We start from the raw sequence: 72,089 nt of genomic DNA, 5'->3' as shown, positions 1-72,089 counted from the left end.
TGGGTTTGGTCTCTTCCCACTTTCTGCTAGTCTAAATTCAAAAGTGTTTCATTGCATTCTGACAGCTGTGTTGCTGAAAAAGCCCTTCTAGTTTTATTTTGTGAGTTAAAACCATATTGTCCTCAAGCCTGGAAATCAAAATGGCAGCAATATGGCCGCGTAATCGCAGGTAAGGGAAGCAGAGCTGATGCTCCCCGCCACTGGCCGTGCCAAAGGAACAGCATTATCCTGTCATGGGGGAGAAGTGTGCATTTTCAGGGGAAAGTAACCCAGAAATCCCCCTGGGCAATGCAAGGGTGAGCTCCTGCCATGGGAGGTGCCCTAGGGCTGGGACAACCCAAACGGGCCTCCCATGCTCTGGACTTCAGCAAGTGGAGGGAGGAAACCCACCTAGATCAGTGAGCAGATAACTTTAACACCAATGCCTCCAGCCTCAGCTCCACTGACAGGGCTGCCCATGTCCTGGGTGCTTCACAAACTCTGGCAGCTTCACTGGGGCCACATCTTCACTCACGCTACCCAAAGACTGACTCCCTTAAAGGTAAGATCCAGAAAAATACCAGATTGCAAAACACAGCTGTTCGAAGTGACTGAAACATTCAGTGACCAAGAACAGCCTCACATGAGCTTTCTATTTTAATAAACTGAACAGCACCGCCTTGTCATGAGAGCTCGTATCCCTGTAGCATGGCTTTGTGTATTTATTCCTTGCTGATGTTGCTTTTGATCGCTACTAGATGAAAATGAAATCTTTGATGCTTCGGGGCTGCTGGTAGGACAGATTCAATGAGATGAAAATGCATTTGGGGAAATACCACTGAAGCCAGTTTTTGTTTTAATTTCCGGGGACATGCAGGGCTCTAATTCCTTCACCATAAAACCCTAGAGATATGAGAAACCACAGCAGAAGAAAGGCATGTTGGAAACACACATCAAAAGTCTGTCCTTCTAACCCACAGAAGCAAATGTCTTTCAGAGGCATGACTGTTTCCCCTGTAATCACAAGACTATTCCTTTTGAGGGCAATACCTGGGGAATCCTTTCTTCACAGGCTTTTTGATCACATCCAAGGGCTGTAGCACCACAGCATGCTCTGTGTGCCAGCCCCACAGTCTTCAGTCTGTCCATCATCAGTCCATCAGTCTGTCCCATCACTCCTATCTCCAGGTTCCTCACAACCCCACTGGGGGGGGAAGAGGGGACCAAGCCCCTTCAAAGCACTGTGTCCCGATCCTGCACACCCTACTCCTGGAGCTTGATGAAACACATCCTCTGCCTTTGAACTGCCCATCCAGAGGAGGAATCACGGCTCATTTCTAACCACACAACCAACCTAAGGCAAATAGTGCCATACCGGATGATTTACACGGTATAAATCACTCTTGTGCACAATCCCTGTGGCTCAAAGCTGACGTGAATCAGTTTAACCTACATCTGAAGAATCAGGTCTCTTCTAATTTAAGCATATGACTGGAGTCTACAGGGCCTCTTAAAGCTGGTCAGGGAAAAAAAATACACTTTTCCCCATACATTGATAGAAGGAAAAGTCCAGGTTTGGAAACAGTTTAATTGAAAAAATATCAGACTCTGTTCCTGAATATAACTGAGATCAGCAGTGAGAAACACTGGGATTTTCTCAGAGGGAAAAAAATACCCAAACCACTTCAAAAAAATTTTTTTTCCTATAAAAATAGCACTAAATGGGAGTGAGCAAAAATTCTAGTGAGCTGAAATTAAAGTTTGCTTCTGTTGAATGTAAGGAAGAACTCACAGCTAGTGGTACTTGCAGCTGCTGAAGGCATTTATGTACTGCAGGAGCGAGCCTCAGGCCAGGCAGGAGCATGTCCCCCCTCTGCCTGCACTGGGGCAGGCATGGTGCTCTCCTGCCTCTTCTGCCATGTCAAGGGGGCTCAGAAGGCCAAGAAATTCAGACCTTTTCACATTTTCTTTCAGCATTTCCCCGGCTTTCTCTGTCTATGCCCAGCATGTAACACAGAGGGGTTATGACACACAGCAGGGTTTCTAAGCATGCTTACAAGGAACAATGACACAGCCCCGACCATCCCAACTGAGGGTCTCACAGAAACAGATTTAAAGACCTCCTAGCCGATTGTGTGCTACGGACAGGGACACCGGCTACAGAGGCCAACAAAATCCCACTGGGGAGGAGACCTCACAACGCTGCAGCTCAGAAGTGTCTCTGCCACCCAGCTCTCCGTGCTGGACAGGTTTTCTTGAGAGAGGAAACAAATTAAACTGGCTGCAACATCAGCCCTCAAACCTCCCAACAAGTCACCAGACCTCGTACCTGGTGTTACTAGCAGGACTGATTTGCAGAGTGAGGTCCTCCACCATGCATAAGTTTGGGGCTGTATTTCTATGGATAGGCCTGCATCCGTCCTCTGCAGCATGAATACACTAATGCAAATACATTGGTGAAGCAATTTGGGAATTAATAAAAAAACTCATTACCTTGCTCTTGTTTAAAACCATGGTTTGGGTGAGGAAGAGGTCCATGAGAAGAGAAATAAAGTTTTGTGTTCGTTTTAATTAAACTGCGAGGGAGCGCAGCAGCCTGGGCGAGTCCCCCATTCATCCCATGGCAGGCTATTATTTAGCACAGAAAAATAAAGCAGAACAACTGCAAACCCAGGTAAGAGTTCCTGAAACTCCCTATAACGTGTTTCCCCTGATGATATGAGCTCTATTACATGGCCACTACATAATAATTTCACCTTCATTTCGAGCAGAAGACTCTGAAATGGAAACTTGGGGGGGAAAGAAGCCCTTCCAGACTGAAATCAAAACAAATCACATTTTTGCATATTAATAAGGCTCCTGATTGAAAGTGTTCTAGCTGCTCACGGAGGAATATCAACAGTAGTTGCTGCTAATTTAAGCCTGGCTAATTAAAAGGAAAAAAAAAAATTGCTCCCCTAGAAACAGGCGCACGAAAGATGCATTCATCCAGCACATTTCATCAAGCTCAGCTTATTATATGTAGGCTTAGGGAAACAACCCGCTGGCTTTTTTTCTCTCCATTGGGTGGGCTTTTCACACAATGTGTGGTCTCCAGGCCCTTGCCCCTTGCCTGCAGAGCTGCAGTTGGGACCTGCGGGAGCACAGGGATGTTTGGGGGGGGCTTGGGCAAGGCTTCCCCACCAGCATGGGACATTAGACGTGGCTGAGATGGAGCTGTCCCTGTGATGGAGCTTGCCGAGATTGCCAGCTGCCAGCATGGTGTTGAGAGGGACCCAGCTCTTTGCCCAAAGTGTCAGTAGTGGAGGGTGAAATTAAAAGGTTATCACAACCTAGAAGGATGAGGAATACCAAGATCATCCTCCATTCAAACCCAAAAACGTATCATCATGAACTTGTTGCTGGATCCACAAATTCAGGAAAAGAGAATTAAGTCTAGTGCAGAAAAGGTGTGGGAGGAAGCAGGGCCATGTCCTTGACTGCAGAACATGGGTAGTGTCCAGCAGGAGTCAGGTGAGTGGGTGGCAGAGAGATGCCACTTTCCCCAAGCAGTTTTGCAGCAGAGTTATTCTAGGAACAGCTGATGATGTTCTCTGAAAAAAACCACTGAGAGCTCTGCATTAATGGCTCAGAGATGTATGAATGGAATTACTGGGGCAGCACGTCCGCTCACATTCACTATTTTGAAAGAATCGGGGAAAAGGGTCAGATCTGCAATCCTCAGATCTGCGGGGACCATGCGGGAACTGGGTCTCTGTCCATGGCTGCTCTGCCCCCATGGCTCCTACAGTTCCTTCTTACTGTGCTGGGTCTGGGCTCTGCAGCCTGAGCTCAGCAGAGAAGCCTGGGCAAACCTGCTGCCGGTCAGCACATTCGCACTAAAATGGGAAGACGGGGTTTGTTCTCCGCCCTTTTTTTTATGGTTATTTATTGTGCCTCTTTGAATTTGCATCCCAAGGGCTTCTGTATGACAGAATGTAATACTATTAGTCACCGTTTTACGTATTAGGGAACATAATATTTAGCACTTATAACAATTTCCAGCTTCCAAGTGCCACACAAACATTAAAAATACACAGTATTTATTTTTTATTTTTTTATTTTTTTCATAGAGCTTATTCTTGCCTGAAGCTGTACAACCTCTCTTTCTATTATCCCACATGAGAAATGGGGCTTTTCTGTCACCACCTCTGCCAAGTCAGAGGCTATCAGTTTTCTGGCCTCTTACTCTGAACAAAAGAGCATTCACTGGCTCTGCTTCTCCCCACTGATCTGCACATCCCATGCACCTACCATATTCCTGACCACTGAAGCCCATGTCTAGCAGTAGGCAGCATCAGCAGTGGTAAATCAATCCTTCCTTCAGCAGCTTGTCCCATTACCTGTAGGATTAAACCATACACTGTTAAATTAGCTCATTCTTCATACAGGACTGGACAGTTACGTGCTGTAACCCACCTCACAGTTCCATGGTTTGAGTCTTTACCATGACCCAGGTGACATGCAGAGCTCGTGGGGGTAATCGTGAGGCTACTCTGCATCATTTTCGGGATCAAAAAGACCTTGTCTAGTAAATCTGTGTGCTGAGAGGGATGTGGAGTACATCTAACAGGGAGGTAATCACATTTATGTAGGGATGTCCAACTTGTAATACAGCCTCATAACTTTCAGTTGTCTATAAGAAACGCAATTGTACCATCAGTGATATAACATTTTACATGCTGTGACATATCCTGAATTCTTATTCCTAGAAAATGAGAAAATTGATTAAAAGTTTTAAATCTGTTCTCTTAACATCATTTTTCCACCTGCAATGGAGTCTGAAACTCTTGCAGGATCTGTGAAGTTCCTCCAAGTGTCCTGCAGAAAAGGACTAAGATGAACAAGCTTGTCTGTTATTCAATATATGCCTACATTCCTGACATCCCCAAAGGGCTCTTCACCTCTGCTGGAGAACATTTGGGATCCCCAAATCAAAAAGATAATTTCTTCATGTTATGCCTCAAGAAATATTTTTTGATCCTTTGCATAACAGGTCTTAATCTCGCCTTCAATTTTACTGTGTTTAGACAACTGTGAAAGAAGGATTAAGAATACTGTCTCAGTCGGACACATCACACGGGATTTATATTCGTTCCCTGATTGTGATTTGTAGTGCAATGAATTCTCAGGAAATATCTTAGGCTGGCAAGTGTGTTTCTCATGATGAATGATTCAGGCTGGATGGGATCTCTCCTGGGTCATCTAGCCCATGCCCAGTAGTCACTGCTTCAAAAACCAGTGATGTGGCATCAGTTGCACTGAAAGGTCTGCAGTGGAAGAGCAGGAGACTCTGTCATGATAGGTATGTCACACACGTTAGACTTGACAAATAGAAAATACCAAATCTAAGAACAACGAAGCATATAAATATGCCAATTCTGGAGTCATAACAATCCACAGTTTCCACAAATGGCATGCATTTTTCTTCCACCAGCCACAGCCCTGCACGCCTCGCGCATTTTAATGCACACTTGCTATGCAAATGAGTTTTGAATAACTCCTGTTTGTCAGCTGAACGAAACCCACAAGTCTCAACCACAAAAAGTTTCTCCAGACTCAACAGACGACAGGCCATGCTTCCAGGCCTAGCTACAGCCATGTCTGTGCTTCTTTTTTAGCAGGGCTGAGCTCTGGGGAGAGAGTGGTCCTCTCAAAACCAGTGGTCCTTCTCAACCCAGCAAACTGGGTTGGGAGGGAGGGAAAAATGGCCACCGGGAGTCTGTTAAATTGAAAAGCGGCCTGGTTCTCTCCCCCTGCCTGATTGCCAGGTAAAAGTGAATTTTGTAGACTGTTTTGGGAGAAGAGTAAGACGTAATGCTTGTAGTACTTCAGCTGGTGCCTTTTGCCACTTAACATCAGGGCTTATACTTCACTGAGTGCTTCATACAACCTCTCGTTTGCCACAGATGTAAGCACAGATGAATTCTCCACAACTTCAAAGCCACACATCTCCATGAAAACCTCCCCAGCCCCATGATGGAGGCACCAAGTTTCACATGTCCATGTGCACTTCCCTCCTCTCATCCTGGCCTCCACAGCCCTCCCACAGCCCCCAGGCCTGTAACTTGCCCTGATAAGGCTGGTACCCACTCCCAAACTACCTTTTCTCCTGACACATTTAAACAGGAACAGTCCAGGGTGCAAAGCAGCTCTATTGTGGGTCTTCACAGTGCTTTGCTTCTGAACCTGTAAAGCTGGAACCTCTGTTTTGCAGGATGGTTGAGTTTACCATCACAGGAGATAAAAATGGTTTGGTGCAAATTTGGTCCTATCTACCTGTTTTAATTGTTTTCTAGCACAACAGAGGGATATGTGGCAAAAGAAATTTTTATAATCTCTGTGCAAGCATCGTTTCTGAACTTCTCTCAGATCCTTCTTTTTGCTCCCATCATACATGAAGCTCCCAGGAGGCAGCATGATCACCTTGGCGCCAATTCACAAATACTTTAACAAAAGACAAGAGTTATACACTGAGTAAAGCCTCATTCCATTGATATGGGAGTACAGAGGATCTCCATGGAGAGAACAGTTTGAGTTTTGATGTGTGTGATCAACTCCACGCCCTAGGAGGATCAGCTCTATGAACAGGCCTCACATTTGGTTACACCTACCAGGCCCATGTGTTGCAGACTTGACCCAGAGGCCCCTCACAAGGCCACAGCTTTGAACAGTCCTGTCAACTGGGCTTGCACAGCCCTCCCCCAGAATTCCCCACATTCCCTGAGATTTTACAGGGCTAGATGTAACTCGTTGATATCTAGCCGGAGATCTTCAATGTATTTATTTATTTGCAGCAAGTCAGCTGAGAACAAGGCCAGATACTTTTTCTAAACCATAAATTTAATGCTGCACTCAGCACCCAGCATTCTCCATATTAGCATTTGAAATGTTCCAGTTCTTCTAGGGCAGAGATATCTCTGAAAGAAAGGACAGGTTGGTGATGATACGCTGCTCTTCCCTCAGCAGCTCCGCAGTCGGTGCCACACTGACTGGCAGCTGGTGAACTGCAGGCAGAAGGAAAAGTCATTTTGTAAGCAGCATACGTTCCTGGTTCCAGTTCACAATTAGTAGGTGCATAAAGGCACCTAGGATCTTATATGAGGTTAAACTGGAGTCCTGACCTTGCCCAGGTTTACAGCAGAGTCAGGTAATTCAAGGGTTATTGTCCGCAGGCTTTGCTCCAGGGCACACACCGTAGAGCAAGCTGGGAGGAGGTGAATCTTCCCTGGTGGTGGCTCTACGTAACAAAGCATCAGGGTCATCCAGATTTTAGAAAGGAGAGAAACATCTGCATTTCTGTTTCTCCACCCAACCCACAAACCTAAAATAGACCCTGGATAAAGCCACGGCCTTGTGGCCACCCCTTGTGCTGACTGAATTAAAGCTATTGCTGAAGGTGCCCTATTGGCAAGGCTAAATGGCTATACGTACTGCATTCGGACAATGGAAAGAACTGATAAAAGGCACTGAACAGCTTTAGAAATATTAAAAGGTGTAACTTCATGAAGAAGGAGGCATTCAGCCAGTGCATGTTCATTCACTGTGACCCAGAAACCAGAAGCAGGGGTGCTAACTGAGCAAACCAAGCAGGAGAAGTGGGCAGCAAAGAGAACTTGGAGTGACTGATGATCAGAATCGGCAGAGAGGTCATAAAATAAATAACGGGATAAGGAGCCAGACGTGAAGCAGAGACGTCATGCAGAGCATCAAAATGAGCAATTGCCAGCGGGCAGCGTATCCATCACACAGACATGATGCCTCAGAGGAATCTCACAGGTAATCAGATGGGGAAAGCACATGGGGAAGTGGCAAAAAGCCCCCATGGTGCTGCAGGACACACTTCAGGCAGGGGCGGAAAATGGGAGCATGGGAGCAAGAGGGGACTCAGGCTTTTTCTGGGAGTCAGTTAACTGAATATCACCCACAGCATAGCTGCAGCAAGCATGCAGAATTTCAAGTGTCAAGTAAGTAAATTTGTATTAAAGTAACTGCAATTATACACAGTCTGCACTCACTCCCATGGGAGGCTGCAGCAGGTTTGCGATGGACTTCACTGGGAGCAGAATTAGGATGATAATCGATACAAGCACAGCCATCATTTTGCATTTTCCTGTAGCTGCCAAAGCCTACGATAGTAAAAAGCAAAGGGCTTTTTAGATTACAGAGCAAAGGCCTGCAGAGATTTCAGCTACTCTTGGAATAATGGCATGTGATCAAGTCCTTTTGTGAACAAAAAAAAAAAAAAAAAAAGAGAGAGAATTTCCCACTACGTGCATGTAATTCCAATGCTATGATAAGTTATTTGTTTCACTGCTGGTTAGATCACTGTACAGTGCTTAGTGGCACAGAAGGTTTTGGTCAGTCGATGCATTTTTCATCTCTAGTATAAATATTGTTTCATTCCCTAACTGCGTTAGTGTTAGATAGATCTCTGGTGTAACAAAAGCAAAACTAGTTTTAGCTGTGCTCAAAAATTAACCATTTCCTTCAACTACACACACTATCAGGTTTCTGAAAAAGTTGTTCAGTGTATTAAAAGTTTGATTGCATTTTCAAAAAAAAAAAAAAACTGAAAGAAGAGAAGTTTGCCAGCCCTAATAGTGGCCGTAGGCTTTTTGGCAGCAGGACAGAGGGGATAAACGGGGAGCAACCGGTGCTGCAGGTGGGTGTAGAAAGATGCTCCCCTCGTGTACCTGGAGTCAGTTGGGAAGAGGACTGCTTGCTGAGCACCACTACCATGGAAAAAAGCTGAGGGCTGCAAGGTGACAGTGTGATGACACTGCTGAGTGTCCAGCACAGAATACGATCATCCCTTCCCAGATAGCTGCAGCTTATTCCACACTTGTGCTCTGAAGATTATGGCAGGAAAATCCTCATTTGGCTGCCATGCCTGGCTAACCTAAAGAAGTAACAAGGTCTCTAAACAGAGTTTATTTTCCAAGCAGATAACTCAGCCTGCTTCAGAGTGAGCCCAGACAATTCCCACGGACCACACTCAAGGGGGACTCACTTGCCATCTCCTCCAAGAGCCCAACTGCCCTTGAGCAACCTGATAGTGCCCCTCTTCTTCTTGGGACACTGACTTCCTATCAATGAGACCTCTAGATTTTAGTGGGTACTTACAGAAATGTAGTGAGAATTTTGTGCAAGGAGCCAGACACTCCATTTTGCATCCCAAGGCAGAAACACAATGCTTGCTTGCTTTCATTTGGTGCCAGCAATGGGACTCATTAGGAAACTTCAGTGGTTATAGGAGAAAGAGACAACAGAAATCTCAGAGGCAAATAAAAGAGGCAAAATAAAAGAGTCCTGAAGGAGCTTCTGATGGAGAAGAGGCTCTGCCCAGCAGCTTGGCATGCGGAGTCCCAGCCCCAGGGAGATTTAACCCATTTTGCACAGTGCTGCTAATAGAAAAATTCACAATGTGCATCTTGTAGAGATTGGCTAAGGAAGAGACAGGGGGAGGACAGAGGAAAGGTGCATGGAGGAGAAGATCCTCACCAAGCAGAAAACATTCAAAAGGGAAAGAAAAGGAAGGTAATGATGATGAAACAAGACTTGGGCTTAGTAGATTTTTTACCTCTGCTGTATGGTGAAGATCATGGGGACTGCTGACCCACTCCCTGTTGGCCATTGGGCTTAGGGGCATGCATGAATGAGGAATTGTGGAGTAAAACCTCATGGTGGTGTTCTATGATGATAGGGATTGGGAGACAGAAAAGGGGGATTCAGCTCCATGGTTCCCCAGGCAATCACCCTTCCTTCTAATGGGCAAAATCCTTTCACCAAGGGCTGGCAGGACTTCTGTAGTTTTCATAATCTTTGTGTTCCCTACGCTGTCTTGGGGAGAACCTCATCTCTGCACAGTTTTCTTCTCCACCAGCTGATCAGCGAATGCTGCCTCTTTGCTCTGCAGCCCTAGGTAGAGGGGCTTACTGCCCCCTGGGTGCCCCAGGGCAGGGGCAGAGGGGGATACATCATCCCTCATTCCTCCATCTGCTTGAATTCCTCTTGGGAAGGTGGAGATGAGCAGCAAGGACTGCTTGTGCTCACTTCTCTGCTGCTGTAAGAGTGCAACACTGAGACACAAGGCAACTTGTCGTGAAGGGTTTGCTCCTTTACCCAGATAATACCAGAGCCAGGGAGCATTTTTCCCCTCCCTGCCTGCAGTCAGGAGCAAGGATATGACTGAAAAATGGTCATATAGTCCTGTTGGTAGAAGGTCCTGCTAATATTCAGCGTGATTGCAGGGGTTAAAAGGGTTTCAATTTTCAGCACTTTCCTCTGCATATGCTCCCATTCGACAACACGATGCCTTCTCGCAGCTATTCTGCGGCTCTGCTGGCTATCCAGGAGAGAGATGTGACAGCAGATTTGGCTACAACCCGGGCCCTCGGACAGGGCACAAGGATGAGGAGGGTCACAGCCAACCTCCGGCTTCCCCTGGGTGCCCTGGGGTCAGCCAGATTCGATGTTTGCGTTTTGTTTGATTCATTCACCGCACTATCAGTGCAACCCAAGACAACATGGGGGACATTTGTTGTGAGCTGGCCCCTTTTTCATTAAGAATTGGCCTAAATCCATACACATTTAGCGGTAATTGCCAGGCAGGCAGCACAGAGCAAATACCTTTTATTTCAAATCCAAGACAAGTCAGAGCTGGCTGATAGTTTGTTGGCGCTTTCCTACATTAATTAAGTACCTCTCATCTAATATTACACATGGTCTTTCTGAAAACCTCTAGTGAAAAGTCTATTTGTTAAAAGTGCCAGTTTAAGTCAAAACAACATCCAATATTGCAAATTAGGATTCCAGATTCCAGGATGAGATCTATTAGTCTTTCCCTGTTTAACTAATTAAAAACATGGAGGGACAGAATTTGTTTTGTCATTCTTCTGTCCGTAGGACTCCTTCCACTAGCTAAGAAAAGAATACAAAATTCCCTTCATTTATCTTAAGATATCGGCTGGCTTACCCATCTGTGAGCAAAGAATGTTTTTGCTTAGCTTGCTTAACTAAATGAATCTTGGTTCACTTGCTTGCAGCTGAAGACAAATTAGGCTGATTATATACGAAAGGGCATACAGTACATCTAGGAATTAAACTGCGACTGGGTATTTAGGATGAATGAAATGAATAGGCTGCAACAGCTTTGCCTCGCTTTGAACAATCAGCAGTTCCCCTCTGTTGCGATCTTTTTAAAGCACTTTCAAAATAATCCTCCGTGTTATTCTCGTGTGCGTTTAAGCTGCTGTTTTGCAAGGATGGATTTTTAAAGAAACAAACAAACAACAAAAAAAAAATCCACATGCAAACTTTTTCACTTTGGTACGGGAAGCACTGCAGAGCTCAGCCACTCGCTGCGCCGCCGCCCTTTGTACATCAGCCGCAGAGCTCCTTCCAGCCCACAGCCCCAGGCTGCTCGGAGTACAGATACAACAACAGCATTGCATCCTCCAGCACTTTGTTTCCCCCATCTCTCACTCCGTGGGATGCTGGGGAATGCCTGCCCTACCTGGCACCTCACATTCCCCGCTCTCGGTGGCATGGGGAGGAGGCTGCGGCGCTGAGTTCTTCACATGAGGGTGGTTTTCGGTAATTAGCATATTTCAGCCCGAATCACCAACATTGCCCCTTGAAAAGAATGATCATTGGTGACAAAATCTGTGACACGCAGTTTCATCAAATGCAAATTTGGGCTAATAAGATGGGCTGCACCCGGGGAATAAAAATGCACCACCCTTTTGGTACGGAGTAATTTCTGCTAACACTTTGGGCACCACCATTTTTGAGAGAACATTTGTAATTGTAGTGTTTACACAATAAAGTGGGCATTCAAAATACACAGATTTAAAAAAAAAAAATCTTATGGGAATGTTCTTGTGGTGTGGAATTAACGTAAGACCAGCCATTGTATGATTCTTTCCCAGTACGACTGTGAAATATCTATACATCTCAATACAGACTCAGGTCAGTGCTGGCTCCTTTGCAGTGCTGGTTTTGCAGCTTCACAACCCCATCACGGGGTCAGGAAGATGTTTGCACCTGTGATTGATGTCAACAGGGGAAAGAAAAGCTATTCCTCTAGCAGCAGAAAAACATACATTTCTTGAATACGGGGTGTTGCCCCTATACTGAAATCGGATGAAAAATAAAAGGGAAATATTTGTGCCAGGTCAGGACAGAGGTTTTAACCTCTCTGTTGAAAGCAACAGTTCCTAGGAAAGGTGGTAGAGGCTTGAGGTGGTCAGAAACCTGTGGGAGAACTTCGCAAGGAAATCCCACTAAACAAAGAACTACACTGAGGTGTTGTTTGGAGCTCGTAGACCAAAAGCCTTTCTATATTATGATCATCTTAAGGAGAGGTGGTTTTGAGGGTCATCTTGACTGGCATTTCCAGCTGAAAGACAGAAATGGGCAACTGAAAGACAGAAATATTGGGTTGTTTCACCGAGACACGGGGACCCTGAGCCAAAGCAAACATTGAAACCAGGACCTTGGAGTCTCAGCTCACAATTTCAGTTAAAGCCATCCTTTTTTTCCCATCACACATTTCCAAAACCTGGTATTTCTCTCCATCTGCTTTCCTGCAGTTTGGCTAGCCTCTCCCCCAGCTGACCCTGCCTGCATTCCTACGACCACCTTCTCTCCCTAGCCACCCGTTGCTGTGGGTGGCTCCAAAGCCCGGTGTCATTCTTGTGTTCTGCACTCTGCTAAAGCAGCATGGATGGTCAGGGTAGGCTGGCTCTTCTGCCTTCTCATTTCAGCTCTTTTAATGAATATTCAGGCTATGGAGAAGCAACAGAGTACTTTCTAGACCATAGGCAAAACCTTTTTTTTCTCTTAATAAACATATCCAGACTACTGTAGGAACTGCAGACCCAGTCGGTCTCTGTGCACTGGAACGTGATTCTGATCTTATTAAGAAATCAGAACAAAACTTTTCTTTCAAAGACCTTCTGGCTGCAAAAACATCGGAAGGAAATATAACAAGCCAAATCCCCAGTGTGAGATAACTTGGTTGATACAAAGCAAAATATGGCTTTTGGCCTGAATTGGCTGCTCTTATTAAATGCTGTTAGGTACTCATGAATATAGGTTAGTAGTTTCCTTTTATCTAATGCTTTGGTTTTCCTCTGATACGACAGGCTTCTGTTATATTATATAGGCTTGGTTTTGATGTATTGATACACCAAGAATTTATCAATCATGGGGAAAACAAGACAAATGATCGTAATATTATTTTTTTTCGTAACACAATTGTTGAGCTTTCATGATATAAGCACCAGAGTAAAATGATTAACTACACATAGAAGTGCACATCCAGCTTTATTTTGAAAAATTGCATTCCAAATGCACACACATATATTTCTATAACAGCCATACAAACAGATATTCAGTCACATCCTACCTTACGAACCATACACTACAGGCAATCAGGGAGATAAACCCTCGTCTAACAATGAACAGCTTTGTCTCTTCCCCAGCTACAATTCTCTACCATGCCGAAAACAATTCTGCGTCTGCTGGAGGATCCCGGCTCTGAAATCTGAAGATTGTTCTATCACCATGCGGTACAGTTATCAACTGCCAGATTAAAATACATGCAGGCATCATATTATTCCATTATCAGAAGAACACAAATATGCCTCCCTTCATCATTATTTATACGTTTTTTTAGAAACTGCATTTCTTTCCAGAAAAGACTGCTTTGGAATTTCCATTTTTATAATATATTAATATTATAGGTAGCTAAAGGGGGAGAAAAAATTGCAGCAGTTCATTTAATTCATTTTGTACAGAATGGTTAGTTTCTTGAAAATCAGGACAAAGTTACACCCAGCAGAGCTGTGAATATTTTGCAGAATAACAGTGCTTTTCTTGTTGTCACGAAGGATGAAATATAATTAAAATTTTACATGACGTGACTGCTGGAACACATTTAATGTAGCAAAAAGCACACCCTTAGCAATGTTAATAGCTAGCTTGCCCTAGCAGCTATCAACTACCTGATCCTCACAATGACTTTCAGTGGAACAGAAAGCTGCAGCGTCCCCAGAAGTCTCACATGCGGGGAGATTTCACAGAGCAGCCACACGGCGAGAGATAAGCCGGGATCAGAGCAAAAGGAACCCCAGAAACTCGATTGTTTTAGCAGCACAGCCGTGCCAGCCCTTCCCTTGTTTGCAGCATCAGTGTTTCCCGGCAAAGGAGCGCCAGCCCTGTGGCTCCGTGTGTCGGGAAATGCCTCGTCCTTCCCGCTGTGGGGCTGCAGAGCAGACGGGGAGCGGAGCAGGGAGATGCCCTGTGGGGCCCAGGGAGCCAGGGATAACCCCAGCTCCTGGGAATAAGCCCCTCACGGGCACCTGGAGGAGTTTCTAGGGGAAAAAGATTTACACACAAGCCAGAGGGTGCCGGTTTTCTATAATGCATGAGAACGAGGCAACATGGCTTACAAGTAAAATTAAAGCTAGCTACACACGCTGGCATTGCAGTCTCAGTTGAGCTGCTTCATTTACACTACTGCTGTATAAAGAAAAGCATGTACAGCCTGAGCCCTCTGGACAGACAGGGATTCCTCAGACAGAAGATTAAACAAATGCCCAGGTAAGAGGCATAATGAATATTGTTTGAGAATGCCTTTGTCTAGAAAATACTCCTGTACACAGATATGAGCTGTGGCCACAGTTTTTAAACCATTCACAAAAGGCTTGTTGTTACTAAAATAAGATTTCTCAGTTAGAGTCTTCCTCCTTCCCCCCCCCCCAAAAAAAAAATTACAAATGAATTTACAAATTTACAAATAATTTTTAAAAAGGTTGAAAAGAAGAACAAAGCCAGAATTAGGGCTTATTTTGACTAACGTTTGTCTACACGTTGTGGGTTCAGACAGGAGAGATCAGACCAGTCCTGAGCCCGATGTCTGTGTGTCTGTACCGCTGAGCAGACATGAAGGCGATGTGTAAGCCACTGCCAGCTGCTGTTACAAGCCCACACTAAGCAAAAGCAAGCCATCCTGGGATGAGAAAGTGAAAAACTTTTCCCAGGATAAAACTGGGTTTACCACATTTTGGTTTACTATTTCTCCTCGTTACATTTTAATTTTGTGTACATTGAAATTTCCCAGTTTTGAGCAAAACTGAAGATAAGTGCCAGCTCTGTTCCACAAAACCAGGAAAGCACAGATAGCTCACGACCACATTTGCAGGCTCTCTTCTTTCCCAAATAATCTAAAATATTTGGTTGCTAATTCCAACTACACAGCAAGCTCTCCACCCAGGACTCCCTGGAAATGACCAACCTATTCAGGGCACCCAGTAACTCCCTTTTCTGTCAGGTTCACAAGCTAAGAAAATAAATGTGTCAGGCGAGCGTTTTATAGGAATAATTATGGTAGCACGAAACACGAGCCAAAAAATGACGCCTGTGCCTACCATCCTCTAACGTTTCCCTTTTCATACTATCAAAAGATCAAGTTCTTAAGCCTGCTGAACCACAAGGGCTATGAAACCCAGAGCTCAAACAGAAGCTGACAATGAGAGGCATTTCCTAAAGCTGCCTTAGCAGGTGTTTCCTGCTGAAGCAGGGAGGGTCACGAATGTAAATCTCATTTGGAAAGTTTCTAACCCCAGGGATAATATTCAGCGGTGCTGCCACTCTCGCTGCCATCTGCACTAGGCAAGTGCTTCAAACCGAACGCGGCGGCGCTCCGTCCCACTGAGTGAGCCCAATTGTTTGCATTCTTGCACAAATGTGTGAATGGCAGCCTTCCGGCGAAGCAAATGCCGGGTCTGCTCCCTTCAAAGGGTTTGCGAGTGATCCTTGCCCTGCTGGCTTCATCCTTAATTGGCCTACGCGGTGGGGAGCAATTAAAAATAAATGGTGGCTTGCTGCGCTGCTGGAAGGGGAAGTTTCGCGACTCCAGGCATGAGCGCAGCTACCTTAGTCCACTGCATACGCCAAGTGCTGGGAAAGGAGATAGACCTGAGTGTTGTGAGTGAGCCCCGTGGAAAAAAATCACCTTGTAGGCTGTGATGAATTACCACCAGCCTCACGCTTCAAGGCTTGATTGTGTGGGGCAGGAGCATGCTTGCCCTGGTATTTCTGCTGGGTGTGGGAATGGCATTTCCTACCATGCCTGTAGCTCAGAAATGGGATTTTTCACACTGCCTTTGCAGAATGGCTCGTATCTGAGCAGGAAAAGGAGGTTTCTTCAAACGAGACATCCACTATCAGAAGTTGTAAAGCAAGTTTTTAAATGAAAGACAACTAAGCTGGGACAATTTCCAACTACTTGTTAATGAAAGTCCACTATAAGGATGAACCGAAAATCCCAAATAGTTATGGAATAAAAAACTGAATTAAAAATAGAGACTCTCACTATATAGCAACCCATACTTCCACGACATCCAGAAGCGTATTAAAGCACAGAAAGGGGGAGCTGGGAGTCACTTGATTTTCCTTCACCCCTAGAAGACATTTGACACTGAAGGTGGTCAGCTTGTCCCAGGAACCAAGACTTTTTGCATCCTCACAGGGTAAACAGGTTATATAAATTGGATCTCTGCACAGAAATATCTTGGGTCTTGTGTGGCAAAGTAGGAAACCCTCTGAATTTCACTGACAGCATATGATTTGCTCAGCTGCCGAACTAGGACATTTATGTACGAGCACATACATTTGATGCATTGTTTGTAGACACCTCCAAAACACCTTCAAACCTGCAAGATTTCAGCAGCAGTAGGACACTGTGGGGGCTGCGGAGACGCTTTTCATGTTCTCTCCATAGAGGGTTGGAGAAGAGAATATAATCCATAATTATTCTACAAAGCAATTTCACTCATCCAAGGCACTTTTCTTTTAGTCCATTAATTTGCGATGGAGTTTGTAAAAAAAGAGAAAGTTCGAAATGATGCAAATCTCTGTAAAACAGCTCTAAGCAGAGAAACAGTGAGGGGCCAGTTGCTTAGTGATAATCACAAAGGCAGGGGAGAAAACACTGCAAGCCCAGCTATATCTGTGCAGTCGATGTGATGAAAAGGCCATGGCCTTGCAAAGGAAACAACATTGAGCTGCTTTGCTGCGCTGCTTGTGAAGATTTCTTATATGCTCATTCTACTTGATTACACTCAACACTGATAATCAAGTCTTTTGACTCCAGGGTTAAAAATTTCCTACTAAACAATGTTCAGGGTTCTAATATAATGTTACTGTGACCTTGGTAATAACGTCCTTAAAATCAGGTATTATTTCAAAGCACAGAAAAATCTAAAATGTCTCGCATATACTTTATGTTCCTCCTACATATTTAAAACTCTCTTTTTAAGCACTATGAAAGGTGTTTTGATGAGGCACAAAACAGGCCAGCGATATGAAGGCTGCCCTAAAATTTTTGTCTGCTCCGAAAATTAGACAAATCCCACTAGAAGAAGTTAATATTAAAAGCAGGAGGAGGTCAGCAAAATAACTTCTGACTCTTGCTACTGCCTTCCTGCTGGAGATATGCAAGCCAGCTTTGTTGGCACTCATGTTGCTTATGGTCAATTCTCAGGATATGCTTGCAATTGCAATGGTAAAAATGCAATTTCATAAAAGAAATGTAAAAACTGCAGTTTTGCTTACCTAAATGCTAAGTGCTTTTCGCACCTACAGCTCACCCCAAAATAGTAGAGCATGAGGTAACCAAAAAGTGTTGTGTTTTTTTTTCCTTTTTTTTAAAAGGCTTAATAATTCTTTATTAAGACTGGAAGAGGAGCACTGCTTTGGCCCATTTAAGAGGACTAACGAAATGAGGGTGCACATTATTTCTAGCTGTGCATTTATACAAGTTCTGCAAACCTTGCGGCAATGCAATACAAGGCCAGTAGTGCAAATGAACTAAAGCTTTAAGAACCAAATTTAAGAAATGCCACAAAGGGAAATTCAGATTGCACAACACCTATGCACTTGTGCAAACAGATCACTTCCACTCCGCATGTGCACAGAGAAATTTGCAGTGTCTTCAGGATCCCTAATGCTTTCCTTTGATAATATATGTACACACCTGTGGCATAGGAGCTGTGTATCAAGCTGATGGACAATTACTAGCACTAGGAAGACAACCAGCCCAAGCCCTTTCCTCTGCTCCATCGCTAAGGTCCACCAGCGCAGCACCATCTGCTGGGAATAAGCATGCTTTGGACAAGATCTTGCCAGCACCAGTGGCTGTCCCTACCTGCCCCTCCTCAACACAAGTGCCCTGAAAAATTCCACCTCTCTGCTTCTTCTCCCTTTGTGATTAATCATGGCAATTGACAGCTAGAAGGACCTGGCAAAAAAAGCAGAGCATGGCCCGCCAAAAGTTTGCATTTTAAGATCCTATCCAAGAAGTCAGCTCGATACAGCGGCCTCTAATCTCTGCAGGCTGACTTCATGGGCAGGAATTTTCAAGAGGCTGGTGCAGGCAACTGATGCCAAAATGAGCTAGGGGACCTGAGGTGGGACCCCTAGTTGATACCTGGACAACTCAAGAGGCAAGAGTTAATTCAGCAGAAGGTGCTGCTATGTAAGAGCTCTCAGCTAATGAGCATAAATCACTGTGTTACTTTGCCAGCGTTAAATCTGTGGAAGAATTAGTCACATTCCCACAGTCAAAACTAAGCTTCATGATAAAGTAGGACGTAACATCTTTATTAGCTATGAAAAACCTCATGCCTCCTCCCCACATTAACGGCAAGAGCCAGCTGGAAAATTTTGGCAGGCTATTTTTTTTTTCTCTCAGAAATTTTTGTCTGCTCAAAAAAACATCCACTGGAGGAATCCGAACCTTTAATGGAAATCAGAAAACTTTCCTCTTGACAGGGTATTCCAGGACAGAATTTCTGCACCCCCTGAAGGGCTGATAGGGCTTAAGCTTATCTCAGGCAATGCGCTGAAATAACCATACTGCTCCTGCTATAGGAAATATCTCAATTTGTCCTTCCTTGGGGATTTCCTCACCCCATCCTGCTGAGGGGCACAGGCAGGGCCAGAAGGACATTACCAAAAAATGGCCAAACTTCTTGCTTGCATAAAGAAATACTCTATTTAGTGATGCTCTCGAGGGCTGGGGTTTGGTGGGTTTGTTTGTGGATGTTTTGTTTGCTTGTTTGTTTTTGAAAAAAAAATCCTGAGTGAGTTGTAGGCATTATTTAGTATCGGCAAACCAGCTATGCATGCTGTAAAGTGGCTTAGGATGACAGAGAGAGCAGCTGCATTTAGGAGAGCCAATTCATCTAGTTTGTTAAAGAAACTCTTTTCCACTCTTACTGGTAATCCCAGTGGACTGAGTTAGAACAGACAAATCTGCTTGTTTGTTTGGGTTTTGAGCGAGAGCTAACTTTTTATAAGTTCTCAAGGATCAAGAAAGGGTTATCCATTATGTTTTTCAAATAAATGCTTCCTGTCTGGACTTATTAATATATCAAAATTTTACTGTGTTTTCATCGCTGTTTGTCTATGGCTTTGCAAATCCACAATGCCACTGTGCCATTTTCCCCGCAGCATAGGCTGTAAGCAGAGCAGCCATTCAGCCCTGAAAAATCCAATCTACCCTCCACAACCTATATTTCTCCTAAAACATTTTATGATTCTGCAAAACAATTTATATCATGAGGATTTCATAAAATAGCAGGCAAAATTGAGTGTATAAATCCACATAAACACCTAACTGTAACAATCTCTGGCACTTTAATTCAACATAGTTTAGTTTCCTCATCATAAAAATGGCTTAATTTCTCAAAAGGTACATTTTCATCTAAAGATTACTATAGTTTGAATAATCTGAATGACATTTCAGATTAATTCTTTTTCCAGCTCCCATTAGTAACAACGAAGAACAGGAGGGAAGGTCACTCTGACCAACAGTGTTCCCCGAATCCAGCTGGAGACTGCTAGCAGTAGCTATTTACAGTTTTAGAAGACAAATCTACAAGTCCCAAATATTTTTCAAGTGCTAAATCAATTAGTCAATATTTAAAGGCCATATATGTTTAAACTTTTCCTTTGGTTGCCCCTGCAAACATTCCTGCTGTTACTTCACATGTACAGCGAGTGCACAGCGGCAAACTGCAGTCTCCACTAGCAGGTGCTTCATTGTGGGGAGTCAGAATAGCGGTCCCTGACCCAAAAGCCTGAAGTTTAAAAAGCAAATGTCCCCCAAAACAGTGATGTAAATGGGAGGATATATGAGAGGGGACAATGAAAATGTACGGGTTGTGCATTGTAGTGAATACTACTGCACTGAATACAGCTCCTTTTCAGAACAACATCTTTGAATCTCTACATGACTAATGAGGTGTGCTGGTTTAATTTGCTTTCATTTCACATCAGCTATGTAGTATTTCATATTATCTCTCAAAAGCCTCCTGCTTCTTCTTGTCTTGTCATCCCAAAATGCAAAAGTTTGCAGGTGCGCAGGCTCCAGCTGATGGGGCCAGTGTGTGCTGGCTGAGGAGCACAGCTGTTGCTTTGAAAGAGAACAGACACAAAACCTGAGGTGAGGGTTCAAGGCCACAGGTTTTGGCAGTATGGGGTTTGTCATCTGAACTGCTGTTTTCGTTCACACTGGGGCACGCCTTTCACATCTACTCTAACATAAAAGATGAAAACACAGGCATCAGGGAAACTGTTGGCCAGCCATTGACTTCAGGCAGCTTTCAGGTCATTTTTAAGCCTTTAGTGAGAGAAAAATATGGTCAAACACGGGAAACGTGGGTTCTCATTCAGAAACGCAGGGTCAGCAAACAGGCCAGCGAGGCTTCAGGGCCCAGAGGCAGCGCTGGGCGGGAGCAGAGCCTCCCCGCCACCTCAGGCCGTGCCTGAGGCCTGTTCCTGTCACACACAGCCGCCTCAGGCTTCTGCCTCCTTTCCACACTTTATAGCGACGCTTATGTTGGTTATTGTCCTGCTAACACTACCCAGTTGAATCTGACTGAAATTGCTGTCTCTCTGTCTAGTTTTGCTGCTCAGGACTCTCAGGGACAAAAGGGCAAACCCGTGTGCCAGGGTGTCTTACTGAGATATCAGGCAGCTTCTTGCACGGGACCACTTAACAGGTATTTTTCTACACTCAACCAATACCAAAAAAAAAATCACATTGCTCTATGTGACCCCATGTATAGCCTCTCGGCAATGCATTGCACTTGGCTGCACTGAGAATCACCCAGAGGCAGCAAGGTCTCAGCTATTTACATCAACCTTCTTTCCATCTCACTCTATGGAAAACATTTATTTAGGCAAAGGGGAGGGTATCAGAAAACAGGTGTCAAAAATAAATGCTGCACATCGTGTCCAACCTCCCAAACAAGGCAGCAATGTGTTAATTCATCATTTTAACAAATGCAGCCTCTAAACTAAGGGAACATATTGTGTTCACAGAAGTCTATAATTACACTGAAGTAAAGATGTTCGTTAGAAATATCCAAACACACTCACAATTAGGAATAATTATTTAACTTTGGTTACACCTTTGAATTTGCTCAACAACCAGGAATAACAAGATGGCACTCCCCGGGGAGACCACAGCGCAGGTTTACGTGACAAACCACTACCTGAAGATGAAGCTTAAAGGTTAGTGGATGGTGAGGAGAAGACAAGGGAAGACAATCCTGCCCCACAGGATCACAGGGTCCAGCATTTGTCTAGCCCTGATCACCCAGGTGTTTTGAGGCATCATTCTTAGCCCACAGAAGGCAACAGAGGGATTTCACTTGTCTTTTTCAGACAGCTGAGCATACAAAATGAATTTACACTATTACCTGGCTCTTTTCAAGGTTCAAAACAGAATATGAAACTCAAACATATGCAACAAGCAGAAATAGCTATTTGAAGGCATTTATGTTTATATAATGTAAATAATAAATATCTGCATATTAAATAAGTTTAATAAATGTTAAATAAATATATACAGTTTTATTACACAACATAAACTATATATAAAAAATCTTTTGCTGTAAATTCACATGGACCAAAGAAGAGGATCATTTATAGAAAGAGCCCTGAAAAGTCATTCAGACACATTACATGTAGTAACAAGACAGTCAACTCATCAAAGTTAGCTGCACAGAAGAACTAATATTATGTCTTTGGGAGCCATGTTGCTTTCCTCTTTTGCTTACAGGTACAACTCAGGCTCTTGATTTCAAGTCTACCAAAACCAAGCCTTGTTCCTCTCCCTTTGGGAGGCCATGATTTTAGACAGGTAAAAAGCCTGGCAGCTGGGCTCAGGTAAGAGTTTAAGCAACGATTCCTCAGGACTAAGGACACGTGGCTTGTGGTCAGTGGACGATTCTTAATGCTATCACAGTTTTACGGGCAGTGGTCCAATGCGGCTAAAGATAGCAGACTTTCAGGCTTATACCTTTTAAAGTTTTCTGCAAGGAATGCGGCTTTTCCTAAGTTTGTTAGGAATTATTTTTAGGAATTGTTAGGAATCATAAATCATTTTTATGGTAAATTTGTATGGACATCAAGTCTTGAGATATTTTCCGAATGAATCAGTTCTGTAAGTTAAAATATGAAGAGCAGTGGGAAAAGCCACCAACCTCATCTCCCCATTACCACAGAGATATTTAATTAGCTTAAAAGACAATAGAAACCACAGGACACATTTCTTCTCTAAACCACACAGTACTTCCAGTTTACACGTCCAGTACCTCACACCTTAATTCTGTTTTCTTGGAAAAATCAACATCATTTTCATCTTATGTTATAGCTTGGCTAGCGTTAATAAGATTTGACTAGCAAAAATGGTCAGTAGATATTATTTTTTTTATTTACATTTTTGTGTGACTCCAAAAGAATACAAGGACACCATACCACGTTCTAAATGCACAATGCGTTTCGGTAGCAAGAATACAAGATGCACAAAAATATTCAGTGCTGTAACAGTGTCTCCCCTGCTGTCCCTTTCAGCTGCACACAGATTATGGGCAAGAAGCACTCACACCAGCTCCACCAACAGGCAGGTCAATACCAATCAGCATGGACTGGAAGGAGCAATTTTACTAGGAGGTCATAGTAGACAGGAAGGATGAAGAATTGTGGCCAGAATAAAAGACGTCTCCCACGACACCAGGAAGGAAACAGAGGACAGAATGCAGCTACATTTGCTACCTGCTAATATAAAAGTACATAAAACTAGTACTGAATCATACTGTCTCAGATAAAACTGTATTTATTCTTCCTTTAATGAAAATTTAGGAGCCAAACTCTGAGATAGATTTGTTTGTATGCTTTTTGTGATCAATATCTGTTCCCTGCTGTTAGTCTTTTTAAGATGCTTCCAGGTACAGAGCAAGGCATCTCTTCATATCAGGTCTGGATAAATTGAGGAACCCAGTGTAATATGTAACCCAGGTATTTGTTGATTAAGCAAGGCAGCTTTCCCAAATTTGGAGTACATGCAGTTATTTTTTGATGGTGGTGGATATAAACAAGAAACTACAATTAAAATGAGAGAAGAAAAATCTTCTTGCAAAAATCTTACCAACTCACCCTATCCTCCCCTTCATTCAGCCTGCTACAAGCTGCCAGCAAAGCACAGAGCAAAGGAGTCCCAGCCAGCTCGCTGAAATCCCTTCCACAAAGTTATTTCACTGATGCCAAATTTCAGTGGCAAATGTCAGATGCAGGCACAGCCTGAATGGTAGCGGTACCACCAGCAAGGGAGACACCTTTACATCCTCATCACTTCCTCAGAAAGCCAGTAATCCAGATGCAGTGTTTATACAGACTGCAAAGAGTAATACCACTTTGCAGCTACTATCCTGTGTGCCCCAACTTCAGAAAACCCTGAAGTGTGTTCTCGTCAGCAGGCTCTGTTACCAAGTGTAATTCACGTGAAAGCTCTCTGCACCAGCAGATGTTCTAATAACCAAGATATCCCCAGACAGAAAGTCCTGCCTGAAACCCTACTGCAGAGCTTATAACCCATGGCTCTGTCAGCAGTAGGACAAGACCTGGTATCTGACATTTCTTTCTTCTGTGGACTCTCTGATGTTTAATAAAGGGTGAGCCTATTAGCCTTTCTCTCCATGGACCATTTCTCATCTACATGGATGTCTATCTTCATGAAATATGCAGGAACTTAATATCTCAGAAGTCTTCATCCCATCGCAGTCAAATTTAGATGAAATTGCCCAACATTCAATACTTACTCAGAGGCCAGGAAGGAAAGACTGTCATAAGCAGGCACACATACACTAAGTGCAACACCAAGAAAGAAAGAAACTGTGTTGATGTTCTGACTTGTCCCTTAGGTGGTAATGACACTGCATTTAATTTATAATAATCACTTATTGCCAGCCTTAATACCAAAGAGTAAGCTTTTGAAAGAGTGCTTTTGAAAGGGTGTCTCTTACCATAGGTTACCCTGGTTATGCCAGCTGCATAACATTCAGCAGAGGTGATGCTACCGCATTTTAAAACGGTTGTGTGCTGTGTTTATCGGGGACATGCTCAATACTGTTCAGTACAGTCAGCCTGGCTGAAAAAATGTTTCAACTGCAAAAGGTATTTTCATTGTTAGAGAGTAATACTGTCTCCAAGGAGAAAAAAAAAAAAAAAAAAAGGCAAACAGCAGCCATTTCATAGATCTGTAGCTCTGAAAAAATATTCAACTTCTGAAAACATACAGTAACTGTAAATATACTCCTCAGGTTCAAAAGCAATACAAACTACAGAATTTATTGGTGGATGTGAAGTGATCTGATGGTTATGGATGAAGCACCCAAGAAGAAAAAAAGTCACAGAAAGCTATTCTGACTATAAGGCTCCACACTTGGTATGTCAGACACCTTGACACTATTAAATAGACACAGATGTAAGGTCTTAATGGATGTCCACAGAACAAGAAATTGAAGCTAGGAGCCAGTCACTGGGGATAGCTCAATGTCCAGCAGTAAGATTAATTAGGATTCAGATCTGGATTCTAGTTTGCCACTTATCAGAGACACCATCCAAATTTCAAGGCTCTCTTTCCTTTTCCTTAGAGCACTGCTGAAGACGCTCCTCTACTGCTTCTTCAGTCTGAACCACAAAGAAATTCCCACCGTGTTTTGTCTTCAGCTCTCCTTTCTTTCCACTTTTCTTTCATTTTAAGGGTGATTTTCTGAAGCAATTTTATAATCTTTTTGTCTGATTTCTCTATGGTACACTTCCCTCTGTTTATTTACTGTTTTATTACACTGCCTATGTCTCATTCACCCCTACTATCTCTAACAGTACGGCTTTTCTAGCTTTGATTTACTGAACTTCCATTTCCACTTTTCCTTTCTTCTTTAATTTTCTCATTCAGAAATCACATTTCAAAATCCTTTTTGGCAGTGAGATGGAGGCGTCATGTACTTGCTGGCTTGCAGATGCTTTCCTCTAAAGTCTAACATCTCTTTCATCCAGCCACTAAAACAAGTTTATTCTGAAGGCAGATTTAGTAGTAGGTACGTGGTTACATACTATATAGTTAAAGCAAAGATATACTTTATTTGGAGAATTTTAAAATAAATTGAGACTTGGTGTGCACTCTCCTACTTGACTAATTCCTCTACTGCATCTGTATTTTCTGAATTTCAAGTTCCAGTTAGCTAGTTAATTTTTTAATCTCCTAGCAGTGTAAACTAGGAGAAAAAAAAAAAAAAAAAAAAAAGAATGTGAATAAAATGGAATATGAACCTAAGGCAGAAATTCCCTCATGGAAACTTAAAACCGATTAGTGCCACTTTCCACAATGTTCAGATCAGATGTGATCATCTGGAAAGTAGGTCTTCCAGAATAAATGTCAAGCAGCATGATTACCAAAAAAAGGCAATTGGTATAGATGACTTTCAAGCTTTGCAAAACCTCAGTGTGAGAGGTCCTTATCCCTCCTAGGACCATCCTTTGACAGAAACTGAAGGAGCACAAAATGTGCCAGAGGGAAACACTGATTCCACACAATCGATAATTTTGATTTTCATGCTGTCACAATTCAGTAATAAATTAGGAATCAGAGGATCTACCAAAAGAAGCCAGATGGTTCATTATGAAATACACCAGCTGTCCTTTTCCCTCCGATGTCTCATTTTAAACTGGTGGAAAACGCAGTTACTTTAATCTACTCTGTACAGCCCTATAATAAAATACAGCCACCAAAATAAAGGTTGAAATACCAGCTACTCCCTGGATTCATGACTCAGGATGTCACGCAGTGTAACCACTTTGCAAAGCGGATCACATACCTCCACTGAGGTACCTCTGTTCCCAACACCATACTGGTTGCACATCAATTAATCGTTGTTGTATTATCACTATATTTATTTCTAACAATGTCAGCAGTGAGCTCTTTGGTTTCCAAGCACATCCAGTGGTTTTCAAACATGACCCCTGTCTAACTGAGTTTGTAGTGCCAGGGTAGAAAAGCTGCTAGTAAGAACTGGGTCAACACCTATACAGCTGAGCTACCAAGGACATCAGTCCAACATGCACATTGTACCTCAGCATAATGAGGCAAGTTAGCATGATTCTCATTACAACTCATGTCAAAGGTGAATGGAAAGCAAAGGCATTTTTAGAGGGAAGTACGCATATTGCCTGAGACAAAACTCCTTAGTTCAACAGGCTAGCAATAAACCTATTTCTAAAACAGCCATATATTTGAATAGAAGGCAGGGGGCAAAAAAGTTACTTGAAATCATATCTGTGCTAATATTTTGGGTGCTAACTTCACAAAACCAATACATCAGAACTGTTAAAAAATAATCCTTGGGGCTGTAGAAGTATACTCTCTTGGACATGTTGGACTAAAACCCTTCCCCGTTTGGTTTTATTTGTATTAATTTGGCATATTTTAGGAATGTAGCAGACTATGAACATTCTTCAGAGCTCAGTCTCAACTATTACAGCACAGCACAGACAAAATCTTTATGCTAAGGTTTGCTAGAGATAACAAATCTATTCCTCAACCAAGCATGAAGATCTAAGGACTGCAAAAGGAAGCAGTCCAGGGGGACATTTTTAACATTACCTCACCAAAAAATAAAATAAAAACGACAATTCATTTTCAAGTTAATTGTTTCCAGTTCCCTAGCTCAAAAAGACGACTTAATTCTTGTTGCTAGGTGAGTATATTAGCAATGTCTAAAATACAGCCCAGTAAAAATTGTGTAGGATTTGCTCACCTATGCAGCTGTTATTTACGGGTTTCTAGATATCAACCCTTCAAAAACTTTTGGAAGATTGGTCAAACATATCAGTGTTAGATCTGCAGCTACAGCTTCTCCACACCGGTAACGAAAATGAAGTTGGTTGGGAGCCTAAGAGCAAACACTTGCTCCTCTGGGAGAAGAAAGAAAGAAAAATTTAATAGACTTTACATAAATGTAGTCACGTAAATTCCATTTTCCTTCTTGGAAATTGCCAGTTGTCTTTGAATGTACCAGTTATTTGGGGGAAAATAAATGTTTTTAGGCACCAGGGTTCCCTTTTTACTTTCAGACACTGGGTACCTAGCATTTTTGCGACTGTTTAAGTGTCTAGCATGAAGAAGAAACCAGTGAAACAAAGAAACAGATCAGCAAAAGCTGAATTCAGTCTAAAGCTTAGATATTGTATTGAGGTACACAATTTACAATGCTCAGGAGAAACAAGCATTTATCTTTTTTTCCAGACAAGACAGAATTTTACAATAAAGCTTAAACATCTGCTTGTAGTATTACTAATTCAAATGTTGTTGGAATGTGACAATAATTCATGTTTCCCCTTAAGCTGTTTATTTGATTTTTAAGTTACTTACACTTTAATAACCTGCAGTTTTAATAAACGCTTGACATGGAATTTCCTTAAATAATACGTCTGTGTATTAAATCTCTGCCTCTTATTTCAAGCATTTTTAAAAGAAGGTTAAATTGCTCTGCTTTGTAAGATAATGTTTACACTACCTCTTCTTAGCAATATTTTTAACTGAATGCAGTCTGTTTTTTAACATAATCTGCAGCTGCTTCAAAATGTCCTTTCTGAGGCTCTAGCTCTTTTTTCAAAGGACTTTCATGAAGAATGTATTTAATTAGTATTCATTTCAAGTACAGTTTTTATTCATTTCATAAAAATCTGGTCTGACTAAAATTCTTATTATTGTAAATAACTGACTAGATACTAACTCTTGAAAATGATACTGGAGAGCAGTAAGCTAAATCAAATACTGTTCTTCAAGTTTTCCTTTAATGCTGCTTTTTGGCATATTTTTTTTCCTTTCTTGGCTTGCTACCAAACTTAAAAGACTATGTTACACACATCTGAACCAGAGAAGGTTAGATTTTGCCAGAGCTGAACGTTTTATGTAACAGGAATCCCGCGGCACATTGAGGATGGTAAGTACCGTACAGTCGGCTCCCTTTTATCAGGTCTTTTCTGTCCCAAGGACATGAAGCACTATACTGAGCTGAAGCAAAAACTGACTAAAAAAAATGTATTTTCTGCTTTGATAAGTTTTAGTTGGCCACTCACTGACTTTTTTGTACTTGAACATGTGTGCAGCCTAAGAAGTTTTCAAGCCTGTCTTTTTTTTTTTTCACTAATTGAGAGGTTTGCCCCCTCTCTTCCTCAAAAAAAAAAAAAAAAAGTGTTCCTGACTTTATTAGGATAGTGATGTATTATCTCTACCTGTAGATGGAGATAGAAAGGTAAAACGAGTTGTTTAGCCAGAGTCGCAAGTGGGCCAATGCCAGCTGGTTAGAAATCCAAAGATGCCTTTATTAATTTCAACTCCTCTTTCACACCCACAACACTACTTCTGGAAAGGAGTGACACAGAAAGCTTTATTTCTGGTCTCAGGTCTCACATGAAGGAGCGTTAAGTCAGGGTGACTGCCTCCATTTGATCCGTGAGTGGATAAAGGGCTGTGCCCTAGGAGGAGGAGGCCATTTATGAACACCTGCCATTATGCTGACCGCATTGCTGGTGTTAAAGTAACAATTTCCTAAGTTTCAGCATTTATGATTTTCACAGCATTTACCACACAAAGATTCAATCTTTGTACAACATTGCTTTTGTAAGCTAGTTTCTATGTGTTCATGTTCGCACACAGTGAATGGTCCTTAAGCTTTGGTGGCCTCCATTTGTACTGGAACTACTCCTGCATTTGAAGCCCAAACACCAGTTTGGGCTGTGTTCTGGCTACACAGTGTTTGAACTATTTTGTTCTGACTTTAGTATCTCCTCAGAAAATACCTTATTTGAAATACAAAGCTTATGTAAGGTGCTGGTACAAACACAAGCATGTTCCCTCCCACTTTTGGAGGGAGTTATTCTGGTGGATGAAAGACCTAACAAAAAAAAGGCTGGGCAATGTGGTTTGGGGAGGGAACGGAGCGGGGGGGGGGTTGCCTGTGTGGGCAATGTATGTGTTTCTTTGTGGGGCTAGGGGGTTGGTGTTTGTGTTTTTTGGCTACGTGACTGAGGCCCGGCCGAGCAAGACGCCTGCCGCCATTTGGCACCGCCACCACAACGGTCTCGGCAGCTCCAGCCGGCCCCGGAGCGGTACGGGGGAGCGGAGCGAAGCGGCGAGGCCGCCTCCCGGCCCGCCCCCGACGGCGGACTCGCCCGGCCGCCCAGGGCAGCCCCGGGACGGCTGCGGAGCCTCCCTCACGGGCTCGGTGCGGTGCGGGCAGGCGGCGGCGGCGCCCGGCGAGGCGTCGAGGGACGGCGCGGTGCACTGCGAGCGGGGCGAGGGACACGGGGCTGGGGGGCGGCGGGGGGCGTGAGGCGGGGAGGTGCGGGGCTGCTGCCTCCTTCTCCCTCCCGCTGCTCCCGGAGCCGGGTGGTGGCCGCGGGTGGTGGCCTGTCGCCCCCGCTGAGGTGAGGGCTGAGGCGGGAAGAGGTGGTGCTCGCCTTCGGGTCCGGGGCAGCCGGCGTGCGGGTAGGGGTACGCAGGTGAGTGGGCTTTGTGGACTTGGTGGTGGCTTTTCCAGGGCCCTGTCATGCCCCAGTTAAGGTCGGGGAAGGTGGTGACCGGTGGCAAGGTGAAGATGGCCCAGAGGGTGGCCGCCGGCCTGAGCTCTCTGGGTGCAGAGGTAGGGTGTGAGCCTGGGGAGTTGGCAGGCAAGAAGAGCTCTCGCCCGGCACCAGAGAGAAAAGCTGAGCAATCTTTACCGTCCTCTGTGCACCCTGCTGCGCTGTCCGGAGTTTCTCCTGAGCAGCATGCTCTTCTGTTGCCCATGCAGAAGGAGCAAGTCGAGAGCTGTCAGAGACTCCCCGGTAAGAAAAACAAGGGGATCCAGTGCAGGGTGGCATCACAAAGCAAGAAGGGTGTCGCCGTGCAGATACCAGACGCTGCCGTGTGTGAAGATTGGCGAGCAGCAACCAGGGTGGCAGGAACGTGCTGGGAAAAGACTGGAAGCAGAAGGACGGTACAGGGTCAACAGCCATTTTTCTCGCGAATTACCTTGCAGAAGAAATTCTCAGGAGAGACCGGTAGGCCGGAAGGGCTGAACCTCTCAGGTTTCCCAGAGAGTTCAAGGAGCTCAGGAAAAAAGCGCAAACGTTCCTATATGGAACTAAAATTGCAAATCCCGACCTCGGAGGAGGAACTTGACAGCACAGAGAGTACTATTCCCTGTTTGCCAGAAGCAGAGGTGCTGCAGCCTAGAAACAGCGCATGTAGTACTGAAATTAAAGGCATTGGTTCCTTAATGATACTGCAACTGCAAATCCCAGATCTTAAAAGGAATTTGGGGAATGAGGAATCGTCCTTGTCTGAATCACAACCTTGGGAAGTGGTAGATAACCCAGGGAAGATGAATCGATGTTCTTTAAAAGGTTCAGAAAAGCCCAAGAAAAAAGAAAAGAAATGCTTGAGAAAGAAAGGCAGGCCATCTTTGCTGAAATCAAAACTACAGGGGCCAAGAAAGAGAGGTGGATCTGCCTTGGTAGAACTCCATAGAAAGTGTCTAGAGTCCAAGAAGAGAGCTGTGAGTCTGAAGAAGAAGGACTCACTGGCGTTACTGCATGTACAGGGTGTAAGTGGCCAAGAACAGCCAACAGCCAGAGGAAAGCTGCACAAGCGTTGCGTGATAGAACAGCAGCAGAGCTCAGACCCTCAGAAAGGAACAGATAGCCTGGGGGAAAGTGGTAAGCATTTGTGGAAATACAGGTGGAGAATTTGGGCTTCCAGGACGAGGGGCTGGTGCTGCAGTAAGACCTCGTTAGAAAGTGAAAAATCAGATTCATTTTTTTTCCTGTAGGTTAGTGTATGTGTGGGACAAAGTCCTGCAGGCAGGAAGGGGTGGTCTGTGTCCTATCTCAAAGTGACTGTCAGCATGCGGCTGGTAACCTAGCTCTTACCTCTGTGCTTCTTGAGCTAGGGACTTTACAGAACTGTGAATACCAGTCTTGGAAGAAATTTTTAGGAAGAGGAGAGGCTTTTGTTGAAAAGCAGTTCTTTAGCACAAAGGAGAGGAGACCACATAAACTGGTGGGGGCAGAAGGGGAAGAGAGAAGGGGTATCAGCAGCAGGCCCTGAGTAAGAATTTTTCTTTATTTTATTTGTTTTCTCCTCCAACATAGTGTACACGTTTACATGTAGAAGGTAAGGCACAAGCAGGAAGAGAGGCAGTAGTTTCAGCAAAGCTAAAATAAAAGATAGTAAATTCTACAGTTTTATGTTATTTGATTATTTTCAAATGTGTATCATGCAGTCATTAGTGCTTGTCTTTGTATAATGCTGGGTTTTGTTGTCAGAACTTTCAGCTTTTTTTGTCGCTATTCTCTGCAAAGTCCTAAAAGATGCAGAAACAAAGATTTCATTTTGGTGTATTAAGAGAATATTGTATCAAATGAACAATTTTGAAAGAGGATTTTTTAGGAATTCTCATTATTTTCAATGCAGTTGTCTGTAAGGCATTCTTTTTACTTCCAAAATGAGTATATTCAGATGACAAACGTTTGCTGTAGGTTATTAATGAATATTTCATCTAGATACCAAATCCTGGAAAATTTGAGATACTAAAATTATGTTTGAAAACTGAGGTCTTATAAAACCAAATTTTACCAATACTTTCTCAAGTTTGTTCTCCATATGAAATTTTCACGTGTACAGTTTACATAATCTGTATGTGCTCTCAAATAAAAATGAGTATTTTAGAAAAATGCAAGTCCTGGAATTTTCCAGGATTTAATTGGATGATATATTTGAAATAAATTATTGCATTATTATAAACAAGCTTTCCTATTACAGAGAATGCACTATGTAAACAAAAGATTTTAAGGCTGATGGTGCAAACAACATCAGTTTCCTTGCCAGACTTGCTCTAATTGGTTTCCACCTGTTTTAAATACACAGCTTCCAATGACCCTGTGACATTCTGTTCTTTTTTTTATACATTTTCTAAAGACGAGACAATTTGGTACTCTTACATCTGCTAATAGTGCTCATTAAAAATGAAAAAATAAGATTTGGTGAATTGTAACAAACGTTTTAGTCTTACACAGTGTCATGTTCTTTACTAGCCTTGAACGGTTTTGTCCTCTTTATAAAATAATGCATTAGGGTGTTTTTTTTCCCCTTAGTGTATTCTTTAATGAGACTACTTTGTTTTTAAGCAGCAAAGAAAAAATGGAAAAAAAATGAGCAAGACTCAGGTACGCAGGCTGTGAAGAATTGTAAGGCAAATCTAACTAAGTCAGAAGATCCCAATGAAAAGGAACCTCGCTACTCTGAATCTCCTACAGTCGTTGCTTTAGGTGGGACTCAAAACAAGAGTTTTCTTTGTCATCCTGAAGCAGAAAGGTCTGTTATACAGCTTAAAAAAAGGAAAGCCAGAATTGATCGTATCGCGTGCTTGCAAAGTTTGGGCGTAACTACAGCAGAAAAAGTGATAAATAAATCTGCAAAACGTGTTGCTGACCATTGCAGAAACACCCTAAAGCATTGCAACAGCTTGCTCTGCGTAACAAGAAAGAATCCAGTTGTGAGATTAGAGGCTTGTAGTTACATCAACACGTTTGTAAAATCTTTACTTGATGGAACTGCCAGCACTTTTAATTTAAGTAGATTCTTCCATTTAGCCCAGCATAAGAGAAAATCTGCTTGTCCTGACAGTACAGTAGAACAGAGTGAGATGAATTGCAGCACTAATACAATGCAAAAAGAAAGCTCACCTATAAAAAGTAGTTTATTGTTTAATGAAGTGAAATCTCAACATAAAAAAGGGTATGTTTCATGCCATCAGAGTCAAAGCAATAAGTTTTTAAGTGAAAAAGAATCGAATATTGGTAGAAAGCGTGCAAAAAAGATGAAAATCAGTGAGATGTCAGCAGGGCAGAATGTTTTCACAAATGGGGCTAATGAATGCACTAAGTGTGAATTAAAGACAGAAGATGCCACATCAAGCTCCTCTGCTGTCTTTGGACTAAAGCATAAAGAAATGACTCTGTCAGATTCATGGGATTGTACAGATGATCTTCATACAGGAAACAATACTCGTGAAGCACAAGAGGCATCAGCACAGAGGAAGAATAGTACCAAATCACTTGCATTTGAAGGTGGCTTTAAGAAGACATCTAAGCTCTCAGTAGTAGCAAAAGGAGAAGCTTCAAGCTGTGAGGCACCACAATGGCACTCTGCTGCCTCGGGCAGTCTGAGAGCACTAACTCAGGCCCGTGGTGTTTCTAATTGTCACGAAAGCATGACAGGTGGAAAACTGAATAAAGTTAATAAGAAACTGCGTCAGTTTACCTGTCAAAGAACAATACCTATGACTGGTAAAAATGTTTGGCCTCGTGAATCTTGTGCCAGGACTTCTGAATGGGTTCCTAAAAATCACTGGTCCATCTCAGAAGGAAAAAGACTTCTAAGTCCAGTCTTCGAGGAATCCTCTGATAAAAGCAGTGTCAAGGCTGTAGGAAACAGTGCTGTGACAGAAAATTCAAGGCAGTTGGATTTATGTACATCTCTGGCAAAAGTTAAGGAGCGTGCACATAATGCAGTGGATCTAAATGCTAAATGCCTGACTTCAGTTGAAACATCAGGATCCTCTTCTATGGATATTGATGAGACTTGTGGAATGAGCAATGAAAATGTGGAATCACCAGTTACTATGGTTACTAGTGCTGTGGCTTTTAACCCTGATGATATGCAAGAAGTTAAAGCAACCTCAAATTTTACAGCAAAACCAAAAAATAAAAACAAAGGAGCTGTAACAAAGAGAAGCCCATCTGTGACAGTCCAGAATAATACATCTACAAGTAACAAAAGCAGAATAAACTTAAGCTGTAAGGCATCAGTTGTGAACCAGACGCTTTCTGATGTAAAACTAATGAAAGCATTAAACACCAGAAACCTGACGAATTTCAGAATTCCTTTACGGAGAAACAAACCCGAATGCAGGAAATTGGAATGTATCAGTTCATCAGAAAGAAAAACCTGTAGCCCACTAGAGCTCCTTGACAGCGCTAGTGTTTCGCAAAGGCAGAAAAGAGGTGAGGAGACTTGGGTAAATTCTGAGCAGCAGCCCCTTCCTGTAGTTAGTGATGCTACATCTACAGCTTCCATGAAGAAAAATACTGGTAAGATCAACAGTAAGGACTTGCATCATGATGGCTCTGAAACCCTTTCAAATGAGATGCCCACGCTCCCTGAACATGCCTCCTTATATCCGTGTCCTGCTCCTGAGAGGCAGCTGGAGTCATCTCCATGTGGCTTCAGTGCTGCTCAATGTGTATGGAAATCAAATTTTCCTGAGCATTCAGGGAATGCAGTTGACCATCCCGTTGCATTAGAAATACATAGTGGTGGCAAATCAAGAGTGAATCGTTCACAGCCCGAAAGTGATTTTTTTCCAGATATTCTTGAAGCTTACAAAGAAGATGTTCTTGTCATTGATGTGATTCAGGATGACCCTGATCTTTTTGGAACCAATGACGAAGAGGAGCTTACACTCACAGCCTGTGATAATTGGCCCACGAAGGCATCCTGTAGTAGCATCTTCATTAAAGAAGAGAAGCAGAATCTTAAGCCTGAGTATGCTGTTATTTCAGAAAATAGAGGTTCAGTAAATGCTAATTTTAGGTATGCTTATCATTCTTTTCGATGACAACAATCCCAATTACTTTGATCTCATATCAGTATACTTTGGTTGTAGTTGTCAGACTTCCTTAGAGAATTTGGCTAATATCTGGGCTGGCTTTAAGCATCAAAGTTTGATTTGAGGTATGGTAGGATTCTGTGTGCAGATAAACTATGCTGTGGTTTCCTGGCAAGAACAAGGATAAATCCAAAATGGAAGAAAAACCTAGTCCTCAAGAATTGGTCTTGATGATGTGAAATATGAAAGTATAAGGAAAGCTAATTATTAAGAGTAATATTCTTAGTAAATAACAATATTTTTAAGTATCTGGCTTAAGCAGTATCCCTTTGAGGGTAGTTTTTTAGTTGTAAAGTGGTACGATGCTTAAAAATACGTCTTGCTTTTCTAGGTGTAGCTTGTGCTTTTGCTGTCTGCGTGTGAGTTAGTGGCTGTCTCTGCAGCAGCCTTCCATTCTGTCTTTCTCCTTCCCCACTTCTCTTCTACCCCCGGACATGTGAATAGCTTTCAGATCTGTAATTTGGCTAACACGTTTTGGATGTTTATAAGCCTGCGTCGTCATTCAGCAGAAGCCTAGTATACATTATCAGGCATTCATTTTTTTTTCTGGGTTTTGAGGTGATAGTAAAAGTCACTGAAGGGGGGAGCACTTTAAAGTAGCCACAAGCTTTTATGAAACAAGCAGTAGTCTCTTGTGGAGTAGATGAACTCGTCAACTCACTAGTCCGTTTTCTTTTCTCTAAGCTCTGATACCTCTGTTTGATAAATGAGTTTTGAGTTTGAATTTTTTATCTTAACGAGAAAGCCAAAATTGAGAAAGCAACTGTATGAGATTTTTCTTCTGAAGATAAGGTTTGTTGTTGTTGTTGTTTTTTTAATTGGATGGTGTTTGATTTTCTTCCTGGGCACTTTATGGGTTGTTTTACATTATCTTCATTTTAAATAAAAATGTAATTATTTTCAAAGTTGCAGCATCTTATAACAGCATTCATTTTTTGACTCTTTGCTCTCCTTTCCCTCCTTCATCCTTTCCCTGTCATTAAACTTGCGTGAGAGAGGACGGGAATCTTCTTCCATGTGCTGAGCAGGTTTTAGACATGAGAATATATATTTTTTAAAAAAATAGAATAATACTTTTTACTAAAAAAAAACCCTCTGAAGAACAGAGCTCAAAAGACAGGTCTTTAGTAGGAGCACCAGTCGTCTTAGGAAACAATTAGGCTGTATCATATTAAATTTGTTAGAATGAGCATTCACTTTCTGTTTTTGTATAGTGTATATTATATCTTAAACATGCTGTATATAGCAGAATGAGTGGTTTCTGTATGTTGCCCCTGGGTAATAATGGCTGTTCAGAGATGGACAAAGTTTCCAACTGACTGTGTCCAGACAGCTCTTGCACAGAGTGGAAGACCAGACCTTCCGAGCCCTTTCCGACCATAACCAACACGTGGGTGTAAAGTTTGCTATTTGTACAGTACTAACTGAAGATTTATTGGGCCTTGTCAGTAGTTTACAGGGAGGATAAATATTCCCTTTACTTAGTAATGACATTGAGTTGGAGTAACATTATCAAACCATAAGATGAAGACTGAACTTGCTTGAAATCAGATTTCAACTTTCTACCTCATATCTGTAGAATTTGTGTGCCATTGCCAAGGAAAATTGAAATGCACAGTTCTGATTTCTTAGAATTTCTCTTTAATTTGCTTAAGAAGTAGGCAAAATCAGCTGTTGTTGCTTTGTACCCGCCGTAGGTTGACGCAAAGATCATTAGGAGGTTCCTGACTGTAGTTGGTAACAGTCAAGAACATACTAATGAACTGAATAGGAGAAAATTAAAACAAGGCAGTAGACCTTCCCAGAGCTTTCTGAGATAGCTTAGATACCACCAGGTTTGATGGTGAGAGTGGCCAGTTCATGCTGTCATTTTTTATTTTGATAGCGTTTACCTGATAATACTGTGACTTCAATTTTTTCTGCCCAACCAAAAAAAAATGATTATGCTGGTAGAGTTCTGTTTATATCGTACTACATATTTTAAAACAAAATGCTGTTTCTGTTCATGGCCTTTCCTTAGAAATATCCTGGTATTGTATGTATTTCATTGTTGGCTTCTTATTTTATGCATACTCAATTTTGCTTTGCAGCAACACTAGTTTGGAAGGCTGCTTCCATCTGTCTGCATAGAGCAGTGAGTCAGAACTGCACTGTTGTCAGCCATCTCGAGCTCATATAAATTCTAGTATATGCATATTTTGCTTCGTGTTTGGTTAATACTAACCATTACACTCTACAAAAATACAATCGAAATGATCTTAACTAGAACAGAGGTGCAAGGTCTTGATGCTTGCAGGTGGTGGTTGTTGCTGACTGTTTTCTTTACCCGTATCAGAACATAGCTTTTGCTCTGATTTCCCTTCAGACTGATAAGAACAGGCAGATGATGAGCGAAAGGATCTGGATCTTTGCTAAAATTGTTTCAGTGCTCCTGTGCATGGGGATGGACTTCAGTAGATTAATTTTTGTGTGACGGTGTTTTACTCTGTAGATACAGAAAGTAAGAGCAGTATGTCTGCTAGCAGCAAGTTATTCTGAAAGTACATAGCTAGGTTGTTAAAGCTTTTTAAATTGTGTTGAGTATTACTTAGGAGTTTAATAGTATTAAAATTGTAATTGGAAAGGACACCGTTGGTGCATTCATTTGTGCTCTTCCTCCAAACACAAAAATCTGAGATCTAGCGGCTCAGAGCCAGAAGATCTGGTGGCTACCTTTGGAAGAGCATCAGCAGCCAGCCATTCTTGCTCTGAGGACACAAGCATTTTATTGTTTTCCTTTCAAATAAAATCTATAAACTTTAATCCCTTTTCAAATGCGAAACAGCAAACTGAACAACACTCTGGTTCATGTAACTTGTTCTGTAAAGAGAGATATGTTTAAACTTATCATCAACAGCATGCAAGAGCATCCTGCATTCACTACTCAAAAAAATTCTAACGTGATCAGTCTGTTTCCATTTCCGAACTCAAAAATGCATTGACTTCTGCAGGTTCTGTCAGTGCTCCTAGATTTGTCAGGCTGGTGAGCAGAAGCCAAGTGTTGTAATAAATGTAGCTTTCTGTAGATGTTTGAGGCACCTTCTTTGCAAGAACTTGAAAAGTGGTTCTCATAAATATTTCAGACTACACAGCAGAATCTGGTAAGGATTTGGAAATGGCATTTGACCTGAACATGAAGATTTCAGTCTCCTGATGTTTTTATATATTTTCCATTTTAAAAAGCCTGTATGAAGATGACAGCTTTCTGGAAATGTCTGCTCTGCAATTTTACAAAAAAAAAAAAAAAAAAGTCAATTGTAGGCAAAATCACTCAAGCTCTTCATTTCATAGAAATGTATGGTCATGTGGGAGAGAGATGAAATAAGCCTGCCGAGAGCCTGCTTCTAGTAAAAATCCATCTTACTTCTGCAGACTTGCCGTAACTTGATTAAACTCTGTTTCGTAGTATTTCTAATAGACCTACGTAGGTGTCTGCGCCTGCATATTGTACAGTTCAAAGTTACACATCCTGGGAAGCTTTCATTTCCATTAGGTTCTTGCAAATTTCCGTTGTTCCATTTTACTGGGTAGCTTGCTGCTGTTATACTTGGTCTCATTCACCAGGTACAAGCTTCCAAAATCTGTGATGATGACTTTGTTGTTTTATTTATTCTGTATATGATTTTTAATTTATTTTTACCTTCTGCGTAAATACAAGGTATTCTTCTAACTTATCTTTAAATAGGTGAACTAAGTAACTTTCTGTAAACCTTTTTCTTACTGTCTTTGGGATTCGTTGTTATGCAAAGTATCTTGAATGTAAAATTGCTATAAATCACATTTTATAGATACTTACAAATTGGTTTATTAGCCCAGTATTTCCATAATTCGCTGTATAGAGAAGATTTCCCTTTTCCCTACTTTAAGCAAATGGGAAATGAGATGAGCTTTTACTGGAAAATTTATATTTTGAAATGTCTTGTTTTTACTTGACATGTCTAGGTGTATGTCTGTAGGAATGGACATAAGATAGTCAAAAGAGGTTTAAGAACATTCTAATGACGATAGCGTATTGTAAGTAAGGATTCTGTCTGTAGCTAAAAGTATTATTGAAAACTTTAATTTTACACAACTGGTTAGATTAGTTCTCTTTTTGCAAGATGGAGATCTTAAATGTACATTTTGTTCAAAACAGAGACATTACAGTACAGGAATCTGGAATGTTGAATCATGCTGAAAATTCACAGGATTTGGCAATAAAAGGTAAGCGTCTGAGAAAGGAACCACAGAGATGTTCAGTGGGAAAATCTAGGATCTGTGCTTTCCACATAAAATGAGAACTTGTCAGTTAATAATGTCTTGTAACAGTGATTTATTTCCTAATTATGTAAAGTGCACGTCTTTTGAGATGGTACAAACCTCTTACAGAGAACGTCTTTCCCTGTAGTTCTTGTCTGTTGATAGTACTGTCTTTTTTCTGTCTTTTTATTTTTTCTGTCCTTTTTTTTTCTGTCTTTTGACATCTCTGGCACTCTCAGGAAAGGAACTCTGTTAGTTGATGAGACAATAATAAGACATTAAGTGTTTTTATATTAATGTGTTATGTTCATGTAGAAAGAGTGAGTGGTTGGAGCAGAAGTAGCATCTTGGAGAAAAAGGATTGAATTTCCCTATGGGAATAGCGAGCGTTTGTGGGAGGAAGGGCTTCAAGCTTCAGTGATTAGAAGGCAAAATAAATGGTAATGGGGTTGTAAGAGCTCAGATACCAAGGCCGCTGAGGTGCAGTAGGTAGCAAGCGTACAGCTAAGCCTCTTGTTACATAAAGAGAAAGGGCCAGAGGATGGAGCATGGCACCTGCACTACTGACGTGTTTGAACCCAAACCTGGAATCCGGTCTTGTAATCTTTAGTAACTTCTACTTTGCATAATCTGTTTGTTGTTTTACATCATATTCTAATGAAATTAGAGGCCAGAAGTCTATGGGTCTTCTTCTGGGGCTTAAAATAAGGAAAAAGGTTTAAACAGCTCATTCTTCACAGGTCTGAGTAAGTTAGGATCCAATCGCACACTTAAGTTACCACATGCATATTGATCTGTCCTTGATGACTTCTGACTGTAACTTTTTAAAAAGATAAATGACCTGATGATGATACAGACACCGGTGACTATGTGATATGATGAAATACTGACTTTCTTTTCTTTTATTGTGCTTAAAGAACCACTTCAGAGAGCTGCAGTTAGGTGGTCTTTTCATTTCCTGTGGCACTTAACAAAAGGTGCTGAAATTCCCTTGCACTGAATTCTCATTGAGTTTACTGTATCACAGGAATTTGATTTTTTTCAGAGCTGTCTGTATTTACTGCTGAGTTACATCATGTCATTATGATTAACTTAGCCTCTTCTCCAGCAGAGACTTAAGTCTTTATTTGCGTAGCAAATTAACATACATGTCTTTGGCTGTGTTTTAATAATAAATTGTAACTGAATTTATTTTTAAAATATTGAATTCAATGTGATATAAATAAACCTGTTACACTGTTCTACAGGGACTACTGCAGAACATACAGCTTGGTTGGAATTTTAATTGCAGACTTAGTTTAATGTTTATTTGAAAGGGTTTGTGCTTTAAAGTGAAATAATTTTACGTGTAAATTCTGCATTTAGGAAGTCCTAAAAGCTCTTAAATGTCATAGGTTGTAAGTCTTTGTAATATCTGGGAAATAAAAGTTTTGTTGTCTTGTAGTATGGGAAACATAAAGTAATGTGTTTGTACGTTTTCAGCTACAGATATTAAAACCCATAATTCATCCAGTAGAAACAGTCCTTTGCGAGGTGTTACTGAGGACTCTTTTGAAGATGGGCAACTGGGAAAGCAAGATGGATTTCTAAAGAGTTTTGAAATTAATGAAAAGGTACCGAGAAATCATTCTTTCTGTCACTGAATAGTTCAAGAAATGGTAATCCATGTATTTGGATAGTTTTCATTGCTAATTTTTAAATTCCTGTAATTAAAAGATATGACATCCAGAGTTTTACAATTACTGTATGCCGTTGACATTTTAAGTTTTGCTTGATGGAACTTGTTTTTTGTTTTTAACATGACATCAATAATTTACCTACAAATTTGAAATGAAACAAGATACTGTCATCTCAGTTGTTAAGGTAATTCTCTTTTACCAGTTGTATGAAAAATACTGTTTCAATGGACACGCAAGAGCACTACTGTGCATATGTAATATTTTTAGATAACATACCTAGTAAAAGTAGGTGTCAAGTATTTCTCACCGCACAGCCGCAGGAGGAAGGGATGGCATTTGAACCCTGGGGAGCTGCACAGCCATCCTGCCTCCAAGGAGCATAATGTGACTGATCACTTGGGCAGAAGTGCCATGACAGTAACATACTGATTTCCTTGCAATTCTGAGGGAATGTTAAGCAGTTTTCATGCTCAACAACTTTATTTGACCTTTATGCTCTCTCACCTCCTTCCTCAAGATAATAAGTCCAGGTATTTTAAGAGTTGCTGAAGTATTATGCTATTTACTTATTTGATAATGGATTGGAATTTATATTTCACTGCCACTCAGATGTAGGTGCTGATAGTGTCTACTGTTTTCCATTACATCTGGAGTGGATAATGGTTTTAACTGGGTAAGTTAAACTACAAAGTTCAGATGGCTAAAAATTGGTAAGTGCAATTACGAGGTGATCGAACAGTAAGGAATGGGTTTCCCTGGCAAAAACGATTTTTAAAAGCAGAATAGAAGCATTTCCTTCAGCAAATGGAATTGGTGCTTCTAACATGTGATTCATAAAGTGAACGGCACTCTTTTGTCCCCAGCGTGTTAGAGAGGATGAAAGGGTATGTCAAATTGTGTAGGTTGCTGGAGGAGCAGTACTTGCTGCAGTATTGCCAGGCCAATCCCCAGATGGGCTACTTCGTGGTGTTGTGGCTTTATAAAATCAGTGTCCTAATATGTGTGCTTTTCTGTGCCGTGTTGGACAACAATAAATATCTACAACTAATCTCACCCAAACCTCAATCTTAACCAAAGTTAAGCCATAAAGTACATTTTAAATATCTTCACAGTTCAGGGTTGCAGACGGAGTGGCTGCTCTTGAACCGGAAGAAAAAGGTGAAGCAGAAAAAAGGTAAACACACTGTGTCCTTCAAGTAACCTGTGATGTTCCCAAGTCACTTTACAAATGAAAGATGATGTTTTTGCCAAAACACCACTGGCATTTTAATTCTCTTTTTCTGTTATATTATGACTGATTAAAAAAAAAAAGTGTCAAATAGTATAATTCATAGTGCTAAGTACAAGAATAATATAGCCATATTGCAGTAGTAGCCTAACAGACAACAGTTGGTATTTTGTCTTCTGACTGGTGACTAAATATAGCCACTTTATACCGGCGTCTCACCTGTGTTGGCATCTCAATATGAATACAATGTAAGATAGATTTCCAGCCACAATAGCATTTACTAGAACATAAAAGAAACTCTCAGCTTTCTTTTCTGCCTCTTGGGACTTTATAAATTCATGAGACGATTTAAAGATTTCATTCAAATTCAGACTGACAAATATTTGAGCAGCAGTAGAAAAAGGCGCTTAAAAACATAGCATGTGGAGTTAAGCATGTGCTTAACTGCTATGCTGGCTTCAAGCTGTGCTTACTTTGTCTATTGTACTTACAACTTGAAGCGTCAAAGTAATATGCTTCCATTCAACATCAGCCCAAAAGCAAAGCAGAAGACAACTTTGTAGAAAAAATAAACTTAACTAATGGAATACTCAAGTAAATAAAAGATAAAGTGAGTCACAGACATTCAGAGTCATTTTCATAATAGTCAAGAAAGTTTATCTGGCATAGAAGAGGGTATTGCTTTTTTCCAGTACCAGTCACATTTCTGTGACAGACTTGAAGTGTACCAAAAGTACATTATACACAGAATATTTTGTCTTTTCTTTAATCGGCTAGAAGCTTCAAGCTCTTCTTCCTGTTAAAAGTATTTTAGATTTACTATATGCCATAAATGGCTCTTCATGCTACAGAAAAAATAGATTATGCTGGATAAAAATATTTGTGCAAGTTGTAGCACATTAATTCATGTCTTTCCTTAACAGAGCATTAGAGCTGAGATAAACTTCCTTAGTTGAAACACAGCACTCTGTGCTTAACTCCAATCCTTCATTCGGAGTAAAACTCTTCTCTAGTCTTACTCAAAAATGTTACTATCGCAAAGTTTCACCTAGAAGAAGACATGGTTACTGTCCCTTTTTAGCAAACTCTGGCTCTAGTGATGATGTCAGTTAAAAAAAAGATTTGATTGTTCAGCTATATAGTTTAGAGTTCTTGACTGAATTGTGTAGTTTGACATCTAGATTAAAACGCAATCTGAGATTGTTATCCTGAAGGTAGGCTGTTATGAAAATCCTGTTGTATCACATCTGAGGCTGGTGTGGTGAAGAAGCATAAAAAATTTTTTACATGGTAACTTGAAAATTCTGGGCGATGAGATCCACAGATTTTTTTTCCTCTGAGGACTAATGCAGTATATTGACTGGAATAAAAGTAAAGATAGATATTAATGAATTTAGGCTTATTCTGTGGAGTTTATTCTTCTCTGCATTAGCATTTTTGCTTCAAACTGTATTAAAAACAGTCTGCAGTTTCGGAAAGGTTTATCCTTGCTATAAGGAGTAATAAATAGCTAGAATGTGCTTCTCATAGGGGATAGCAAGACTATTGCTTTCTCCAAACAGCAAGCATGCTGAATTGTTGTTCATACTGAACCTAGATTCTTAATTGAAGGGAATAAGATCTGCTAAAAGGGGATTTATTATAATAGCCCCTTAATAAAGTTGTTGGGACTGCTAGCCATTTAAATATACAGTGAGTTTTTAAGTGTTGCTTTAATTTTTGCAGAAATTCTCATCTTTTGTATACTTAATAGGTATTTAGTATATGAGAGAAGCACATGTTTAATTTGGCTAACCAAATGTTTGTTTTTTAACACTCAACAGTGACTGTAAATACACAGACCTTATGAACTGTGAGCTGCTCTCAAGACTGCCACTGCATGTCCCGAACGTGAATGTCCTTAGTGAAAGTACAGTGCTGAAACCCAGGAAGAACGGTATCGTATGCTGTATTAGTGAACCCTCCAGAATTTATTCTTACATGTGTGTTACCTGCCTATAAAGCCATAAGGATTTTCTTCAATTCCTGAAGTCATTGGCTGAAATTTGTTTTATTTTTATACATGGAAGCAAAAATAAACACACTCATGTAAAAGGTTAGGTTTTTGTTTGTTTAGGTTTGTTTTCTTGATTCTTGTTCTGGATTTTTTAGCAGATTCCTATTTGGTTGGATGAAATATCATTCATTTTATATTATTATTTATAGTTCTCAAATACTTTAATGGTACAATAATGTCTGCATTCTTAGTATTTTGACAGCTTGTGTTTGAACCATGTTTTTAGCAAATAACTTACTTTTCTTTATTTGTGGTCGGAGAATGTGACAACAGGTTTTCTTGATCGATTGTTATCTGTCAGCAATGCTTGGCAAAGGAATTTGCCCACCTTGCCGAAGATCAGAAATTTCTTATGTATGCCAACTCAAACGTTTGTGAAGCATTTGCTAAAGTGCATCAAGGAAATGATCTAGATTTAATAAGCAGCACTTCATTTTGACCTGGTATATTTCACAACTGGGACAGGTACCGCTGAAGTGTCTCTGCTACCAGAGAAATCATAACGTAATGGAACTGTAGTCATAGCTTCCTTATCTTTTTCCCTGCACATGAGAACTCTGATGTTTAGCCTTACATAAATGCATAGTTTTATTTGGCAAACGAGATAGAGAAAAACCAGGACTTGATTACATATGGATAGATAGGCATTCTGTTCCTTTGCAACAGCTGTTTTGGGAACTGATGTTTTTAGAATGATTGGTTAATGTGGATGTTTATAAATGCGGATTTTCTGAATTGAGATCAGTGGCAGACGTTCTTGCTTTATTTCAGATTATACTGCCAGTCAGAGTTTGTAGAACAATTTTATCATCACATCACTTAACAGTATTTTTAGGAAGTGCAAGAAACATAAATGCTATAAAAAGCAACAGTGAAATATGTCTCCAGACTACAGTGGTTTAAAATTGCTCATGTCTTTGGCCTTAAAAGTGTACTCATATTCTGAAGAGTTCTTGTAAACCTTCCTTAGTATCAGTTGAAATGGTTACCAAAGCAAGAGCTTCTGTGCTGGGAGAGAGTAAAACAGCCCTTTTCTCCCCAAGAACAGTGCAGGCAGGATCAAGCTGCTTCATTTTCTAGTGCCTGCTCCCCTATGAAATTGGCATATGGTGGCAGGGAGAGTACAAACTCTTGTTGAAAGGACCTGGCCAGAAACTCTAGGCTGCGGGGACAGCAAGAATCTAGAGGAAAGACTTCTGAGCTGAAGTTCACCGTGGCATTTTTTTGCAGCTGCTGGCTGTTTTCTCAGTCTTGTTCCTGTCACTAAATCCGTCCCTTCCTAAATTTACTAAATTCCCCATCATCACTGCACAGAGTCGTGCAGCCATGATAGTACTTAACATGTACATATTTAATTGTTCTATTTCTACTTCCCATCCTGTGATGGCCCTATCTGTTTAGAATGACATACCGATGAAGAGCCTAGCGCAGATCTCTACTAGAACGTGCCTCTTTATTGGACGTTCGTTATTTAAACTGTAGTTTTTCAGAAAGCACTAAGCACCCTGCCTTTTGAATACCCAGTTCTTTCAAGATGCCAGATGGGCACCGTAGAAAGCAAGGCATTCAAAAGCTCCTACTTCTCCTTAAATGTGAAGTTTAAGAAATTGAACTCTTATCCTCTATTAACATTATTCATTCTTCAGAAAAAGAAATCTCCATTATCGGCAGTAATTAAAGATCTAAACCCAAGTTTCATGTTTAAGAAATCAGTAACTTCCATTGGGCTTGAGCTTGGTATTGCACTGCTTGAAACATACAGATTATGAAAGGTTTTATTTCAATTCGTAAAGTAGTTTAAACTTTTTGTTAGTGATGTGGCAGTGCAAAGATTACTGGTAAAGTCGTCATTTTTTTTCCTTTTGAAATTAAAACTTCTGGATATTTTCATTCCATTTCTTTTCTCATCTCTGTAAGTTAGATAAGAAACCTTGCATAACGTTGTGAAGTTTAATTGTGAATGTTTGCTATTAAGCCCTTACTCTTGAAGTTTGTTTAAAGTCTCAGTTTCAGGATAACTAAGAAAAGTACAAGTTACATTACTGGTTTTAGATTGTATTAATCAAATTTTCATTAATCATTGCCATGACTTGACAGATTTCTAAATATAAGGGAAAATAAGATAAATGAGAATGGTTTCAGTATGGCTCATTTTATTACATGATCCATTTATTGCCTTCATCCTAATTTTTAGATTGTACATTTTCAGGAAAAGGCCTTTCACTGCCATTGCAAAACCATGGAGATTCTGAGCCATGGACGACAGACAAAAATGCAAAAGTGAGTTGCAGAATCTGTGGTGATTTCTGATACTTTGGCACTAAATTTGTTACAGATGTTGAGATAATTCTCCACATGTCCAGTAAGAAATTAACAAGCCTGTTAGATTTATGTTTCTGCTCCTCTAAAAACGTTATAAATGAGTAAATAGAATTTCTGAGAACAAAACCAGTGATTTGTTCACAGTGGAGCTTCAATGATTTCTGTTTCCAGCTTAAACAAAAATGAATAATGCTTTTTGTTTTACTGTTTTTGTAGAAGTGAAAAGCAGACAAAGTTTTGTATATTTAGGAGAGACTGCATTATCCATTATGGTGGGCACTGAAAAGGGTAAAGGAATCTGACCCGCCCAGAATTGTCATCTTGTTATCCAGAGCCATGCAGTGCAGTAGTTTGTCATCTTTCTTCTTCTAATACTTCGATATTTTGAAATTCTCAAAAAAAAAAAAAAAAAAGAGCATGCGTGCTTTCAAAAATATATATATTTTTTTCTGCTTGTTTTAATTTTATTTTTAGGCTTCTCATTCAGTCCAGCAGATCCTGGGGATGATTGATTTGCCCCGTAAATATTGCAGATACTATTTCATGACTTTGCGTGGCTGTGAAAGGGCAAAATGTTGGTTTCGGCATGTTCCCGAACAAAGACATGAAAAGGTAAAGAGATTTATTGAAGAAAGAAGCAGACTGTAAATGTGAACACTTTTTAAAGCCAAACAACATCTCCTGTGTTCGTTTATATATTGAGAGAGAGTAAATGTCAGAGATTGATGGATCAAAAGATGTTCAGAAGATCTTCTGAAGTTCTATTAAAAATATGCTAGAATTTTGAACTTGCAGACTTTTTGAGTGCAGACATCAACAAAAGAGCAAGAATTAGGCCATACTGATGTGGAGTGGTAGAATGGGGAGGTTCTGAGAGATTTCCATGCCAAGCATCAGACACCTGTAAGCAAACACAGACTTTGTATAAGTTCTTAAAATCAAAAGCCATATATGATATATTACTTTGTGCAAGTTTTGTGGAATGGGTGCTTGTCTGTTTAAAGATGCTGTGATCTCCTCCAATGGAGCAGAAATTCCCGTATTTGCAAGCAATATTACTTTTCTGGTGGGGGGCAAAGTAGATGTGTTTTCAAACCCCCTAACAAATTCTTCTTCCAAGAACTGTGCAAGGCAAGCTCATTGTGCTGTCACGTAATAAGATTTTGGCATTAGCTGAGACTTTGGTGGTTATGTAAGTCACTTAGAAAGAAATAAAACATTAAAACAACTAACAAATGCCTAAACTTGTCCTCATTAGGTCTTACAAGATTATTTCTTATCTAGTTGATATGAGTTAGAATTTTATCATTAGCATCCTTAAGTAAGAAATAACAAAATAAGCATGTAAAAAATAATTTGGTGTGTTTTTGATTGAACCTGATAGAGGCAAATAATATAAAAAATAATAAATAAATAAATACATTAAATGTACTGTGTCAGAACTTTAAAAATAAGTCCCTGTAATTGGGTGTTGTTTTTCTTGATGTTGTTTCCTTCCTTTTTATGTTTTGAAAAAAGCTGCCTTTTTTTCTGATGCTTTGCAGCCTCTTTGAAAGTTTATATGACAGCTTAAAATACTAAGATCATTTGAAAATAATTCTTTATGGTATGTTTTCCTTTTGCCTCAGTTGTGAAATGTTTTTGGCAGGCTGTATTGAATATCAGTGATTTTCAGCTAGTTTGCGTGAATTATCATATTTGTAGAGCTTCTTTTTATATATATACACATTGCAAAACGATAATTATTTGTGTAAAGGTATTAAAATCCTTTCCATATGATTTTGTTTATGGTGTAGCACCCCAGCACATGTACAGTTCTGCCCACCAAACATAGCCTAACTTTCTTGGTAGTCCAGAAGCATGTTTTCATTTTGTTTTGTTTTGCTTTATTTTGTTTTTTTGGAACTACGTAAAATGATAATAGGCCATACACCTCATGGTGGCACCAAAGTACATAAATGGAAGACAGGTACAGCAGCAACAAAGAAGTCATCTAGTCAGTTTTAGGGCAAAATAAATCTCTTCAGGAACTGTTAAGCAGACTAGCAGTCTACTTGTTCAGTATTAAGTTTCCAGTGGTGGTTGTTAGCAGAATTTTTGAAGAGAACTATCTTTCCCCATAATGGAGCTTTCTTCATCTTCATTAGGCAACGTGTCGATGCCCGATGGCCTAACCTACGAGGATTTAATACTCTTCACAGTTGTGATTAGTCACACAACAAAGCAGTGATCTAATTCGCGAAAACATCGTATGTTTTGGAAATCAGCATGCTCTTGAGATCAGCACGTTCTGCAAGTTACCAGTTTTATTTATTTAAAGAAAGTTTCCTTTCATTTCACACAGTGAAATCTCTTCTATATTAGGCAAAGTAAACAAGACTATTAAGACTGTTTTAAATACTCCCCAGAGATAAGGTAATGGTTTTAACTAGGTTTAGACATCAGTTAGCCTTCCAAGAATAGCTGTCTTTCAGAGTGTGTACAGTTTGGTTCATCCTGTCCATTCAGCAGTTAACAGGAAATAAGGCTGAAAAATCCCGATCACTTAATATTTAAGAGGTCATACAAAACTAAATAATGTATTGATTCAGATGTCTGATAAATCTAAAGGGTTTTGGAGCATCCTTTGACATTGAATAATGATATGCTTTTGCTGAGATTTTCATACGTCTCTCTGGACCATCAGTGTCTCTGCAGCTCTAACAGCTTCAGTAGTTGCAGGCATTTTCAGAAAGCTAAGTGGAGTTGCTATCTTTAAAATAAATAAAAAAAAAAGGTTCTGTGTTTGTCCAAAGGCACCTCACTCCAATTTAAAAATTTGTTAGTAAAAAGGAATGCTTTTGACATTTAAATTAAGATGGCAAAAATTGTTAGTCGATAGTGCTGATTTGGTGTGATTGAAGTGGCAGTATTGTCATCAGTTAAGGGTGTTTTTTATGCAGAAATGCAAAACTAGTTGATTAAAATAGTGGCTTACTAGTATGTGGAATCATCTTCTCCTGTTGTATCAGTTGTCTTGTTCTGCAGTATAGATGTGTTCTCTGCTACCACTTACTGAAAGAAAAAAAGCTGTGTTACTTGGAGGAAAAAAGGTGCCCAGCATCCTTCTTTTTGAGTTATTTCCCTGAATTAGCTTGAATTTCCTTCTTATATTTGTTTCCCTTTGGTTGCAAAAAAGAGATTAAGCATTTGCTTCTAAGGACAGTAGATGCATATCACATCCTGATGAGATACCTTAATTTGACAGTTGAGATCTTTTGCTATGTATTTTCTAGTCCCCTGTGCTGATTGAGGATTTGTGTCACCAAGACACTGAGGGCAACAGACTGCACAGTATCAGAGGCTAATGCTGCACAAAAAAGAGGTTGGCTGGATCTTCTCTGAGACCATGCAGACACAAGGTGGAATTGTATCCCCAAGGAAGTGCAGCCAGAGTCTGAGCATAGCAGACTGGGAAACAAGAGACGGCCGTGATAGCAAAGGCTGGGAGCTCATGACTTCTGTTAGCATGAGAACAGTCCCTGCTCCACATAGGATCTGCAACAACACGTCAGATTCAGGGTCCAGGTAGCAGATGAGAAGCTGGGAACTCTGTCCCAATAAAACATTAGAACTGGCCGATGCTTTTTATTTGGCTTCTTAAAGAAAACAGACCTAATTGTGCTGTCCTATTATCGCTATCTCTAATGACCTTTAAATAATTTTTTGTTGGTTGGCTTCAGCCACATTTATTATGGAATGTACATCTTAAAGGTGCTAGTATCTTGCAAGAAAAGAACCTCTTGTAAAAAGGATCCTGGTTTTGATCTCACTGAGTAAAGGGCTGCAGCATGAGGTTTTCCCTCTTACTAAACATCAGCGCGCACACTGACAGATGCTGAAAGATTTCATGAATTTTGATGATTGTTCTTGTAATTTAAGCACCTCTGTGTTACTGTAGTAAAACTGTTTTACTGGGCAGCCAGCTGCTTTTAGAAGATAAACGGCCATTTTGTTACATTTCTTATTAAATTGTCATATCAAGTGATTTATCGAATCAGCTGGTGGGTGACAGAATAGTGTGATCCATGCTACTTTTTTTAAATGTAATTTTGTCTCTTTCTAGTTTCATGTAGCTTCATTTTAAACCTGTTACGATTAACTCAAAGTTTAGAGATTCTCACATTTTACGTGGTCTATAGATTCAGTTATAACTTTAAATTTAAACAATTAAATCAACTGAAGCCTCCTAGAAGCTGTAAATGAAGCACACAGTTCACTTCTTTTATGCATGTAGTGTAACATGTCCCATGATTAAATCCTACTACAACTGGATTTTCCAAGCAATTTCACTAATAGTTGGAACAGTCAGAGCTCCAGATGCAATCTTGGCTTTTTTTGGCAGTCAGTCCAAAGGAGGAGGAAAACAGATTCCTAAAGAAAGCAAACTAATTTACATACTGTAAGCATGTGCTAAAGTTTGTTTTGGAAATGCCCTCAGCCACCTGGGATTTTGGATTTGGATTAAAAGAGTTAACCCCTTGCAAGAGTGACAGCACATACATATTAAAGATCAAACATACTACCTGATTTTCCACAAGGGGTAGCTTAGGCCACAGTTCAACAACATTATGATGCTGTTTGAAAATAAAAATAATAACCTTTATAGTCAGTGTATTTAAATGTACAATTTTGTGTTGTTTGCCTTGGTGATCTGAAAAGGTTAATAATCTTAAAGATGTCTTGGCCACAAGCCAGTATCTCCTGCTTTCATGATAATTCATTCACTGTAACACACTCAGTGAGTGGATCCTGTCTAATCTTGAAGTTTCGTTTAAAAATAAACCCAATTCAGTTCTGCAATAACACATCTACAGTTGGGGGGCAGGGGGGGTTGTGTCTCTTGATTGCTTGTTATTTCACAAAATAGTATGAAATGTAAGACCCATTTTAAAATGTTTTGCAGAAAGATTGTCAATTTTTCAGAAGTGACAAAGGGGATGCAAAAGGGTATTGTTGTTTTTGTGTTTTTTTTGTGTTTTTTTTTTCCTAACTCGGAATCTTGGAATTCTAAGATTTAACCTAAGTAGTTTTTACTTTTTCATCTGCAGAGCTACAGCAGAACGTGTATCACAAAGCTGAGGTTAATGTATTTTTAAAGCAGCTTAAGATGTTAAGACAAAAACATTTCAGCCATCTATTAGCAACTTCAGTTCTCGATGACTTGGTGCATTCGTGTAATTTTTATCGTGCTTTCAGTTTCACCTCTTTGCTGTTCTGTTTGTTTAGTGTGCCACATTTTTACCAATTCCAGGTATTTTCAAAATCCTTTTTTCGTTTGCTACGAGTATACACACACACGCATGCAGTTGTGATTCCAGCAGCTCCTCTCCCAAACATTTCATGTATGTCATTTTCTGTTTGATTTGCTGTCCTTTGAAAGTGCCTTTGCCTTCAGACCCAATTACCTTCTTACAGCATATGTTGGTACGTATGGGTCAAATAGTTAGAAGCAATGTAGAGATTGTTTCCTGGTACAACTCATGTTCGTGGATAGTTTGGCATAAACTGAGGTAATGTTTGACTGTGTTTTTTTTTTCCTCTAGATTTGCATGGCAATACTTAAGACATACATTAGTATCAAAGAAAAAGGCCTTCTAAAACGTGCAGGTATGATAAGTATCTTTTTATGCATATCTGATATCTAGCTTATTTAAAACAAGTAGACTTGGGAGAAAAATAGATGACACTTCCAACAATGAATAAAGTTCTCATTTAGTAGGAATCCCTGTGTTTTTCATGTACCAGTTTCCCATTGAGGATGTGTGTTTCGATACGCAGTTATCTCAGGAGGTTGTTAAAAATCTTACTTCCCTAGCAAATGATCTAGACTTTAGAATAGATACTGGGGCAAGGGGAAAGGTTTAACAGGATGAAGATTTTGTTAAGGCAGTTTTGAACAACACCCTAACTAAATATTACAAATCCCAAAACTTCAGAATTAAGTGCATTAAATGAAGTGCTGTTATAGCATCCAAACAGCTTTAATTTAGTCCTTTCACACTGTTACATATGCAGACAATTAAAATCAACACATTTTAGAGACCAGAGTTGATTCAAATCCATATGAGCCTATGAGTTGAGTCAGAAAGGGCTAAATTTTAGTCTGGACAGTCATTCTGTTTTTACCTATGTTTTTGAAAGCTTAGTAGGATGTAGTACACTATGAACATGGGATCCTGTTGCACCCTCTGTAGTAATGTTGCCTGCCTGAACCTCCAGAAGTTCAGCTCAATGATGGGAGGTATTTCAGAACAGTCAGTCTTGGTTTAGTAATGTTAACGTTGTGTTCAGTCTTTCCTTTTACTTATTCTTCTCCATATCTCAGTGCCATAATATCCTGGATAATTAAGAGTTGTTACACTGCTTTTAAAATTTAAGGTAATAACTTGTTTAGAAAGCATCAGTGCCCCCGAAGTGAAATTATTTTAATTGCTTTTTCAGTCCAAATATTTGTCAGGTATTACAGAGAAGTTACTCCTGGTGAGGATTTTGCTTTTCAAGTGCTGAATGATCTTCTCGTTTGTTTGCTCAAGAACTGTTTGTTGCAAGAAGTATTTCAGATACTGCGTGTAGCTGTACAGGTTAATACACTGGTAGGTAGCCTTGAAATATTTTGAAAATTTTTGATCCATAGTTTCTCAGTTTTGGGGGCAATACCATTTGTAGTAATAAGTTTGTTTTTACTTCGGTACTTAATTCTTGAAGAAAAAATTTGTAATCCCCTATTTTAAAAACTCTAACCTTTCTAGTTGAACAAAGACATAAAACTAATTGTGCTTTTTTGTCTAAATTATAGCCGGCTGTGGATGTTCTTCTGAAAGTTTTCGAGCATGTGGCTTCTTTGAATATAAGAAATGCTGTGCCTAAATTAATCAGTACCTTTCGTAAGGTATGAGTTTGATTGTACTACTATTTAAAGGAATTTCTGAAAATAGCTTGCCTGTTTTAAAATGCAAGATATTTTTTAAATATTCTTTCAATGGTATTTTTTAAAAGTTAAACTGGGGCTAGCTGAATGTTTGATATGGGTTTTTAACTGAGATTCAGTGTGACGTGTTTTTCACTGATGCTTGGCTGTGGAAATACACGATGACAATTCTTGTATGCTTACTTTTCTTCCCCCTGTTTGATATTACAGCTCATTGATGCTGGCATGTTTCTTGAGTTTGAACATTTTAATTACATTACTAAACTCCTTCAACAATTGCAAGTTTCCAGCCAGGAAATAAATGTTGTTTTGAACATAAAATCCAGGTATGCCTTTAAGGAGCTATTTTTATAGTTATATCTGTCTAGTTCCTTCTTCAGGTTCTATTTTATAAATTTATGTAAAAACTTACAAGGTGATTAGAAAGTGTAAATTTAGGGGTTTGGAGTAAAATACAACCATGTTGTGCCCAACTGTATTTTCAAATGCTGTCAATTTGCCGTGCTTCAGAGATCAAGGATCATTACCCAAGACTTAGATTCAGACTGCAGTTATGATTAGCCTTTTGAATATTGTCATAGTACAGTCTGATGGGATGCTGTTCCCAACTATTTGGAGAAATTTGTACAAGTGTAGTCAAATTAGAAATGTCATGATTTAATATATATTTTAGGCCAGCATAAGCAAACAGTACTTCTGCAATAAAAATCATGTAGGCAGTAAATTGTTAGTTATAATCTGAAGTAGTCTTCTAGTTTCATTTACTGTGCATCTTAAACACATGTGCCTCCACAAGACAAGTGTCAAGGAGGGTGATTTTTTTTTTAGTATCACTAGATTATGCTGGGCAAAATGTGAAATCAGAGCCCACACCTGTTCCAAAACTGTTGATGTTTCCCATCACTTGCCCAAGTTTTTTCGTTTCCATTTTCTCCATCACATATGCACACACAAGTTGAGAAACTAAATTTGTGGTTCATAAACGAAGATTCGATTCTTAAAGGAAACCAAACATGCGGCAGGCATCCACTCTGTAAAACCAAGCCATCACTGTTTCAAGAGAAAGCACTCTAGAAGTTGTTTGCTGCTTTTCATACTTTTCCCATAGAATACCTTTCAACTACAGATCTCAGTGTTTTATACGTGCAGTTTACCACATGTGTTGGAGGTGATTTCACTTTTCAGATCAGGAATCTCATTCACAAAGGAATGACCCTTTCCAAGTTGCCTCGGTATGTATTGTGCTTTCAGCACAAACTGAGAAAGAGTTTGTGTCTGTGAAGTCTGAGCAGCTTTACTGCTTCAACTACACATGCTAGCTCGTTCATGTGTAGGTGAAGTGTATCTGCATGCTAGCATCACACTGGGTAGGTGGATTCATTGTTCCAGTGGCAGCATCAGAATAAACCATTTAATTCTGAGGTATTTGAAGCTGAATTACACTTTGGTTCGTGTAATCAACTTCTTTTGTTTTTTTAACCGTTTTGTCAGACATGCACAATGAGGTCTGCATTTACTTAATGTATTGCAAGTCTTATTCCTGCCTGTTCAGTTACATTTGTACCAAGAGAAAGGAATATTATCTGTGGAAAACAGCTCTCTTCAGTTATTTGCATAGCACATGTACTGACTCCCTTCGGCATGATTGTGAATGTCTGTTTTCAGTGTCCATTTTGTATATTATGTGTAGTAAATCAAATAAAAAATTACGTCAGTTTATGATCCAAATATGATAAATTGTTGATCACCTGCTAGTTCATAGTTTAGTTCAATAGGGTGTGTTAAAAATAAGTTTTAATATTTTTTTCCCATTGAAGATTTCAGGAAAGACATTTTAAAAGCAACTGGCTCTTTGACTGCAATTTGGTAATGATTGAAATTCAGGTACAGTGTGCATCTTTTAAGCCTTATGGAATGCTTAAATCACGACTTTTTTAAACGTACATAAAATAGCAATTTTTACGTCATTTTAAATTAATGTGATGATAATACATTTCTATGTAAAACAGTTTTTGGGAAAGATTAACATGCAGGGAAAAACTGTCTGGCTTTTCTGTGATGTCAGTACTTATTTTAATTTACATACTTGTAGCTTTTATCCTAGTTCTGCATCTAATTCAAAAATCTTAGAATTGTCAGCAATTTTTTGTTGTGCTTGTAATTAGTAATGATATATCATTTCTCACCAAAAATTACTTAATACTTCAGCAGAATCAATACCTTATATAAAAAGGCATAATTGTGAAAGGCAGGTTATTTTGAAGAATAGGAAAATACTACAGCATAACTTCTTTAATAGGCTACTGCGTTTTTCACACTGAGAGACAAATTACTTCTTATGAACAATTATAGTATAGTTTACATATTACTACACTTATTGCACAGATCCTGAAACCTAAATTTAAGAAGGCAAGAACCGGGACTGTGACCAGGGCTGGTCACAATTTTCTCCAGTCAGTTCCTGAAAACCTCTGTAATTCCATGTTGGCACAGATCTCATCTCAGTTAGCTTACCTGCAGGCCCTGCAACACAGCCCTATACTGTTACCAATGGTATCCTGACCCACATGGTTTAAATTTAACTTTTTCTAAGTGCATGTGCATATGCGGCATGTGCCTCTAGATTACAGTACGTAAATGTAGCCTGAGCCCTAAACCTCTCAGAAAAGTTACACCAGAGTGGTGAGTGTCTCATGAGGACCAGACGTGTGATTATTCCTAGCCTATATTGACAGGAGGATTCAAGTTAACTTAATCCTTGATGAAAGAAAATGGGTTTGGTGACGCTAACAAAATTTTAATATGTTATAAAAATATGTAATATGTTATAAAAATACAAGTGTTGAGAGAGAAGAATATAAAACATTGAGGTTTAATTGTCATGTCATTAGAAATGTCTGTATTTGGTTATAATCTCCTCAGATTAACTTCTCTAGACTCTGATCTGTTCCTTTAAGAAATGGGTGGTACTCTGTTAAGTAAAATGTCATAAATCAGAATACATTCAGTAATGTCATAGGACACAGCGTATATATTAGCTGCATTGTTTTCTGCTTTAAGTCTGACTCAGGATTATCTCTTGAATTTCAGTATATTCTGTTTGGTGTTCTGGAAGCAGGTTTGCTTATATTTGTCACTCGTCTTTTCATAGCATTGCAAGGAAAAAAATGATTGGAGTAAGATGGGAACTTTGTATGTTAATGCAAGAACCGGATGTGAACATTTTGATGACCTTCAGAAATTGTCTTTATGTATTGCTGAAATACTAACGAGAGATTCTGAGAAAGACAGACCAGGAGTTCCTTTTTGCGATTTTGCTGATGCAGGTAAAATTAAGATGGGGTAAATGCTTTATTGCTTGAGGTGGAAAACAAAATCATGTACTGACTTTTCTTCATATTAGTTACTTTCATCTAATAATATTCAGAATTTCTTTACATGCAAATACAGGCAGCTGAAATAATCAACAGAAGTCATTTTCTGGCAGAAGTAAAATCTGTGGTGCTTACACTTTAAAGAGCTACTTGTTCTGAAAGAAGCATGCATGAGCTCTGTCAGATTACAAAGAGAAACCAAAACTCCTGGTCTTTAAGAAAGAATGTCCTGTTCTCAGGACAAAGGCAAGCATGTTTAATTTTTGTCATCTGAAGTGCAACACTCTTAATAGCATAAATAAACTTCAGAGCTGTAAATACAGCTGCATGTACTAGTACATATAAAAACACATTGAACAGGATTACATCAGGTATATATCTTTCGTTTGGTTAGTTTGGTTTCTTTGGGTATTAGCAATTTGGATTTTCAGAATTTCTCAGTCCCCTAAAGAACCAAGAATTTCTGCAAGGGCAGGGTCCTCAAAACACCTAGTTTTTTTAGTATTTCTAGCAGGTTTTCTTTCCACTTTCCACTCAATGCCTCTTCATTTACTTATCTGCATCCTTCCCCCTAATAAGATTGTCGAAGACGGAGGCTCAGTGACGTAAGTGTCAGTGGGATATTAAAGCTTTGTATAATGGATGAGTCAAATCTTTTTCAACCTGTATTAACTACTAAAACCTGATGAATATTTATTTCAGTTATGTGACACGACCTTTCTGATTACAGACTTTCATAGTATAAAACTTCTTCCATTTATGACACAGAAAAAAGGCTTTGATGGAGCTTGAAACTTGGTCTGTCTTCTCTAGAGCAGTGGTCTCCAAACTGATAGACACCCCATCAGTAAAAAATTTTTGAACACTTACTTAATGTGTATTTATTTATAAATTATATACGTGTACTACTGCACTAATACATTATGTGCATTATAAAACATACATCAAAACAGAAATGTAAAAAAGGATGAAATAAAGATGAAATAAACACTATTTTAAAATTTATATTTAATTTATCAATGGCACAAAAAATACTTTCCCGCATCTGTGTGGGAAGAATTGTGTGTGTACCATCCCACACTGGAAACCACTGTTCTACAGTGCCAGCAATGCTTCCAACGTAAATAATATGGCTTGGAAAAACTTGCAGTTACCCAGATCTATAACTGCCATTGTTTCTTCATAGTGCCAGAAAATTGAGAGCATATTTACAAGTAATGATGTTGCTAAGTTATGATGTTACTAACTTATGCCATTACTTGTCCAAGCATCTTATGGATAAACTAGAGAAAATAACGTCCGAATAAACTATTGTTATTGTCAGACTTAGGAAATTATTAGATTTAATGCCAGGTATTTCATAAAATATTTTTAATATTTTCACAATGACTGTGTTTTTCAAGTGTAAGTTCTGGGATCAAGTTCTTTGAAACTGCATTTACATGTGAAAACAAAAATAATACATATTTTTTCTTTCAAGTAATAACAAGTTTGACATGTAATGAAGCAGACAGGATTTTCATTGGAAGGACTGGCATAAGCATGATGAATTCTTATCGCAAAGTACTACAGTGGAGAAAGGTACACTGGACTATAGTAACCTGTTTGGAAGAAAAAGCATTTGTCTTTACCTTACTAGATGCTAAACTGTTTCTCTAGTAGAGTATCTGGATGTGCCACCTGCCTCCCCACAATCTTAGTGCTTCTTAGTTGTCCAGCTGGATCAAAGCATTTTATTGTGCCTTTCTGGGCAGTAGTCTTCTGAGCTTTGCATGTGTGGGGATTTTTTCTTGCTTGCTTTGTTGATTAGAGTGGAGGAAGTTGCTTGTGAGAACGAATACACTTTTATTTTTCATACATTATGTAATTACAGCTTTTATATGAGCAAAATATACAGATTGTGGAAATTGTTTTCCTTGTAGTGACGGATGTACAAGGTATTCGTACTGCTTGGTAGAAGAATGCAGTGTGGTTCAAGACAAAAGCACATAAATATTTCTGTCTGGTAGAAGACATATTTCTGTCTGGTAAAGTCTGTCATAAATTGGTCTTGCAACCTAGAAACTTGATTGCTCAGGGTCAGCTTTGCCTTTTCTGAGGTAGGGATGAATGAGGGTTAAGAGACCAATCTTCCTGAGGTTCTGGACCAACCTGGTTTACCACAAACGCCATTTTCCTCCACCTGGTAATGCTGCTGTATTCCAATACCGCCCAACTCAAGAAATATTTCCTGCACCAATTCTTATGAGCCTGACCTCAGATGGAATGGCTAAGGTCGAGAAGACAGGAGAGAGGCATAGCAGGGCTCCTGCTGCCTTTGGTAGTGCTTCCCCAGAATGTTACTGGAAAGGCTTTTCTTCTGGGGTTCTTTTTCATTTCACACATCTTGCCAGATTTGGATTTATGAGCTGTGTGAATCTTAACAGAGAGTTGAACCTCACAAAGAAATACCCTTTACAGTCCTTTCCTGCTGTCCAATATTACGATGAGCCAGTGTTAAGAGAGTAGACCTTTCACTGGATGTTTTCCACTCTTTAGGACTCATGCAGTAATTGATCATAAGTTCACTGCAGCAAGCTCTGCTCCGATGTTGTATTCTTCTTTTTCACTGTGGAAGGAAGCAGTTTATACCAATCTGCCTCCCCTATACAGTGCAGCATGACCAGTGCGAATGGGAGGGAGAATTTGAAGCACCAGTGCTTCTGGGATGTATTTTGGTCAGTGATTGTATTCTGAATTTGTCTTTCTGTCATTAGGGCTGATCCTTGCAAGTAATAATTATTCTGTACTGGGACATTTCTCATCCTATACATGATTTCAAGGATGTATTTTTACAAACAAAATTAAACTCTCCCTGTCCCCTTTTGTCTTTTTAGACTTGGGGAACCCTTTCTAGTTTGCATTAAAGAACTAAAATGTCTTTTGAACTACTACCTATAAGGCATGACCCTGAAGAATTCTGTTACGTGAAACCCATGCGCTGCTGTCTGCTTCCAGGGCCACCCCAAGTCCCAGGGGATACCGGATAAAGGTGCTTGGTTTAGACATGGTACACACGTTTTGATGAACGAGAAATTTTGCAGCATCAGTGTGTAGTGTAGAAGGGTCTCTAACAGGTCCTGATCGAGCTACGGCACGCTGGTTGCACCCGTCACAAAAGAGTGCCACAGCACAGTGTGACGCTGTTTTGAGAGTAAGGGGAAGGAAGGGGGCTTTGCACTAGCAGTTTTTTAGTACCGCACTAGAATTTTTAAAGTGTTTTTGTTCCACAGTACTCGCTTGTAGAATACTTGGGAGGTTCCTGGCCTCTGTTGAGGTGGTCTAAATTCTTGTCATTGAGAAGTGGTTAGCGCTCTTGTTTCTCATTTAAGAGCTTAGTTTGGCTTGTTTTCTGGCTGTCGTCTTCAGCAGAGGCAGCATATATTCAGTGTTTGCAGGGAAATACCTTCATACTGAGCTATTTTTCAAGATCTCCTGTAAGGAGAGATCTTGATATTTGGTTGTAGGATCTCATATTCCCAGGAAGTTCATCTTCATTTCCTGACATCAGAGGTGCAAAGTGTCAAAAGCATGTGTATTGTTTCTCTTGTATGATAGAGGTTACTAAGAGCAGGCAGTTCTTACGTTACTACTTTTTTTTTTATGTATAGAGCAAAAGATCATCACTCCTTTGACAGGGTGTCAAATCCCTCTCTCAATAGACTGCTCTCCAAGATCCTCAAATAGCCTCACAGACAACCTGTGATGACCATATTGGAGTGTGAATGAGGTTGTGCTCCGAGTGATTTTTATCAGAACTGACAACCTCCAAATTGATCTCCGCTTCAGGGATGAACTAGAACTGTCATTACTACTTCTTTCCAACCAGCTTTGCTCCATTGTATCTATGAAATAAGTCCGTAATCCTGTGATTAGGGGCTATCTTCTTGATGCCCTGTCTTGCTTCTTCAAAAAAGTAGTCCAGAAAATAAGACAGGATGAAGGATTTGATCTAACCATAAATGATAACTGCAATCATTTAGTTTGTATTCTTTTACACGTTATGTTGAGATAAACCATTGCAGATACCTGTAGGTATCTAAGTCTCGAATCTGGGGCATGTGCCAGTTCACAGTACTTACATGCATACACACAAGGCATTTTCAAAAAAAATAGCTTCTTAATGAGTATGTTTCATTTTCTGTCAACATCTCTGTTTCCCTAAACCTCCCTTTCCCTCTGCCTCCACACCCTTCCTTCCCATGCCACCTGCGTGCACACACACCTGGCCGTGCTTTTTAATAAGTCACTTCTTCTTTGATGCACCCACTAAGCAAGAGCTGGAACATGTCTAGGCTGGAGTTGTGTTCGTGTTGCTTGACCAGCAAACTGCTGCCAGATGACAAGTGCTAAATCCTGCCTGTCTTTGTCTTGCTGGGGACATTAATTTAGTTTCCCTTTTCAGCTTCATCAGTACTTTTTTAGGTTGGTCAGATACTCATTATCTTTGAGATTGCTACCTTTCTTTTATCTTTGACTGAGAAAGCCAGCTAAAAAGCAGAAGAAAAAGAAGTTTGACAGGAAACTTTTCTAGGAAACCAGACTAAAAATCAGCTTGGTATATGATGATAAAGTTGTTGGTTGTTTTACTGTTGGTCACATGGGCACAACTTCTTCCATTTTTTGTCCTGCTGGGTAGAATTATCTGTTCTGTTTGGCTTATGAATTTCTTAGAATTATATAAGTTACATAGGGCTGAACAGAATCAAAAGAGTAAAAATATTAATATGCTAAAGCAAGCAAATGCAAATAAATTACAAAGCATATTAAAATACTGTGTAGGAACATTATACTGTGAACATACTAAAAAGAATAGTGTGCTGGGAGCTGTTGAACAATGACTGTTTTATTTTGTGTACAGAATCACAAATTAAAAAATCTGCTATTATTCATTAGAATTTTTACTATGTGATCCTTTTCGTGCTCCCCCCTAGTTTGGATAATGTCACTAAACTGATATATACAAAACTTTGTCACTAAATTAAATGTGCTGTATAATGTGTAGGCATTCTGTGTTCATTCATGTCATTGCTTTCTCAGACCTTCCTTGTTTCCTTTCTCACTCTTATGCTAGGGAAGGACGGTTTTGGATAAATTGCATGAGCTACAGATAAATTTTACAGTCTTGAAAGGACTTATTGGTGCAGAGAACTTAGCATCAAGATGTCAAATTGTTAATAATGCTGCAGAAATTTTTCTTAAAACTGGAAGTTTGGATGGAGCGACATGGGTATTGAGAGGTAAACTCGTCTTACAAAGAATGGAGTTTTGACATTTAAATTTGAACTGTCCCATTTTGTGAAAGCTTTCAGCTACAAGTTACGTTGGTCTGTGTTATTAAAATAAATTAAAATAATACATAGTTGTTGGCTTTTTGGAATTCTGACCTACTGAAAGAAGAAATTCAAAAGTATAAACAAGAACAGGAGGTGTTCTATAAAGTAACATTGAGGATCTAAAATTTTCTATTCACATTTGTTTTATATAATTAAATAAATACGTACATATCTGTATACATATATAGTTAGATATGCCCCTGACAGTTCATTTTACTATCATGATACTCAATAAAAGGGATTATTTAAAATTAAAAGGTTCTGAGAATCCATCTGAGAAGTATTAGTGATAAGGAATAAGTTAGTAATAACAAAAACTGCATTTATGATAAGTTTTGAAGTTTGTTTTCTGCTACAGTTTACAGCATACTCTTAATGGCCAGAAGTCACAGCATCCAGCAGTTCTAGTTCATAGAAATGACACTATGCCATTCTTTGCTGCAGAGTCAGAATGGACCACGAATACACCATTGTGGCCCTGTGATGAAGAGGACATCCTCAATCGACATAATCTGTTATGTTCACTAGTGCACAAGTACATGAGGCAGAGTTTATACAGGCAGGCATTGGAAGTTCTTCAGAATTTACCAGGTGTCCAAAATAGTTCTGGTAAGTAAGTAAGGAAAGGTGCTGTGTTAAGAGCTAAAAATGTAACAGATTATTCTGTACTGTTCTTTTTCTTCATTTTCCTGGTAACATTTCTTGAAGAAGATGGATTTATACAAGCTCATTTTTTTCCAAAGAGGGTAGTGTCATTGAACTCTGCAGCTTTTGCCTCACACACGTGCATGCACTCATGCACACAGTTTGCATGCGTGTCCTCTTTCTCCAGTTGGCTCAGTTACGCAGGCCCACAAGGAAGATCCAATAAATTTTTAAAGAGCATACGCAGTCTGTACAATAGGATAGAAAACTGAGCAAGCCACCCTAGACTTCTGTACATTGAATTGAGTGCTCTTTTAGGCTCAGTTTATCTCACAAAGTTCAGATGTGTACTTCAGGTTGAGATGGGTAGTTACTTAGGCTCCACTTAGGCTCCGTAGATCTCAGTCCTATTATCGGTGTGTGCTTTTAAGTATTAGCTTAGTTGGAAGACCATCTAGAGTAGAAGCAGAACTTCAGACACCAAGATGTTTCTTATTGGTGCAGATTTTGAGAGATCAGGTGAGCATTTTATTTGTAGTCTTGAGCAAGTGAATATATTTTTATCTGATCCTCTTGGTTTTCACAGCAAATTATTACTTGGACTTTAATACTTCCTCTCTCACAATGTAAATTAAATGAGTATGAAAAGAATTTTGATGAATAAAGTGCTACCATAAATTATCTCAACCTTGCGCCATTTTGCTCATAGAAGCAAAAAGCCTGATCTTGGTGCTGGTCCCCAACATTGAGAAGCGATTCTGCAAGTAGGCTTTGATTTGATTTGAATTCAGTAGTAAATATTCTTCTTTTCATTTCAGATACTGTTGATGTTTCTCAGTACAGCTGCGTTTTTAACCTACTGATAAAAGCCTGTTTTGAGAGCAAGAACCTTGGGGTCTCATCTTCTGCAGTAGACTTCATGCTTTCAAAAAATATAGCTGTTGATTTTTTTCTACTTAGAGGATTAATCACAGGTTTGGGAAGAAGTTGTTTGTGGAGTAAAGCTAGAACCTACTACAAAAGTAAGTTGCTTTTTAAACATCCTTCCATGATGTTCTGTGGATAACATTAGCAGCTCAGTGTGTTGGGGAGAAATGGGTGAGAGAAATGAGTCTCCCTTGTAAGAAGAAAACAGCACTTTCTTTGTCAATGTCAGGAATTTATTTGTAACCAAAATATTTATTGGGAAATAGCAACAGTTGGGAATATGAATCAGTGGCTACTACTGGGCATGAAGAAAACAGATCCATGTTCAGTATTGGTAATCTTAATTTCTTATGTTTCTGCATTTACTCACAGCTGCTTTATCATTGGGTTGCTACCTGCCGCTAGAGGGAAATTTACATCACAAAATTTTGCCAATTCCTTTTTACGTGTCTGAGGTTGAGATGCTGTTGGCCATTGAATTATTCCTCGTTTCAAATGCCAGCGATATTCAAAGTCCAGGGGCTACTACTCAGTCTCTTCAAATAATACTGAAAAGGTTTGTGTCAGACTTGTACCTTATTTATTGTACTTATCACTGTGAACATGTAATTAATGAGAGAGTTGATTTCCTATTGGCTAGGAAAGAGAATTGTTTAAAAACTTGTTTTTAATCCTTTTTTACAAACTGATGATATAACAGTAAGTGTTTCTGGTTTTATTTTCTACATGCATAGCAAAAAAATAATTGTTCTGAGTGATACTGGCCTGTGTTCCCTAGCTGAATGTGTCTAGCATGCTACAAGTGTACTCCTGTATTTTCAAAACAGGATAGGTTCACATCTCAGCATACAGAGTCTTGTGTTGTGGTTAAGCATCGGAGGAGAAAGGCACAGTCAAAATGTTAACTCCTTTCATAAAGCAAATGCAACTTTTTTGGCTGTTCTTTGGAAAGTGCTTGGAGCCATTTTATTTGATTCTCTCTCTAGGGAGTATCTTGATATTGTGATTTTTTTCCCTTCCTGTGAGACTGAGTAACTGCAAGATAAAAATTTGTTTCACTGCTTTTCCCTCTTGTCCATAAACCACCAACCACTGTCACTGGATTATGCCTGTAATTTATTTTTCAAGACCCTATTTTCTCTGGGGTTATTTGGCTCAGTATCAAGATGTGAAACTGCATAGCAAAGCTGCATTTGTTAAGTAGGATAAATGAGGGCATCTCAAACTTGAGTACTGTGTCTTCTTTCAGCTCTACCCATCCCAAGAAATACATCTCTTAATTTTTTTTTGATGAATGACTTTTTTTTACCTTGTTTTTTTTTTTGAACATCTTACCTTTAAAGACACACAATTTGTTTTCTTTAAGTTTTTCTGCTGTCTTTTAAGGGAATGTTAAATTTATGTTTCGAACAGTGGTTACTTCAGGTCAAAACAATCATGTCCTGTAAAATAAGAAATGTATATGTTGCATGCAGCAGAAAAGAAAAATCACGCTCAGTTTGATGTATGATCAAATTATTAGGAAAACGGTGCTGGCCAGAACAACAGTATCATTTTGAGAATTCTTGTCTTCAGAGGAATTTTTCTGATTATATTTAGGATATATTCTTCAGCTAATTTGACACACAAGGAAATTAAACCCCATAGAGAGATTTATTTTTTTATGAAAATGTGTTGATGTAGAGGTTGCAGCCTATGCTAGATGACAGTTTTGCTAGTATGCTGTCGTACCTCTGCTTGTCTGCTTAAAGAGTAAATTCTGCTCTTGCAAAAACATAGGCATGTCACTTAGGCACATCCTTATTCCAAAAGTGATTACATGCCAAGCATGAGTAATCCTTTTGGGTTCAAGTATGTTACATAAATTCTTGGAATATCCAATTCATAAAATGGTTTACATTCCTTTACTGAATTTGCCAGCCCAGACTAGAGCATTTCTTCATGAAATGTGAATATTACAGACCTGCTTTGCACTGGCATTAAATCCTATTACGTTTCAGTACTGTAAAATATGTTAAAAAGATGTCTAACTTATTAAATTCTAACTTATTAAATTTAACTTCTTAAATTCTAAAGTCTAACTTATTAAATTCTTCAAAATAATCAGCTAAAATTTGTCTAGAAGTTAACATCTATCATAAGTGAACACAAGGCGTTAGGTTAATGTTTTTGTGATCTTGTTGCCAGCATAAACCATGAGGCAAATGGCAGAGGGAGGGCCTGCATGTTGCATAATTTTGTATTTGTGGAAATTCACTTACAGATGTGAAGACCAGACAGTTCAGAGTAACAGTGACTATCAAGCAGGAATGGAGAGACTTAGCCTGGCTGCTCATGTATCTGATCCAAAGCTTTTTCTTAAGCGTATGACAGTGAATGTTAATATGGAAGAAGTTTACAGCTTGGAGCATACATCTGCTCTAAAATGGCTTCAGGAGAATATGAAATGGGCTGGAAAGGTCTGGCTGTTTCAGTAGTCATTAATTAATAAATAAAGACTTCGGGGGAGGGTGTTCAGTGGTTTAAGTAATCATTGTTAAAACTAATAAAAATTACTAAAGGTATTTGCCACTGTGTTCAGCCTTATTGACTTAGAGCAAGGCTTCAAAACTCAAGTTGTGTTTTTAAGTACTTACGTTGATGATAATGCAGATAGTAGGACAAAAAGAGCAGTTTTTTTCCTAACTATATGGCTTACGTAGGTGTATTTTAATGACATCACTATATGACAAGAAAGTTCTAGCCTCAGAATCTGCATTCTCCTTTTTAAGGAGAACATAGCACTAGCTGTTACTACTTTCCCAACAAGTGCTATTATGTAGGTAACAGCTTTGATTGAGCGTTTCTGCTGTTCCCCAGTGAGAGGTTTTCCACATTGTTTCATAATTTGTAAAAGTAATACGTTTTCTTTTGTCTTCCTTACAGTACCTTGTGATATTGTCCCACCCAAATGAAGGCCCCTTAGGCCTTCATTTCCTTACCCCAAACACCCAGTAAAAAGCAGTGAGAATAAAATATCTTCAAAATCATTTGTCGCATGAGACATGCCTGACTTAGGATACCTTTCCTTCACAGAACTGAGAGTCTATGCAAGTTGCTCACAGCTGAAGGTTTAGTTGTGGCTAGATAACAGCTTGTATATGGCTTCACATTTGCGTGTCTGTGCGTTTTCACTGAAAAGGAAAACTTTCTCTCTCCCTTGATGGTTGCTCTTAGTGGGAAGTGTTTTTTGCCTTCACATCTGATAATTGACTTTACCATTTTTAAGTTTCTGCCAACAGTATGACAAGATGGAGGCTTGTAGCAAGCTGGCTCTAGCATTCCTATTTCTTCAGGAATTCTTTTTTCACCTGCAAATCATGAATCATATCTGGGGCATGGAATATTTAAGTCAGACTTTATTTACGGATCTGCAACCTGAAGAGGAAGGACTGAATGGCAAATCAATGGGACCTTTGTCAAAGCTGTTACTTGCCCAAGCTCTCCACTTCTGTAGCGTTAAGATCTCCAGTACCAACCTTCACAGACATGACATGCAGCTGTTTTGGTCCTGCTCTCCATCCCCATTAGAGCTTCTTGTGCTGAGAATTTCTGCTCTCTTGGGTATGGAAGCTTACGTGTTTTTTCAAAGCCTGTTCCATCATTAGTGACAGCCAAGGTGGTGGTGTAAACCCTCAGTTTTTTAAAAATCTTTCCCTCTGAGGCAGCATGAGTCTCAGTTCTCACAGCATTACTGCAGGTGTTCTTTGAGTCATGAAGCTATCATGATTTTAGAGCTGGATGGTTGTTGAGGGTTTTGGAGTGGTGTTGGTGTTTTATTGGTTGGGGGAGAGGGGGGTGTTACTCTAGTCTTGGGGTCCGTCTCGTTAATCTGATGTCATTTATCTGATCTTTGGTTGTTGTATGGCCCTCTTCATCTGATACCACTGCTCATCCAGTCTGTCTTGGAACTGCTACTGGAGGAAGGAAGATTCGAGTCTGATGACCTCTGAGATCACTGTCCCACCTATACAGAAAAATACAGGGATAGAAGCTCTTAAGTTTTTGCAACTTATCATGCTTCTGTAGGGGTCTCACCTGCTTTCCTTACAAAAACTAGCAGGTTCAGTAGTAACGATCAGATGGCATTTCTTTAAAATCCTTGTCCTTGAGAAGCAATTGGTGCTAGTTCAAACAGACTTTGGGTTCTACCACTTGGTATTGTCTGAGATGGCTCTCCCATTTGCAAGGCTGTCCACTTAGTCAAATCCACTAGCATTCTGCTGCTTTGTTCCCTAGTAGCTGAATGCTGTATATGAAGCGATCGGGTTTCAGATGAGAAATCTGAACTGACGTTCTTCCAGCCACTCCAGCATTACAGGCAAGAGCAATTTTGGAGATTTCAACAAATTAAACTGGCAATGTAGTCAACAGTGAGAAACTAAGTCATTTTTGCTAATTACGTCTTGTAAGATCCTTTGTAGCTTAATCTTCCTTGGAATTAGTCAGAAGCTATCTGAACCTCAGCTAAATCCCACATTTCTGTAAGCAGTACCAGATGTGGCTAATACTGTTTGAGAGATGCAGGAGGACAAAATTCTCTTAATAATCCTTATGGCTTCAAAAGTTGGGATGTTCTAGGGACAGCATTATTTTTCTGTTATAAGTAACCTTGAATTTTTGCTTAGAGCAGCCCCAGAAAAAAAAAAAAATCCAAATGTTGATTTATTCTTCAGAGATTAGCCATCGACTTTCCAGGTTAGCTTGGAACTGTGGAAAGTTTGTGCAATGTTTTGGCTCCATCTCCTGAGTATCGTCTTCAGCTGATGTGATGCAATCTCAGTCATATTTTATATTAACAGGCAAAGCAACCTCCCCACATCACTGCTAAGAAGTTCTGTTAAAACCGGTGGGTGCATCAGGATCCAGCTGTTTCTGTCAATACAGAAACAGCTCCCTGTCACCATGATAAACCAATAGGCAATTTAAATAGCTTTACTGTAAGTCTTTTATCTCACTTACTGTAAGTCTTTTATCTCACACTTTCATACTTCCTGGGTCTTTGAAATACTGTACAAATCCGGTCATTTTGTTGTGTATCAAAATTTCAGAAAGGTTTCTTGATCAGCGTTCTTAGTACCCTTTTGGTGACAGAAATTCCATGTGCTAAAAGGACATAGCAAGTGAGGAAAACTTCGTTGTGGAATGGAAATGCTCCTGAAAAGATGAAGAAATATTCCAAAGATTAAAGTTAAGGACAACAGAGAAGATGCATTTTTGCAGTTAGCCACTGTAGAAAATATCCCTCTTTTTGCTTTTCCCCTTATACAAGTTACTGTTTCTTAATAGCTGAAAGAACTCTGTTAGAGAGGAGCAACTCATTTGATAGATTTTTTTTTTTTTTTTTGCCATATATAGGAGACAAAAGGTATACTTAGGTGTTTGGAGATAGAGACAGTGCTTCAAAAAAAAATCCTATGCTGCACTCAATAGCTAAATCTAGACAAAGCTATCCTTATTCAGTATGTTGTTAGTTAATGATGTATGAGAAATGCCCTTTTTCTTCATGGAAATCTTCAATTTTCACTGATTACAAGCTATGCTCTTGGAAAGATGACTTTTGTTAGGTACGGACAGTTTCTTGTAACTAAAGCAGAATAACGTAGTTTGGAAGACTTGCAACGATTTTATTTTGAAGCCTTGATAGTTTTGAGAGTTTTTTAACCCACATCTTGGATGGAGGTGAGAAGCTGGAGGTAGAAGCTTGATAGTTTTACGATGTTTTATAATGTAGTAAAAGGGGGGATATCATTTTGGAGGAATTGTTAAGATGTTAATAAATGTTGGGTTTTATTCTTTATGTGAAATATCCAAAACACCTGTGAATCAGTGTTGTCATTAAAATACTTAATTCCATTCAGATCTCTATAATTAACATTCATGGCTATATGAAAGGATAGGCCAATGGCCCGTAGACGTAGAGAGTTTAATATCTAGTAACAACTACAAGGATCTCAAGTATGATATACTGTGTGAAGAGGTTAAGAATGTGTGAAATCAGTCAGATTATGCATTTTTTCACCATGCCATAGCACATAATGTAGCAAATGCTCATGAATAAATTGGGCTGAAGCTCCCAGCTGTGGACATGGCCAGCTTCCAGTTTTAACTGCAGGCTCGAGTGGAGGATTTGGGGGAATGGCCTGTGTGCTGCGCTCAGCTCACTGAAGAATTCTAATGGGATGCTAGTGAGACTTCTCACATGAGGAGAGAGAGTAAAATGAAACGTCTCTGGTGTAGCAATCAAGCATTTAATTACCAAAATCTTAGTGCTATACTCCTCAGCATAGGAAAAAATGGCCACATTAAGAGCGATTGCTAGTTCACATTTTTGTCCTTTCACATTCTCTGGATGTATCTTGTATCTTTGTCTTGTGGCAAATCGCAGGTCTACGTTTTTCAGTCTTTAATCATTCTGCATCTCCTCTAAAATGACTGGTATCATGTCTAGTATCAAAAACTGCTAGTGACGTTACTGGCCTCAGAGCTTCTGTGCTTTGCGTGTAATGGGACTGGAGAAACTGATAACACTTTTCGACTTCCCTGCAGGCTGAGGATGAGGACAGAAATAAAGGAGCAAGGAGAGAAGGGCTCTTTTGCTCTCTGTAGCAACTTCATTGTTGTGAGAAACAATCTGCAGCCAATAACACAGGCTCAGGCGAGGATCTCAGTGAACTAGCATTTTTATTCACGATTGCAGTGGTGGGCGTCCTGCAAGCAGGAGTGCACAGCAAAAGTGTATCATAACCTTATGTTCCTTATTACCTGATGCTTAATTCCTCCCATTTCCTTATTGGCTGAATACCACAGGTTCACAAACTACTCAACGCTTATTACTATTCCATATATGTACAATTTTATTTGACCAACCTTTTATTTCTCGTTTTCCTTTTTTTTTCCTTATACTCTTGTGACTAGAGGGCCCGTGATTTTTTGTTTTTACCAATTTTGCACTGTTCGTCTTGTTCTTCCTAGCTATCCTCCTTATCTGGGGACAGTGGAACCTTCTACTGTCCCCTTATCTGCTTAACATACTCTCTCCCCACTGCTATGCCACTGTTTATGCCTCCACAATCACTTTGGAATATGCAAGGCTAGTGGAATTTTCCACTGCAAAAACATGACTTTAATTCTCACATTTCTCATAATTCTCACATTGTGATGCTTATGTTTCCTTCTGTTAGGGGTCAAGAGGTAGTCAAAATACATACTCTTTCAGATGTTAACTTTGTTGTAAAGCAACCTTTCCATTCAGAAATGTGTGTGCCACTTTATAGAAATTATTTGGAGGTGTAGAGTACCCATTTGTATTTACGGACCTCTGGCCTTTCTGCTGACATACAGTCACACCTGAAGTCCATTTCTGCTGAGCCAGTGGGAGGAACTATGCAGAATGACAGGTAAGCCCAACCTATAAAGGAGAACGAGACCAGATAAAGCCACAATATTACTCCCATGGGATGTTGTGACAATATTTGTAAACTATATATAGTGAGACCTTTTGGCTAAAAAGTAGGAATTTCGTTCCTGTGCTCAGAAAGGTGGGAGGAGGTTATTGTCCTGGATCTGTTTGAAAATAGGTACCCTGTGCAATGGAGCTGGTATCTGGCAGCGTCACCTCCTGATTCTCTCTCCCAATTTATTTTTTTCCCTCACTGAGTAAAAGAAATCCCAGGTGAAATGAACAAATGAACAGCACACTTTTCTGTTGAATCAATTAAAATTATTTTCCCATCTGCATAATTATGCAACCAATTTGCTTACATAACTGATGGCTTCTATCAGGAGGCAAAAACATGCTGCACATTATGAAAATTATGCAAATCCCCCAAGGGTTGTGCGAGTGTTAACTTGATTTAAAGCTTCACTGAACTACACATAGTTCTTAAACCTTGTCAGCCCTCTTTTTAGCCTTTTCTGCCCAGAAATGCAATAGATTGTATGCAAATAGCAGCAATCCCTAACAGTTAATCTCTTTTTGTTCTTATACTCATCAGCCATAGATGTTTTTGCTTTGGGGTTGAATGTCTCTGTAGTGGCATG

General features: G+C 39.8%; 1 protein-coding gene across 1 annotated transcript; it reads left to right on the top strand.

The window, feature by feature from the left end:
• Nucleotides 1-29,990: 29,990 nt before the first annotated feature.
• On the top strand, nucleotides 29,991-66,484 carry TOPAZ1 (testis and ovary specific TOPAZ 1). The gene is made up of 17 exons (XM_050708473.1): nucleotides 29,991-31,140; nucleotides 33,220-35,077; nucleotides 39,328-39,395; nucleotides 40,914-41,044; nucleotides 47,191-47,328; nucleotides 52,302-52,365; nucleotides 53,200-53,351; nucleotides 53,555-53,647; nucleotides 53,897-54,012; nucleotides 55,504-55,570; nucleotides 56,838-57,012; nucleotides 58,541-58,641; nucleotides 62,174-62,339; nucleotides 62,880-63,044; nucleotides 63,899-64,102; nucleotides 64,380-64,563; nucleotides 66,271-66,484. Exons 1-17 carry the CDS (start codon nucleotides 29,991-29,993, stop codon nucleotides 66,482-66,484), a joined length of 5,046 nt encoding a protein of 1,681 aa, XP_050564430.1.
• Nucleotides 66,485-72,089: the final 5,605 nt, after the last annotated feature.

This window comes from Cygnus atratus, chromosome 2 (assembly GCF_013377495.2).
Source record: "Cygnus atratus isolate AKBS03 ecotype Queensland, Australia chromosome 2, CAtr_DNAZoo_HiC_assembly, whole genome shotgun sequence".
NCBI lineage: Eukaryota > Metazoa > Chordata > Aves > Anseriformes > Anatidae > Cygnus > Cygnus atratus.
This window is presented reverse-complemented; position numbering and strand designations above follow the sequence as displayed.

What these genes read in the sequence shown, in the direction of transcription:
- TOPAZ1 (XM_050708473.1), top strand. Translation starts at nt 29,991, where the DNA reads ATGCCCCAGTTAAGGTCGGGGAAGGTGGTGACCGGTGGCAAGGTGAAG. An exon ending in AAGTACTACAGTGGAGAAAG is followed by an intron (nt 58,642 to 62,173) that starts GTACACTGGACT and finishes CTCTTATGCTAG; the next exon opens with GGAAGGACGGTTTTGGATAA. An exon ending in AGGTGTCCAAAATAGTTCTG is followed by an intron (nt 63,045 to 63,898) that starts GTAAGTAAGTAA and finishes TTTTCATTTCAG; the next exon opens with ATACTGTTGATGTTTCTCAG.